The following is a 64,962-nucleotide window of genomic DNA, read 5'->3' as shown; positions in this document are numbered from 1 at the left end:
ATCAGAAAGAAACAGTCTGCAGGGAAGGAGTTGAGCACATTTTGCTGCAGTTTCACAGCCTCCCAATATTGCTTTTCACAGACAGCAGCGTCCAAGTGAAGATACCTGGGTACCAGGATGGCGCCTGATGTCTCCACCATCATGCCTGGGGATCCTTGGTTCTCGCCTGTTTTCACACACAACCTGTAAAATTCTATCCATGATATTTTATCTGCGCAATCGGAGCGAATTTCAGAAATCAAAAAGTTGTAATAAAAAAATATGACTTTCGAGCTGTCTGGTCCCCAAATGGCAACTAGACATTCCATTTTGGTGACTGTAGCCTTAAACCCTGGTTTAAGGAGCCATGTGTCTGAGTTTCTAACACTGATTCACAGGACCCTAAAGTTGAAGGAGGCCACATACAGCCCATTCCCCTGCTTGGGGCAGGAAATCCAGGCGAAGGGCACCCCATGAGAGCTTGGTCAAGCCGCTGCTGGAAGACTTCCACTGACATAACACGCAGAAAGTAGATATGGATTTCCTGGCAGATTTCTAGGCAGTTAGTGGTAGAACTAGGAAGCTACCATATTAATCTATCTATCTATCAGTGGCTTTTTACCTTCAAAAAAGCCTAATAATAATTTTATTATTTATACCCTGCCCATCTGACTGGGTTTCCCCAGCCACTCTAGGCAGTTTACAGCACATATGAAAACATAGTAAAGTGTCAAACATTAAAAACTTCCCGATACAGGGCTGCCTTTAGATGTCTTCTAAAAGCTGTGTAGTTCTTTATCTCCTTGACATCTGATGACATCTTGATACTACAACAAATGAAAAAACTAAAACCAGAATTTTTAAAAAAATACTGTATAATAAAAAATATCTAAAATGCTAATCCAATAACATAGTAATAAAGAGTATTCTGACCGCCCTTTACAAGTGCATTGTGCAACATTTCATTGATGCAATGATAGTGGATTTATACAGGCCACATCATTCCACTGTTGGCTGCAAGGGCACACTTTGAGCTATAGTGCAACAAGGGGCTCATCCACACTGCCTCTCGTCCTGCTGCTTTCATCCTGGGGGAAAGTGCTCTTTAGCGCTCAATCAGAGCAAACAGCAATTTGAGTTTGCTCTGGTTTAGCACTGAAGAGCAGGTTTCCCCTAAGGAGTGGGGCAAGGGGAAAACCACTCAGACCTATGACTAGAAAGGGTGGGTCAAGCATGAAACAGCTTGGACTTGTGCTTTCTAGTCACGGACAGAGCGGAGCCCCAGAACAGGACAATGGACCCCCTACCCTCTGGTACATTTGCAGTACGAAAAGTTACAGAATTTCAGCAGGAAGTTATGGGACATTCCCCGATTGGAAAGCTGCTCTGCAGCTTTGGTGGGTGCAAATTGTCCTGAAAGTGGAATCGCGGGTAACTTCCATCGTGAGCGCAAACGATCACTAATGCACAGTAAAAAGGAGAGCCCCGCCCCCAAAGTTCAACCAAAATCTCCTTTCTAACTTCAGCCCATTTTAAATCTAGTCCTGCTGCACCCTGGGGATGAAGTCTTTGCCTTCTTTTTATATGGAAGCCTTTTAGGTCTTTGAAGAACGTCAGGCCATCATTTCTCCAGGCTAAAACAGCCCCATAGCAGGTGTCTGCCCATCTCATTCTTGTTCTCCCTCTGTGCAGCTGCTCTGACACCTCGAGGTGCATCTTCAAACTGCTCGAAAAGTGCTTTCATGATCACTTGCAAGCCTTTGTTGTTGCTGCTGCTGTTGCCACCTGCTCTCGCTTCCTTTGTACTGCATTTATTCAGCACCATTAATTGGTGCACAACTCACAATAACATAAGCAGCAAAGGCTGGGTCCCTGCCCTGAGCTGCTTCCAATCCATAGGAGCTGACTCCTAGGGCTTGAGGTCCTTTTCCCCTCCCCATAAGTTGATGAGCGTTGCCACTAAAACGGTGTCTGTGAACTGCATCATGCGATCAATTATGTAGTGTGCAGCTTACCTCCCCCCCATATTTTATTCAATTTGGCACCCCGTTCCAATATTATTATTTTTTGTAATAAATTTTTATTAGTTTTCAATTACAGTCCAATAATAGCCTCATTATAACAATACCACTTTATAATACAATTATTAATACCAATCATTCAATTAGCAAATTATATAATTTAGTTAGAGTGAGGGCCCCCACATTCTAGATTTGATGGTTTTCTTTATTTCTGCGTTCCAAAATCTTATTAGATTTCATTACATTCCGGTCATAATAATAATCCCTTATTCAACCACTGCAATATTAATAACTTCTATTCATGTCGACACATTAAATGATTTATAAAACTTCAAGTGAGGAACTCAGACTATATCCTTGTTCTTCTTGTGGGTGGCAATTATATTGTCCTTGGTATTTCTTCCTGTCCTTGCAAGATGTTACGTTTTTCTTTCCCCTGATTGTTGCTGCTATCTGTTGTGCCTTGGCCGGAGCTGATACCCCATGGGCAATTTTAGATTGGCTGATATCACAATCTAAAATTCATTGATGGGGAGAGAACCAAAGGAGGGAAGGATGGGGGAGGCAAAAGGTTACAAGGGATGAAAGTGCGTGTCCATTTTGGTGAAAATGTGGAACGTTCATCCCAATCTGTTTGCAGGGAGGTGATATGGCGTGCGACCTGTTTCCTGAGTATTCGTTCAGATTTTTGGGGAGTTTAGATGACGTTTCATCAAGCAAGGGTTAATGCATTTTCTCTGCAAAAATTTGGATTTCTGTGGCGTGGGGATGGACAGTGTGTTGGTTGTGCAAGAGCTCCAAATCAACTTGTGCAACCTGAATTTGGCGGTATACGATTGAACGCCACCTGGAAGCAGCACCCTTGGTGAGTGCAGTGCCCAAGTAGCTTGGAATGAGAAGCCACAACTGCACCACCGTCTTAATAACGGTTCAGTGTCCCAGTCTTGTGCATGTCTAATCAGAAGTTAGTCTTTGGTCAGAGAACTGCAACTTGATAGGGATTCAGTTTGCACAGAGAATCTTTGGAAGCCGTGCCAGCTAAGCTGATTGCAAACCAATGTGGCCTGTGGGGTTAGAGTGTGTCTGAATAGGATTTGGAAGACCCAGGTTCAAATTAACCTGTCTCTTTCATCCTCACCTATGGTTGTTGCAAGGATAAGAGGCAGATAAGTTAGCCAGTACGCTGGCCTGATGTCTTTGGAGACGAGGGTGGGATATAGTGCTTGGGATTAACTAGTTTGGCCTAACGAAGCTTGCTGAATTATTTTTTTTAAATCTCTGAAATACACCTGAAAGTTCCCACAATTGCCAGGTGAACTAAATTAAGTTCTTCTTTTTGCAGTAGAACTTGGGACAATTTCTAGTTCAAGTTCATTCTCTTATTGTGTTTTTTCATGTTTTAGTCTCTTGTAAGCCTTTAAGCTGAAAGGGCATAACTGTTGGCAATAAATAAATAAATAAAATAAGTGAATCGATTCACATTTCCGCTACACGGGCGTTTCCTTAGTCTTCAGTCCTTTTTACACTTTAGCTCAGCAACTTGTAGCATTATGAATGCCAGGGAGAACATTGCCGAGGATGATTGGGACGAACTTGAATTGAACTGTAAACCTGAAATGGTCCGTTTTCTAAAGGGACAAACGTGAACTGGAATTTGTTCCTTGTCTCATGGTCTATGTTCCCATCTGCCCTAGACAACATGGGCAAAGATCAAGGAAGCTGGAAGCCCAACAGCATCGGGAGAGCCACAGGTTCCTTATCTCTGGTTTAAAGAATTGGTTGGTGGTTTGTGGTTGCTCTTGAGAGGAGCCAGAGTTGCTCCTTTCAGAAATGTGACTTACCTGGACTTACACAGCCACCTAGTGGAATCTTGGAAGAACGTGGGGTCGGTTGCTCAGGCAGGGAACCCTTTAGAAATGTCTTGCAAATTCCCCATACACTCTTTTCGTGGGTTTGCAAAATTTAAATTGGGTGGGGGGCGGAAGGGGGTCGGGGCAGGATAAATGGGAAACCTTGTTAGTCCCTGGATATTTTTGGCTTTTTAAAGGTGGATGTTCACATCCTCTGCCTGACCTAGGCCCCATCTACACTATACATTTAAGGATGAATCATGGTGTCCCCCCCCAAAAAAAAACCCAGCCAGGACTTTCCCCTCAGAGAATCCTGGGAGTTGCAGTTTGTCAAGGGAGCTGCCATATGAGGCCCCCTATTCCCCTCACAAAGCTATAATTCCCTGAGTGGTTTAACAACCAATCCATCTTCACAGGGAACTCTGGGAATTGTAGCTCTGTGAGGGGAGTCTCCTACCAACTCTCGGCATCTTCAAGAAACTACAGTTCCCAAGGTTCTTTGGCAGAAGCCATGACTGTTTCAAGTAGTATCGTACAGCTTTAAATCTATGATGCAGATGAAGTCCTAGGTATGTAGAAAATCGCCTGATACCAAGCCCTGCACTTGCCTTTCCTAACCTGGTGCTCCTCAGATGTTGTTGGTCTACATCTCCCATCATTCTTGACAGTTGCTGATTGGGGCTGATAGGCCTTGTAGTCCAAAGCGCCCGGTGGGCATCTGGTTGGAGAAGCCTGGTCCACGCCAACTGCCAGCAGCTCTCCTGGATTTGAGTCGGGACTGCTCCTGCCAACCTAGCAGTTCGAAAGCACGTCAAAGTGCAATTAGATAAATAGGTACCGCTCTGGTGGGAAGGTAAATGGTGTTTCCGTGCGCTGCTCTGGTTCGCCAGAAGCGGCTTAGTCCTGCTGGCCACATGACCCGGAAGCTGTACGCCGGCTCCCTCAGCCAATAAAGCGAGATGAGCGCTGCAACCCCAGAGTCGACCACGACTGGACCTAATAGTCAGGGGTCCCTTTACCTTTACCTTACCTGGAGATACCAGGAATTGAACCCAATACCTTCTGCCTGCAAAGCAGGTGCTCTAACCAATGAACTCTGACCCGTCTAACCTCTTTGGAGGAAGTCTGGAGGAAAACCTCAAATCTGCCGCTGCTTTTGCTTCAAGCTGTGCTGCTTTTTCTGGGTTGGTGACCTCGGCGGAGGTGCTTTTGAGCCCAGAGGCATGGCTGTTTGTGTGTGGCATTTGGTGGGGCAAGAGAACAAGTGGCGATTGTCCAAAGCAGCGCATCGGAGCTGTGGGCCCAGCTTCTTTCAGCCGCTGGCGTATTGTTCTCTGTTGTCTACCCTCCGCTTGCAAAGAGAGAGAGAGAGAGAGAGAGAGAGAGAGAGAGAGAGAGAGAGAGAGAAAGCTGCCTGGATTGCTTTTCTGCGGTTGTTGCAAATGAGGCCCGTTTCCCCTTTTAAATCCTTCCCTTCCTGGCTCGTCCGTTAAACAGTTGCTCGTGATAACCTGCTCTGTCAGCAGTGCGCCGAGCCAATGCTCTTGAGGCTTTGGTGTGCACCAGCGCCCTACCAGGCGCTCAGACAAAAGGCCACTTTATCCATCAGCCCACCCCTGACAGAGCAGCCACCTGTTTCGAGTCGGCCGCAGAACGCTCTCGCTTGTTCAGACCCGGCCAGGCCACATGGACTGGGGTGTCCTTGCTTTTTAATGCCTCAGGGAGCAGAGCCCCTGCCAAATGGCGCTGGGATCAGCCGTTTTAGTTGTTATTTATTTCAAAAACAGGTACAGTGGTACCTCAGGTTACGTACGCTTCAGGTTACAGACTCCACTAACCCAGAAATAGTGCTTCAGTTTAAGAACTTTGCTTCAGGATGAGAACAGAAATCGTGCTTCAGCGGCGCGGCAGCAGCAGGAGGCACCATTAGTTAAAGTGGTGCTTCAGGTTAAGAACAGTTTCAGGTTAAGAACGGACCTCCGGAACGAATTAAGTACTTAACCCGAGGTACCACTGTATGCTGCTTAATTGCCACCTCTGCCTCTAAGTGGTGCTCGAAAAACTGAACAAACACAGTGAAGAGAAAATCTGTTTTAAAATGAGCAGCAAAAGTATTGCTCTGAATATCAGTTACTGGGAATTCAAAACTGGGAGAGCATGTTGGCCCTCAGGGCCTGTGTAGTGGGGCTCCCAATGGGCAGCTGGCAGGCCACTGTAAGAATGGGATGATGGACCCCCTTCCACAAACATCTAAAAGGGGTATAATGTGTTAATCAGGCAAAGGCCTGGTGCCTAATGGTGTATATTATTATTATTATTATTATTGTTGTTGTTGTTGTTGTTGTTGTTGTTGTTGTTGTTGTTGGCCTTTGGTCTGATCCAGCAGCCAGGCCCTTCATGGGACATTGCTGCTCCTTTTCCTCACTCTATGCCTGGGGAGGGGGTCAGATGAATAGGAAGTGTCTCCTGCCTGGTCACGCCAGCCCTTCCTGAAGGCATTCTGGGAAGGAGAGGGAGATGACCTTGACGGGCCCAAGGCAGCAAGAAATGCTTCCAATCCCAAACAACATAGGTTTCAGATTTGGCCCTTATGAGGTGAGCAAAGAGAGCTCTTAGTTCAGGGATGAGGAACCACAGGCCTAGAGAATGGATGTGGCCCTCCAAGCCTCCCTATGTGGTCCTCGGGACTCTCCCCCGGCCATGCTCCTCACCAGCCGTGTTTTTGCTTGGCCTGAATGTAGTCTGATAATGCTTCCTGGAGGGAGGATAGAGAGGTGTTGAGTGTAGAATATGTAGGGGGGAACCTTCAGCCCTACAGAAACTGCTAGACTACAACTCCCATCATCCTTGGCCATTGGCCATTCTTGCGATGGCTGATGGGAATAGTAGCTCAGCAATACCTGGAGGGCCAAAGATTCCCAACACCTGGTGTAGAAACTAGCCTGCTGCACAAAGGTAAAATGTGTGCTCATTGCTCTGCCCACTTTTGCTTCTGGCCCCACCCACCACGGAAATAGGGATCTCAGAAGGGAATGTGGTCCTCTGGGTGAATAGGATTCCCCATCAGGGATTGAACCTGGGACCTTCTGCATGCAAAGCAGATGCTCTACCCTTGAGATGTAGTCCATCCTTCTATGGTTGGGCTTAAATTACAACTGGACGATTGTTAAAACAGAATTCTTAACTTAATTTCAATCACTCTTTTCTTCTTCCTTAGCAGAACTGCAGACAGATTCTGGTTATGAAGGAAGGAATTTATCCAGCCTGAGGTGGCTCTGGGGTTTCCCTCTTGTATTGACTTCTTGAAGTTCTGTTGGAATCTCCCGCGACTCGGCCTCTGCATTGGCGAACTTCTCAGGTGCACGGCTGCCGGGGAATCCTTCATAAGGTCACGTCCTGCCAGCAGAATCAACTTACCTCTAGGTAATTTGTTAGTGGCTCATGTCCAACTGAAAGCCGATCCCATTGTGGCTGATAACCTCCTGTCTTGCAAGGACTCTCCACCTTTTAACCAGCCTGGTTTTGACTTGATGATGATTGTTTTGAATCTGAAGCGCCAGCACTGAACGGCCCTTCTTCTTCCCCCCTCCTCTCCTTTACAGCAGTCGACAAAGATGTCCACCACCAAAGTGCCCATCTACCTGAAAAGAGGAAGCAGGAGGGGCAAGAAGGAGAAACTGCGAGACATCCTCTCTTCAGACATGATCAGCCCACCGCTAGGGGACTTCCGGCACACGATTCATATCGGCAGCGGTGGGGAGAACGACATGTTTGGTGACATCTCATTTCTCCAAGGGAAGTTCCACCTCCTGCCCAGGACAGAGGGCAACGTGAGTCCAGGTGGCACCAGCCAGTACATGGTGCCCTTCGAGTTCTCGAGGACCGCTACCATCTCGGGTTACGATCCGCCGCCTTCGGACATCCCCTCCCCTCTCCTCAAAAACGCCATCTCCCTGCCGGTCATCGGTGGCTTGCAGGCACTGACCCTGCCTTCTGCTCAAGCCCCGCCCAAACCGCCGCGCCTGCACCTCGACGACAAAGCCCAAGCCGCTCCCCAGACGAATGACCTTGCGCTGAGTCCTCCCTGCGCTGTGTCTGCTAGGACTTCGGAACCCCTTGGCACCGCCAACGGCAAGTGCCCGGCCTCTGTGAATGGGTTCTCAGGGGAAGAAAACAAAGACAAGGCTTTCATGTCCCACGCGGGCTCCCTGCTCTCCCTTCACGTGGACTTGGGACCGTCAATTTTGGACGACGTCCTGCAGGTGATGGAGAAGCACCAGACGGCAGATGTGGGTGCTCCGTTGCAGGATTCCGGCAGACAGGAAATCCTGACGTAATGAGAAAGGCGGCCGGCGGAGGGGGACCTGTGACTTTGAAAGCGCAGCCTTTTTGTACATAAGAGAGTGTTTTGCTGTTAAATTGGGTGACTGGCGGTGCGTGTGCAGGCATAGATGTGCGCGCACACACCTGTGTGAGATCCTTTGGTGCAGCTTCACTAGTAATATAATTCCTCCCAGCTTTCAAAGAGCATCTTGCAGAATGCAGGCTTTCCTCCTTATAATGCAGCACTCCGTTTCGACAAAAGCTGAGATGGGCCTGTCTTGGGTGCTCTTGGCAGGTTCTACACACAAAAACACACCCTGCTACTGAAACTTGTATTGGAAGCAAAGCAATAAATTAATAAGCATCTGTTAAGTTACCCTCGTGAACAAATGTTATGGGTGTGGATTCTGAAATGCTGATGGTTAATTGATGGGTTGGAGAAGAAAACCTCAACAGCGAAGAGGTGTGTGTTGTTGTACATTCTTTGTAGCGGGAGTGGCGGGGACGATGTTGCGCTGCTCATTGATGGGAAGGGCGGCATGGCACTCTGAGCAGTCGTCACAGATTGTCCCGTGCTGGAGGGAGGAGGAAGCTGTGTTTCGAGCGTTGGAATGTAAACAGGAGTCAGGATATCTCATTTAAGTTCTTAAGCTGGTAATATGGCCATGTTAATGAATAGTTAAGGGAGGCATTCCTGTGCTGGAATTTCATGGGAAAAGATTCTGAGTCATACAGGTTGGCTGTGGCTGGTGCAGTTTAGGGAGCTGCCTTATAACACATCACACTATTTATCTAGATCAGGATCACCTGCTTTGATGGATGGCAGGGTCCTAAGCAGAGAAGGTGCCTTTCCCATCACTTGCTACCTGATCCTTTTAACTAGAAACGCCAAGATCTGAACCTTAGTCCATAGTTCATACTATTTCCATTTCCCCTGTGTGTGTTTCTCCTTCTCTGATGGAAGGAAGATGGGATGTTAAATTGGTTTATTTACCGGCCAACACTCCTCAGTGGTGACCTAGCAGCCAATAGCATAGAGAGGACTGTGGTTTAGCTGTGGAGCACCTGTTTTGCATGCAGAAGTCCCAGGTTCAACACCTGGCATCTCCAGGTAGGCATGGGAAGGACCTCTGCTTGAAACTGCCGGGAGCCACTGCCCATCAGTGAGCTAGTTAAACCCATGTTTTGATTCAGGACAAGACAGCTCCCTGTGTCCCTATTGGAATCCACTCTTTATTCAGAACCATGAGGACTGGAATCTTACTTTCCTTTTAGCGGAAGGGCTGCAGGTCAGTGGCAGAGCACATGCAAGCAAAAGATCCTTGGTTCAATCAATCCCTGGCATCTCCAGGTAGGACAGGAGAGAGACCATCGCCTGAAGTTTGAGAAAGTTACTGCTTGTCAGTGTGGATAATAGTGAGTGAGATGGACCAATGGTATAAGGCAGCTTCCTGGATTCCTGTTACAGTATTTGGTTATATTGTTCAGAAGAGAGGGTTGCCTCGTGGCTGTGGCTCTCCTCTTTTGGCCCTTCCTGTGCTTGGTTTTTCCTGCACCATCCTGGCCGCTTCTGTAGTTGGCTGTCCAGCAAAGCAGACAAAGCCCCATTTCAGCATCTTCAGGGGAAGAATAAATAGAGGCTTGTTAAACTAACAAACCGTGGCCTGGCATTGTCCCCAGGCAACTGGCTGTTTGGCAGCCGTTTCTCATCCGGCCCATCTGTCGCTGCAAAGGCCGCTTCGCAAGGGGACCCCGCCAGGATGCTAGGATGCTGTCAGTCCCACGGCACATGACAAAAGGTGACACTCGAATAGGGGCAGGCTTCGCCAAGAAAGCCATTTTCAGCGTCCCTAGTGACTTTTGGGCAGAGACTGTTGCTGCAGCTTCTTTGGAGCATCTTTGGCCTTAAGGCAAGTTTAAAAATCTCTCCTTGATAGCATGGCTTCCTTGAGGACTGACTCCTCGCCAGATGCGTACTGGGTTTGTTTCAAGAATTGGATACTCCAATCTGGTGTTTCACTGTGGGTTCTCCAGAATTCACTAGAAAGCTGTGTTGTATTTAAACAAATTCAAAAGGAGCCCTGAATTCAAATATTGTGAATATTTATTTTTATGTCCCCCCAAGCTATTTATGATACAGCACCAGCAACTTATATCAGGGAGGGGTGGGGAGCCTTGGGCCCAGGGGCCAAATGTGGCCCTCAAGAGTTCTCTGTCTCGCCCTCAGGGCCTTCCCAGGACTGGTGCTGCTTCGCACATTTCCTCTGTTTTTGCTTGGCTGAAGTGTGTCTTCGAACACTTGATGATGCTTCCTGCTTGCCTAACCAGAGAACGTGGTGTAGAAACTGCAAAGGTAACGTTTCAATTAGTTGCTCTGGCCACTTTTGCTTCTGGCCCTGTGCACCTCGAGCATATGGCCCTTGGAAGGCTGCCCAGAAGGGAATGTGGCCCTCAGGCTGAAATAAGGTTCCCCATCTGTGCTGTGTATGAACTGTTAAAAAGAAGGAAGCAGATGGATGTTGGTGGTGGTGCTGGGGAGACAAACAGCATGAAAGGAGGAGGGAATCCTAGAACTGTAGAGCTGGAAGGGACCACAAGGGTCATCCAGACCAACCCCTTGCAATGCAGGAATCTTTCACCCAATGTGGAGCTTGAACCCATTACCCTGATTTTACCCATGACAACTGAGCTATCCACAGGGGAGAGGCAAGGCTGATGGGTAAAGCTAATACGTACATGTGTGCTTAGTGGCTGCTTTCCAATGAATATTGGAGGATTCGGGACAGACAAAAGATGGTACTTCTTTATGCAGTGCATAGTTAAACTATGGAACTCACTCCCACAGGAGACAGTGATGGTGACCATTGTGAGTAACGTGGGAGGACTGGACCAATTCATGATGAGATCTAGCTACAATGGCTGTGTTCCGCCTCCACTGTTAGAGGCAGTGTACTTCTGAATATCTAGTTGTCAGAAATTGGGCAAAAGATTCTTGCATAGCAGGGGGTTGGACTAGATGACCTCTGTGGTCCCTTCCAACTCTACAATTCTACGATTCTATGAATCACAGGTCGGGGGAGTGCTACTGCACTCGGGTCCTGCTTGACAGCTTCCCACCAGTATCTGGCTGGCCACTGTGAGAGCAGGATGCTGGACTACATGGGCCTTTGGCCCGATCCAAAAGGCTGTTCTTATGCTTTAGGATGTGCTATGGGAGATCCAGGTTGGTTTGTTTTTTTGAGTTTTACAGTGCAAGGGAGAAACCCTTTGGAAGCACAATTCTGGGGTTTGGGGAACTTCAATTTCCCATTGCAAATGGCTCTCTTGAAGTAGCTCTTTGCAGCTTTAATGAAAAAGCATAGGTATCCATATGTGGAAGAAAATCGCCACAGGGATGAGAGTTAACGCCTCCTCTGCCAGCACTGCAGTCCTGATCAGATTTGGGCTCCCCTGCAACTGATATTAAACTTATTTTAAAATAGCACGAAAGCCCATTGTGGATTATTTGACTCTCTCTCTCTCTCTCTCTCTCTCTCTCTCTCTCTCTCTCTCTCTCTGTGTGTGTGTGTGTGTGTGTGTTGAGGGGGTGGAGTTCACAGAAAAATTGGGTTTTGAAGAAGTGAAGCAATGTGTCTGCCTTGGTGGTGATGGAAACACTGCAAACATGGCTTGTTTGCCAAATATAACCCAAGTGTAGTGTTTTGTTTTCTACCCTGAAAGCAGAACGTTCTCTAACTGGGGGAGACTGGAGACAGAAGCTCTTTGCAGCTTTGATTCTATTCATTATATCCCCCCCCCCATCTCTCCAGCTCCCAGAGTGAAGCCCCCACCTTTTCTCTTTTTCTTTTTGCAAAATTACTGCCTCTCACGCTTTCCGATTCCCTTTTTGCAAGCTTTTTGTTTGTCCCCCCCCCCAAACGGCCTGCAAGCCGATTGTTCGCGAGAACAAATGGGAGGTAAATTTCTGGAACCAGCAAGACTGCCTTGTGTGCAAAAGCCAGCCTGTTACAACCAGGCAGCATCTGTTGCTCTCTCCCTCTCCCTTTCCGTAACCCTTCTATGGTCTCTGTGGCCATGGAGATGGCAAAGCAGTCATGACGGACCAGTGCCTTCGTTGCCATGGGTTTCCCCCTCACGAAAGTCAAGCGCACAAATGGATTTGAACCCGAGGTGAACCCCGGACCTTCCATTCTCCTCGCCTCCTCCAGTTTCTCAGTATAGTCTCTGAATGCAGTAAATTGAGGGTTTTTGCAGTAGCGTGAGAGTGGGTACAGACAGGGGACTCTTTAACACTGATGATGAAGGAACATGGCAGAGAAATTTGATTCATTTTGCTTTCAATGGTCGATCTACCTAACTTGGTCAGAAATGAAGCCATCCGTCAAAATTTGCACAGTTCTGAATTTTGCAGTGCAATTCTCCAGCCCCAGTAACGTGTGCACAAATGCATATCCTAAAGTGTGTACATAAATGCATATCTCAGTGAAAGCGACATAATAATGTATTGTGCGTGGGGAAAATTGCTTTGCAAAAATGTGTTTATTGCTCAAAATTGCAAACAAAAATTCATGTAAGCAGAAATTTGCGCAACAGTGCTGATGAAATTTCATGAGGACTTGGGGGGGGATCACAAATGGATGTGGAGAACTAAAGTTAAGGTTGGAAAAATGAGAAACAAAGAGAAACAGAAATTGATAGGTTTGCCCATCCCTAATGGTGAATGAAGTTTCTTGAAAGGCCCCTTTTGTCTCTAATATCCTGGAGAGCAACTAGGGCAGCCAAACACTGGATTGCAATGGACCAATTGTTCAACCTAGTCTAAAACAATAGCGAGTGTTCATCTTCTCCCACTTTCCTAGTAGATCAGTGGATCACTGTGGCAGAACACCTTCCTTGCATTCAGAAGGCCCCAACTTCAATCCCAGGAATAAGACCACTAGAAAAGCCCAGCTGTTCCAAGCCAATAGTCCATGTGGTCCAGCATCTTGCTCTCACAGCTGTCAGCCAGATGCTTGTTAAGCATCCTGAGTTAAGCAAGAATCAGGTGGTGGGGAAGACACATCTCTGCCTAAGGGCCACTGCCAGTCAGAGAAGGCAGTACAGTAGGTGGGAGTGTGGTCCTCCAGATATCTCTATCCAGACCACAGGACTATCCAAGCCACACACCCCTCACAAGCTCTGCTCTGTGATTTAACCTGCCTGGGATAGAAACGTAGAGTTGGAAGGGACCCTGAGGATCTTCTAAGTCCAACCCCCTGCAATGCAGGAATATGCAGCTATCCCATACGGGGATCAAACCTAGAACCCTGGTGTTAACAGCACCACACTCTAACCAACTGAGCTATCCAGGCTGACATGTCCTTGAAGTGAGCTGATATCTCTTGCTTGCCTGCATGGGTTGGGGGTGGGGCATGTCAGGCCACACCCACCACTGGTACGTGAGCTGAAAAACATCTCCCCACCTCACACAATGCAGGGCTAGGTGGACAAATCATTTGCCCTAATCTAAGACAGAGGCAAATGGGAGTGGAGCAACAAATGTATATTTTACCTTTCGTATGGTAGGTTAGCTTTTACATTCCCCTCGCTATCTTCCATACATACAGACAGGGTGCCAACTTGAAAAAAATATTGGGTGGCAGGTAAGCCCCGCCCCACACAATCGATCACTTGATGTGGTCACACACACGATTTGAATGGCAATGCCCATTAATTTTGCACCCCCGGCCCCCTGAAATACTTTACTTTGGGGGTGCAAAGGGACCTCACCCCCCTAGGACTTTTCTCCTATGCATACAGGCAAGCCTGGGGGACCACATCCAGCTCCCAAGCCTGGGGTTCCCCACCCTTGCTCTTCAACACTGCGCCCAAGGGTGCCCCAGAGTTCTTTGCAATATGCAAAGTGTTTCCCTCCCCAGACACATATATATGTGTACAGTGGTACCTCGGGTTAAGTACTTAATTCGTTCCAGAGGTCCGTACTTAACCTGCAACAGTTCTTAACCTGAAGCACCACTTTAGCTAATGGTGCCTCCTGCTGTTGCCGCGCCGCCGGAGCACGATTTCTGTTCTCATCCTGAAGCAAAGTTCTTAACCTGAAGCACTATTTCTGGGTTAGCGGAGTCTGTAACCTGAAGCGTATGTAACCCGAGGTACCACTGTATATGGTCCCATCCGGGAAAGGGAAAGTGCTTGTCGAAAGGGTTCTGCTCCAAGATGGAAAGACTTGAGTTGAAGCCATGCTCCTGAGTCTTTCAGTACTAGAAGAATCTTCTTTGGAAGAAGTCCAGTTTGCAAGTGACTCTTCTTTCCCTTGCATCTTCTCACCCTCTTCCTTCCTCTTTCCCCACTGTCCAGGGGCAGGAGTGACTCATTGGCAGAGTTGTGGACCAGGCCCTTGTCCCGGGTTCAGATGTTCTCCCAGCAGCTTGCTAGGGTTTCCTTTGTTTGGTTCTGATTCCTTGGCAACCCTGTGGCCCTGTCTCAGAGCCCCTCCCTTCCGGCCCTTACTCCTCCCTCTCTTTCAGCATTTCCTTGCAAAATCAGCAGTGCCTGCCTGTGGCGTCCTTAAACTTTCTCAAAATGCAAAAGCACGATTTCCAAGCCTCCAAGCTGTTGCGAAAGAAGGAACTGTGTCCATACACACACAGTGGGGGTGGTGGCGAGAGACATTGCTTCATGGGGTGGAGCAAGGGTCAGCAGCAACGGGTGAGTTGTGGGGGACGACAGAAAGTTGGAAGGGAGGTCATCCAGTCCAGGGCCATGGAAACTTTTACAGCCCATGGGGTTGGAACAACTAATACGTTTTCTCCTGGGTCAGAATAGGTAGCAATCAGGGATGATGGGAGTTGGAGTCTGACCACATCTGGAGGGACAGAAATCAGGTTCCCCATTCCTATTCTAGGCAAGAATCCTTAAATGTCACTCCTTTTCCTTAAGACCCTAATGCTAAAATCCTAAAACTTCAGATTAAGCTGTGAGACCTGTCAAGCCTCTCTTGGGATCACTTGGGGGCGATGTGACTTTATCCAGTAAGCTCCAGAGCAGCATTCGCTAGCCTGGCTCCCTCCTGATGTTGTTGGACTACAACTCCCATCAGCTGGGGTCTAGTCCCTTTTGAATCTTCTCCTTCGCATTTTGGCCCGCTAAAGTTTTGCAAGAATTATTGCTGGAAAGGGGCGGTTACAAGGAGAGTTCCACAGCCGAGATGTCCCAGCTGCATCTGTTTCATCACTGGCAACTTCCTTCGTTTCTTCGCTCATCTCTAGATGTTTGTTTTTCTACAGCTTGATCCCAGATGTGTCTGCTCAAGACGAAAGTGCCAGACCACTGTGCCTATTAAGACCTTTTACTTGCTGGCAACTGGGCTCATGTGCATTAATTGAAAATGCATATTGGAAGCATATGGGGGAAGTTTTCTTTTTCAGTCTTGAGGGCTGCATTTCTTTCCGGGCAACTTCCTGGCAGCCACATGCTGGCAAAAGAGGGCAGAGCAATGAATGTTAACGTCCACCTTTGTGCAGTAGGCTAGTTACTACACCCACACACCCCTCTCTGTCCTCTATCCAGTCAAGCAAGAAGCATTATCAGAGTGCAATGGCTCATTCCAGCCATAAAAAAAACAATAAATAAGGGTGTTGGGCAGGGCCCAACTCTGGGGAGAGTTTTGAGAACCAGATATAGAGACCAGGACGGTCACATTTGGCCCCCAGGCCTGAGGTTCCCCAGCCATATAGATAAATTAATAGTAGATCTGGCAGCAATGGTTGGTCCTAATAGCTGAATGGAACCTCCAGTTCAGAACCAGTCTACCTCCAAATTTGAACTGGAGACAAGGGACTGGGACTAGATGAAGCTTTCCTAGCAGGGTTCTTATTTGCAGTGACAACGGCTTGATTATGTCTAAAGGAAGTTTATAAGAAAAACAAATAATGTCAGAGGAGGGGGGGAAATGTTGATTTCTCATTCTTTTCCTATGAAATATGCCAAGAAAGTGTCTAGATGCAGCTGGCCAGCAGAAAGCCCATGGCACGAAATATATCCCTACTGGAGGAATCCACTCGTACCAAAAGAATGTTGTTTTTACCCAACAGACATTTCTCAGGAAACATTAAGTGCTAGATTATGCACTTTGTTTCCTTTCTGAGTGCTTAGGCCTTTCCTTTAGTTAGCAGATAAACAATATTATTTATTAATTTATTATTATTATTAGTTGCTTGTTACATTAAAGGAATTGTATCCTTTTGAAATTAAGGGGCATGACTAACTGAAATCCCTTGATTGCCGTGGATCTACTCCAAGTATGACTAACATTGAATACAACCCAAGATCTCTCAGAGACTTGCAACATATTTAACAGCAGAAGTATACGTAAAAATGCATCATAATAAAATCACATTTACACAAAAACACATGCCGTTCATAAAAACTGCAACCCCCAATAACAGCAGCAAAAAGCGTCTGTTTTCATCCCAGTCATTCCAAAGCCTGGGAAAAGGGTAAGCATTCCAAAATATCAAGACAATTTACAGCTATCTAAAATACATTCATTAAAATCAATGCAGTAAAACGGGGGTAGCCAACATGGTGCTCCCAAATATTGATGGACAACAGCTCCCACCATCCCTGACCACCATCCATGGTTGCTGGGGTTGCTGGGAGGTGTAGTCCAAAAATATATGGAGGGCACCATGTTGGCTATCCCTGAAGTAAAATAATAATGCAACTAAACATGCAACAGTAGGTACTAATGGGCCTCAAAGGCCTTCATGACTAAAAAAGTTTTCAGCAAGTAGAGGAAACACATCACCATTGGCACTTGCCTGTTTTCAGTGAGGTGATTCCATACCATGGGTGCCATCACAAAAAAGACCCTTCCCTCTAGTTTCTGCAAAGAAGGCTTCTGCAAGCTGTGGTAGGATTGCCTCACGTATTGCAGTGTTGCAGGCACATTCAAAGTTCCTAGTTTCCTCTAAAAAATATGGGAACCATTGTTTCCCCCTCATAGAACCACACATCCCAGTCCCTTAGCAGCTTCAAGTTCCCTGGATCCTTTGTAATAAGCCCTGTATTGTGTGGAACAGAACTTGAGCTTCATCCAACCCATTTTTTTTGCTGTTTTGTTATGTGTTTATGATGTTGTAGGGGACTGTTTTGCAGACTGAAATATTATTAATAAATACCTTATTAATAAAGGAATCCTGGTCAACATGTCTCTCTCTCTCGTTTAAAATATTATTAACAAGCGTTAACGCATCAACACATAATTTTAACAAATTGACCCTTACGCCAAGGTGGGGTTTATTGTTTTTGTTTGCTGCTATGTTATGTATTTATGAGTTTATATATTTTAAATTTATCACTCTGTATTCCTCTGATGAAAGGCAGTAAAGAAATTTGATAAATACGATATGAACAAAACATTAAATGTAATTGTACAGATTAATATCTGGCCCAAGACAGCTACTATCTTGCATTTTAGTTGAATTATTTATTTTCGTTCCCTTGTCAACCAACATGGTTTTCCCGCCAAATCTTTCCAGATTCACGCATGCGTCCTCGACTGCTGACTCTTTGACCGCGAAATTTATTTCCCCTATGAGGGAGGATTTTCCCGTTGCGCCTGCGCAATATAGATAAATAGTCACCGTTGGTGGCGTCACTAGCAAGTCTTTCTTGTCCTCTCTACGCGTGCGCCTTCATGATATTTGACAGCAGGGCCGGCGGGAAGAGCGTGGGAGGATTCAGGTTTTTTTTAAATTACGCATGCGCGAAAGATGGTGGCAGCGGGGCGCATGCGCCATGCCGTGGAACTGAGTGAGATGCTTATGGAAGTCGCCCTGGTGAGCTCGAACGGCCGGTGGTGCATGCGCACTTAAGTACTCCGCGGCCCCAGGCGGCAGAGGGGAAGATGGCGGCGGTGGTACAGAATGTGGTGAAGCTGTGAGTGCAACTCTCGTTCTCCCCCCCCCTTCCCCTCCCCTGTTTGGTTCTAATGGTACAGCCCGAATCTCCGAGAAATGCTCGCAGGAGGGTCGTAGGAGAGACCATTCTGTTATCGGGGTGGACTTGGGGGCGGAATAGGAGGCGAGGGGGAAGCTGTTGGCTCTTTTTATTGTTCAGGACTGAAGTTTTTATAAATAAAAAATTAAACTCCCTTTCTGTGGGTGGAGGCTGGATGAGGAGAGGGGAGAGTGCCTTCATCTCAGAGTTTTAAAAGTGGATGGAAAAGAGGACACCTCGCCTTGAAATATCCCAAATTTTGGGTGGGGGATTGGAATGAGAAAAATAAAAGGCTGCTCAAAAAATAAAAAAACAGAGGAAGGCGAAGTAGAGCCCCCACGGGGGAGGAGAAAAGAGCAGGACGACCCCCCCCCACTTTCCATAAAGTCCCAAAAGAAAATGGGGAATGATGAGGAAAATGGTCCTTCTACCTCATGCCCCCCCCCCGGTGGAGCTCTGAAAGAGGCCGGGAGAAAGACAGCCTCCTTCCCTTGAAACAGTACTGTAATTGTGAAAGATAAACGGGGTGTGGGGAAAAGGGGGAAATACCCATTCAGGAAAACAGATACAATTTGTGTCTTCAGAGGGGGGAATACACCAGGTGGTCCCTCAAAAAAGTGTATGTAGGGTGGAGGTGGAGTGGATTTTTAAGAGGAGTGTGTGTCAAGAGGGACTATCTCATACCCTTAAAAAAAGTCTTTTAAATGGAGTGGGGGGGTGGGAAAGCAGGAAAAAATCACTCTTGAAAAGTAGGATTCCAGTCATAGGGGTAAGAATGAGTTTCCCCCCACTTTCTATCAGAACCCAGAAGAAAATTGAGGCGGGGGAGTGAAATGGATTTAAGACGAGAACATAATATACCACCCACTCAATTCAGATCTCCAGAAATAAAATGTGATGGGGGCACAATTAAAACACAACACAGCCACCTTCTCTTCCTCTTCTTTATATGGGAGATGAAGGGCGGCAAGAGATTCTGGCTAGAGAAGCTAGGGCAGGGATGGGCAACCTGTGACCCTGCTGGACTACGACTCCCATCATCCCTGAGCATGCTTGGCTGGGGCTGATGTGTCCGATAACATCTGGAGGGCAAAAGGTACCTCGTCCTTGTGCTACAGAAAAACAGATTCCCCCCCTCGCAATGTCAGGGGCAAGTTCCAGGGGGTGGAATAACAAGTGAAGAGATGAAAGTTGCATGCCCAGTAGGAGGAGAGGCTGGAGTGAAGAGCACAAAGACCCACCTTCTTGCAGGAGTTTAAAAGAAGTTTTCAGGTAGGGGAGAGAAGGATTTGAATTCCTGCCCCAAAGAGGCAGGATGGAAAGAGGAACCATGACCCATAATGGTCAGGACTCCTAATGGGAGGTGGGCAGAAGTGCAAATCGATGGATCATTGCTTCATTGCTCTCGAATGGAGAAAAAGTGAAGGGCCTGCTTTCCACATAAGAAAAGCTAAGCTTCTGAGCTGGTGTAGAATTTTAAGATGGCAACTTTGGCTATACAGTACGTGGCTGGTATTGGATATCAAGAAGTAATGGATGTAGGGTGGACCCAGGTTCCAGGTGTGGTGCCTTCTGGTTGTTGCTCTGGACTCCAGCTCTCATCAGCCCCAGCCAGCATAGCCAATGGTCAGGGATGGTAGGAATTGTCCCCAGAGGGGCACCATGTTGGCAACCCCGGGCATATGGAATGTTGGTACCTCTATGATACATTCTTGCAATTATGTTGTTGTTGGCATCCATCTATCTTGAGAGACAAAGGAGTGCGCCTCTGAGAGTAAAGTCAGACTGCTGCATTGGCAGCACCAAAGTTACCTCTCTCGGCGCTAGCCTGGGCAGTGTGTATGGAGCTCCTGGGCTGCCCAGATGACAATCCTCCCCCCTCCTTGGCCTCACTGATGTGGTCCAAAGGAAAGCAGAGCAATTTTTTTGGCTCTAGCTTGGCTGCAGGAGCTGCTGGAAGGAGGCATAGAAAGTGCCCTCCAACAGTCCTAGGGACTCCACTGTGGATTTGTGTAGGGTTTACTCCTTAGCTCTTTTCTTCTGAAGATATCCCGCAAGGCAGTGGAGGTTTTGGATCAGAGTTTTCCTTCTCCTAGGTGGGCTACCTTTCCAGGTTGATGAGCCACAACTGCTCCTCACTTACCACTACAGCTCCTGCAGAAACCACCTTCTTGACCATTGGGCCCACTATTGGTCTAGTTGACTCAATCTGCCAGAGCCTGTCTTCGCATGCAGGGGATGTTCCCATTGGCTACCCTCACATAGTTCAGTTGGTCAGTCGAAGCTGTTTCCCGGGTTGTGGCAATTTTCTGTCCTGATTTGCATCCTCTGAATTTCACATAGCTGCTTCAACTGATGATAGAGCACCAAGAGGATTATAAAACATTGTAAACAAGGTGGACTTGCAATTTAATTACCTAATTTTCTCTTTCATCCCTCCACTCCCCCCAACAAGCTTTTTTTCCTCTGGCAGCAAAGATATTAAATTCTTTCCCCCCAAAGCAAGCTGATGCCCACCAGTTTCTATTCCCTTCCCTCGGCTACTTTATGTGGCGAGATTGAAACACTAAAATTACTGTAATTATAGGCTGCTCAATTAAGGAAACTTCATTGCTGCCACACCACAGATTTTTAAAGAACAAGAATATAAATGCAAGCGATGTATTTTTTTCCTCCCTTTCCGCTTCGCTCTGAGAACTCTCCATCTGAGTCTTCACTAATGGGATTATTGAATAGAATTGGGCATTTTCCTTCTTCTGTGATTGTAATAGATTGAAAATGAGATGTGGTAATATAAAAAGCTAGCTCTACAGATGCCTCTCTTTTTTGTTCCAGGAAGGGAAGCTTAAAACCAGCTTTGTAATCAGAATTTTGATCCTGACACCTTAAAATTAAAGTACAGTGGTACCTCGGGTTACATACGCTTCAGGTTACAGACTCTGCTAACCCAGAAATAGTACCTTGGGTTAATAACTTTGCTTCAGGATGAGAACAGAAATCGCATGGCGGTGGCGGGAGGCCTCATTAGCTAAAGTGGTGCTTTAAGAACAGTTTCAGGGTAAGAACAGACCTCCGGAACGAATTAAGTTCTTAACCCGAGGTACCACTATACATTCTGCACCCCAGTTCAACATTGTTGCAATTATTAGCTGTGGGAAGGTCTAGCTTCCTGGATTTCTCTTTGTGTGATGTAGTCAATCAGTTGGTAGAGCATGAGACTCTTAATCTCAGGGTTGTGGGTCCGAGCCCCACCTTGGGTGAAAGATTCCTGCATTGCAAGGGGCTGGGCTAGATGACCCCTGGGGTCACTTCCAATTCTACAATTCTATAGTTCTGTGAACCTAGACTCTTGGTGAAGTATCTAGTTGGGAAAGACTTCCTCTAATACAGGAGTAGGCAGAAGGTATAGTTGGGTGCACTGGTAGATTTTGAGGTGATCTGCACTGGAAATCTTGAGGCAAGTGTTTCTGACGCCCAATGATTTAGCAATAGTGACGCAAAAAAAGTTCCCCCACAATTAGATTGAGGACATGAAGAAAGCTTGAGTGAAAACCATAACAACATAAAAATAGCTTGGATGCTGGATCACACTAAAGGCCCATCTAGTCCAGCATCGTGTTCTCACAGCGGCAAACCAGATGCATATGGGAAGCCTGCAAGCTGAGTATTCAGAGGTAGAACGCCTCTGACAGTGGAAGAAGAACATAGCCAACATGGTTAGTTACTGCTGATGGCCTTATATTCCATAAATTGGTCTAATTTTGTAAAGTCATCCATATTAGTGGCAGCAAATTCCATAGGTTAGCTAAGTGCTGTGCAAAGAAGTACTGTCTTGCATCTGTCTTGAGTCTTCCCACATTCAGCTTCAATGGAAAAGAGTGTTTTTACTTATGTTCCTCCCATCCTCTTTTAAATTCGCCCAGGAGTGGATCAGTTCTGGTCCCCTAAGCAAATTTATGGGCTGAGCATATGTTCAAGAGGCACCTTGCTCCTTAGTTGCAAATGGCTGGTTTGTGCATCCTGAGGTCCTTTAAGAACAAAGTGGATCTATCAAGCCTGAAGTTGGCACACCCATGTTCTAACGCATTCTTGCTTTTGTCTCCCACCAGCCTTGGCGAACAATATTATAAGGACGCGATGGAGCAGTGCCACAACTACAATGCCCGACTGTGTGCTGAGAGAAGTGTCCGATTGCCATTTCTGGACTCGCAGACTGGAGTGGCGCAGAGTAACTGCTACATCTGGATGGAGAAGCGGCACAGGGGGCCAGGTTGGATACACATAGGATGTTGAGAAAACTTGAAGCTTAGGGGCACCGAGTTTTTCTTATTTGGGCTGCAGTTTGTAACACTTTGGGGTCCGGCAGCAGATTTGCTTGTTTTTGATAAGGCACTGCACCTGTTCTTTGACAGCTCACCTGAGAAGTGGGTGGGTGGGGAGAGGTAGGTCTCTTCTTTTTCCTTCATGGAAATATCTTTACTCATTTCAGGGAGCCTATCTGCATACACTGCATTTATTGTCCTTTATTTATTGGTCCATATCAACTGTGCGGATTAGTGGCAAACTAGGATGGACGTGGGTGACGCTGTGGTCTAAACCACAGAGCCTAGGACTTGTCGATCAGAAGGTCAGCGGTTTGAATCCCCGCAACGGGGTGAGCTCCTGTTGCTCGGTCCCTGCTCCTGCCAACCTAGCAGTTCGAAAGCACATCAAAGTACAAGTAGATAAATAGGTACTGCTCCGGCGGGAAGGTAAAGGGTGTTTCCGTGTGCTGCTCTGGTTCACCAGAAGCGGCTTCGTCATGCTGGCCACATGACCTGGAAGCTGTACACCGGCTCCCTCGACCAATAAAGCGAGATGAGCACCACAACCCCAGAGTCGTCCACGACTGGACCTAATGGTCAGGGGTCCCTTTACCTTTACCTAGGATGGATTGTAAGGAGTAGATGTGTTAATTCCTGAAGTGAGGGTTGTTGGGGAAGTGCTCAAGGCTAGAGCTTTGAAAAGTCTGCATTGAACTGATAATCTTACTCTTTTTCTTCCTTTTCTGTCCTGGTTTGCTTTTTTTATCGGAAGGTTTGGCATCTGGCCAGCTCTATTCCTATCCGGCTCGGCGCTGGCGGAAAAAACGTCGCGCTCACCCTCCTGAGGATCCAAGGCTTTCCTTCCCTTCCATTAAACCAGGTACATATTTTCCTTTCTCTCTGAGCTGCTGCTGGGACTTCACTTGGGATCAAATTAGTTTTTCCTAGGGATTGGGGATGGGTTTGTACATCATAGCAAGTTGATTAGAGAGAACCTCTTCTGCCAGGGTGAGTTGCATCACCGACACAACTGTGCTTTCAAGAGCATCATTATCAGCATCTCTAACATTCCAGGTAAATTCCTGTTTTGATTTTAGTAACCCTTGGAAGTCTTTGAGCCCTATATTATTCAAAGGCTACCCCTTTCCCCATTTATCCCATCACATCTCTAATGCAGGGGTGGCTAACGAGTGGCCCACCAGAGCTTGTGGAACTAAACCTTTCATCAGCCCCAGTCAGCATGGCCAATGGCCACAGATGATGGAAGCTGTAGTTCAGTGACATCTGGAGGACCACAGGGTACCCACTGCTGTTCTATTACCACATAAGAACTTATTAAAGTCTTGATATACTGTCTTGATGAGCTGTTTTGGCTTGCATTCTGTTGTTGGACTCCAACATTTCTCAGCTCCATTCAGCATAGCCAATGGTCAGGGGTGATGGGAATTATAGTTCGGGAACACCTGAAGGGCCACAAGTTCCACATCCCAAATCAAGGCAAACCTTGAAGTTCTTTTAATGGGTCAGGAATAAGAATTGCAATTACACTCCTGACATGCTGACTTTTCACGAGATTCACACTTGGTAGCACATTTACATTGGATTTTAGATTTCTCCAGGAATGCTCACATTTTGGCAAAACACAGGGGAAGAGGAAATTTGTCCTAAGCTGGTAGGCAGAGCAATGGAGCCCCTCCAGCTTGGGAATTTCTTCCCTTCCCTTTCTTTTGCTGTGGCTGGTTCCAAGATTCCACAGCTGGAGGGCCACCGGTGATAACAGTTGCTTGTATTGGCTGTTAAGGTTTCTGCTTGGGCCAAGTATCTTGTAGCCAGGGACAGATGAAATAGGAGGGCCTTTACATGCATGAATCAAGGTGTTTGTCTGGCCTTGCTGGCCGAGCCAGAAATTGTAGTTGCTGCTACCCCTGCCCACCCCACCAAAAGCTGGCCTGAGATTGTTGGGGATGGGATGAGAGCATTTGGCGGCCACTTTCCAAAAGTGCACAGACTGCCTTTGAGCAGCAGAGCCCAATACTCCACACTCTGCCCCATCCTTTCCAATGCATATGTGCACAGTTCTGACTAGTCGGACCAATGGGATCACTTGGTAACAACCTTAATACTATACCCTTTGATCTTCATGAAAAAGACACACCAATCACATAGCCTGATTCTATGTGAGCCATCCACATAGTGAGTTGTGTCCTCTCATTTGCCTAAGGGGTGGTGGTAGCAATGGCATGTGACTATATTGTTCGCTATAGCATCCTCCCGTTTGATTTCTCTTTCAGTTTCAGGCCCTGCCTTCACCCAAATGTGTTCTTTCATCTCTCTGCCTTTTGCTTGTTATTCTTTCTCTTAGTTGCCTTAAAAAAACCCTCTGTATCCACTTTCTCCCTGCCATGCATAATTTTATATTTTTCTACCATGTTGCCTTTTATTCACCTTATTGGTCAACTAAAGAGCCCGAAATGTTGCAACCTTTCCTCACAGGGGAGGTGTTTAAAAGGCTTTGTTCCACAATGGGCTCTGCTTCCTTAACTGAGGTTCACAATCCCTCCTCCAGTGCGTTCTTTCCTTCCACCATGTATTGGAGCCTCCAGTCCTTCTCCTTTGGTGACGTGGGTGGCAGTTTTAGCAACGACCAGCAGAGGCCCTTGGTTGGCTCCTGGTTTGGAGAGTTCCCTACCTGGTGAGATCGAGAGTGTCTTGCTCCTTACTGACTTCCCGGAGAAATTTAAAGTCGTTCCTGTTTACCCAAGCATTTGATGGCTGACAGATACTGACCATGGCAACCTTGAAATTAGGGACTGTGAGCATATGTGATTGCATTAAAATGTCTTTAAAATTGTTTTAAACGTGTTCTTTTATTTTAAATAGTATAGTTTAAACATTTGGTGTTTATCACCCTGGGCTTCTCTGGGAGGAGGGGCAGGATAGAAATTTAAGTACATAACCAAAAAATTACATAGCCAACCCTCTGGATGTTACTTCTGTAGACACTGAGCAGACCCTAAAGAAAGAGGGTTTGATCTCTCAGGATGGCAGCAGCCTGGAGGCCCTTTTGAGGACGGACTCTCTTGAGAAGCGCAGTCTGCCCGATCCCCGTACTGACGAAGACAGCCTCGGCGAGTTTCCTGTTGCCAATAGTCGCGCGCGGAAGGTAACGGCAGGCAGAGGGTAGCATTGACTCTGTTTCGAAAGGGGGCTCCATGGTAACATATGAATGGCTCCTCGCATCTTCTTCCTACCTCTCCTCTGCTGTCCTTGCCTTTAACTACAGAAGGGATAGAAATCTTGCACCATGGAGACCTAGTTTTTGTACCCACAAAACAGAAGTTTGCTACATGAATAAATTGTTCAGATTTTTAACAAGTGCACAAACGGTTGCTGAGGTTTGAGCACTTAAATCCAGTTTACACCAGAACAAGGAGCTGTGTGGAGCTTTAGGCTCCTAGCCCATGACTTCTGGAAGTACTACTGATCCCACCACCCCTTGCTGTTTCACCAGCTTCTCCCCTCAGACATAAGGGCTCAAAACCTTCTTCAAATGCAGAAGAGGGAGAGAGCTGAGAGCCTCTTTTTTGCGTCTGTGTAGTAGCTGAGGAGTGCACAGCCGTACCCCTGCTGGTAGTGTCCTTTCAGCTTGTCAGACTGCTTCTGTCTCAAAGATCCTCATTGCCAGAAAAATCATTTTATGGACCAGTGTTTTGTTCCACTGCGGTGCTAGGCATGCTTCTCTCAGCCCAGCCCAAGGTCTCTTCTGTTGTTCCCCTGCTCCAGTTTCTTCAGCTTTATTTGTTCCCAATTCCACCCTTTTACTACAAACTATTGGTTTGGATTGCAAGAGCTTCCTTTAAAAAATTTTTAAAAATAAAAATGAACCAGAGTGGAATTTAGTGTGAAATGAAAGCCAGTCTATTTTGCAAAAACCATGCTGGGATGGGGGTGGGGGTGAAGCGAACAGGGAGGAGGTGGTGGTGCAATGACACTTTCTGGTTTTCATCAAGTTTTTTTGGCTTGGTGAGATACTGAATGTCATAATACACACTGGCTGCTTCCCAGGATCAACTCTAATAGCCTAGTAAGGCAGCCGAAGACGGAATGCTGTAGCTTGTCTTCCAGCATCCAGGAAGACAGGATGTGTGTGTGAGAGAGCAATAGAGAAAAGAGAGAAAGAGCACTTACTGATTTTGAAATGTGGGCATGAAATGCACTTTTTTGAGCCCATGCGTTTTCATAGAATCAAAGAACTGTAGAATTGGAAGGGACCCCCAAGGATCATCTAGTCCAACCCCATGCAATGCAGGAATCACTGCTAAAGAATCCCTGACAGGGAGGTAGAATATAAATGTAGTGGCAAATAAAATTATATATGACGTGAAGAAAGCAGATATAGAAGACTTTCTCTTGTTAACACCATGACCCAGGGTCATCTGATCAAGCTGAAAGGTACAATTGCAGAATTGTAGAGTTGGAAGGGACCCTGATGGATCATCTAGTCCAGCCCCCTGCAGTGCAGGAGTATACAGCAGCTGCATACGGGGATCGAACCTACAACCTTGGTGTTATCAGCTCCATGCTCTAACCACCTGGAAGATTCAGGACAGAGAGCAGGAAGTATTTATTTACAGAAAGCCTATGAAATCTGCCTCTGCAAGATGAGTAGGTGGCCCTAAATGGATAGTTAGGCGATTCAACAAATTACTAAAAGATGAGGCTGTCAGTAACTACTTGTCATGATGGCTGTATGTCTAGATGATGAAGGGAAGCCCTACAGCTGTTGTTGGACTACAGCTCCCATAATCTTTCTTGTTCGAGGCTCATCTTGAGTTGTAGTCCAGTGACATTTGAAGGACCACAGGTTTTCAGTCACTGGTTAGGCTCAGAGGTACCATGCCTCTTGGGTATCGTGTGCTGGGGAACAACAGTAAGAGTCCATGCCCAGCTTCTCAGTTCCCCATAGGTATCTGGTTGAAACAATGTGCTGGACTACATAGGGCACAGGTGAACCTTTGGCCCTCCAGATGTTGCTGAAATATAACTCGTGGGGATGATGAGAGTTGTAGTTCAGCAACATCTGGAGGGCCAGAGGTTCCCCACATCTGGGAATAGGCTTTTGCTCTGATCCAACAGGGCTTCTCTTATGTCTTTAAGACAGTTTTTAATGTTACCTGAAAGCTCTGCAGTGAAAATGAAACTATTAGGTGGTCATTGCCATTGGTCTAACTAGAATGCATTTGAGGGGATGCTTCTTAGCCAGACTTCCAAGTCTTCTGTCCGCCCCCTTGTCTTTTTGAATCTCTTTGTTTTCTCTTCAGTAGTCTTGCTTCTCTGTTCTAGCGGATCCTGGAACCTGACGATTTCTTGGATGATCTAGATGATGAGGACTATGAAGAAGACACGCCAAAACGCCGAGGCAAAGGCAAGGCGAAGGTACAGCTCACATACTGGGGCTCAGTAATGCTTGCTCAGTCTTGAGTCAGCATGCGCTTGGAGTCTGCATGGAGTGGAAAGGAGCACTGGGGCTCTATGGCAGTGGCAGGCAAGGAAATTCTATGGATGTCCCAAAATAGGTTGGGTGCTGGAAAGGAATGAACACTCTATGGTTGTAGAGACTAGTGAGAATGGGATGGGGGAAACATGTGGTCTTCCAGATGTCTTTGTACTACGGTATCCATCATCCCATCCTTTATGTGGCTGATGGGAACTGAAGTCCAGCAACACCTGGGAGGCCACAGCTTCTCCATCCCTGTCCAAGTATTTCTCAGTCTGCCTTTCTGTAGTTTTAAAAACCTTGTTGTCCCTGGGAAAAACATGCATGGACACTCTCTCCTGCCCCCATGCCCCAAGGCTAAAAGGTTGAAATTGATATAACACCATAAACAGAAGGTAATTGTATCCTTGCGGGTGAAGGGGGGATTCTGGGGCTATTATTGCTTGGCACAGTATTGGTTGTCATATGAATAATAATGAAATGGAAGAAGAAATTTGAAAAAAATCATTCAAAGCATGTGCCACTGTGGGGCAGTAGTGGATTGTCTTTTAAAATATTGCCAGCTGAGCTCATCGACTCTGCAGCACTTCATTAGTATGACTCCCTTTGCTTGGCTTTTTGATTTACTGAACTAACTGTCCTACCCTATTCTAGTGGTGAAAACATACTGAAAGACAAACAAAACAGTTTTAAAAGTTAAGACTTCAGCCCTGAAAATGTCAATTGCAACTGTTCCCTTAAAGCATCTTGGTGATGGCTGTGTTACTTGAGAAAGAGAATATGTGTGATTTTTTCCTCTTCTGAAGGTCATTGTATGTAAATAATGGAGCATCACATAAATGCATGGTGCACACCATGGCTGCAGTCTAGACTAGAGAAAACATTTAGCTGTTGTGGTGGGAAAGACATAAGTTTTTCTTCATGACGGATCTAAAGTTGAGCTGTTGGGGGTGGGGAAAGAGTTCAGTGTGGCACCTGTGATTATCTCCTGTCTCATAGATCTAAATAATGGTGGGGTCACTGCCTTCAGATCATACTATAATACTGTTCTTAGCCATGGATAAATCAGTTAATTTAATAGTCTCATAAAGGGCTTGAAAGTGTTTTTGAATTCCCTGGACCCACAAGAACTGTCCAGCAGGAGTACTAGTAGTTGTTATTATTCCTTGCTAGATTATATGTTCATTGGTCTTCCCGCAGCGTGGTGCCCTCCAAATATTCTGGACTATATTTTCTATCACACCCGGCATTCCCCCAATGTACACTCTCTAGATGTTGTAGACTACAACTCCCAACACTCATTGGGAGTTTCAGTCCAGGATATGTGGTCTGAAGGGTGCTAGGTTGAGGAAGGCTGGCATACACCATCTAGCCTGTATCATGTCTCCCAGTGTGGCCAGGCATCATATCTCTCTCTCTCTCTCTCTCTCTCTCTCTCTCTCTCTCTCTCTCTCTCTCTCTCTCTCTCTCTCTCTCTCTCTCTCTCTCTCCCTCCCTCTCTCTCCTCCAACCCCCAGCAACTGGCATTACTCAGATCCTTTTATGAATAACAGCTCATTTGCCATGAATTTGTTTATTCCCCTTGCTTCACCCTGTGGCACTGAATCTGCTTAACTTTCCTGCAGGCCTCCTTAACAGCTACTTGATTTGTTTCAGCTCCACTTTATGTCACCTCAAGGTTTTTTCGGTGAGGGGTTGTTGGGTGAGGCATTTTTTCCCTTGCTCATGACATCCTCCTCTCTGGCTTCCTAGGGCAAAGGAGTTGGGAGCGCCCGGAAAAAGCTGGATGCAGCCATTTTGGAAGACCGAGACAAACCGTATGCCTGTGACAGTGAGTAAGAAGGCGAGCCGTGCTGTGGGACACAGCTGTCGTGAGCAGAACACCTTTGCTTTTCCTAGATAGGAGGAGGGTGGGGGAATGGAGGATGGAGAGGTCAAAGCTTCTTTGAAAGAGGGGCTGCGTGAGCTACATGTCCTTGGTCCCTTGCTTTTTAATTGAGCTTCTTGGAGGCTATAACATTGCTTCGATGAGATCTTAGGCTGATAAAATGATGCCTTATATTTGCCTGGTGTGCAAATTTTCCTGTTTCACAGAGCGCTTTATTCTGGCTGATGAAGAGTTCTGTGAAAGTGCACAAAATTACATACTTCTGCACCAGCTCAAGTCGGTCCAATAGGAGCCAATGTTCTCATCTCCTTTGGGACAGACTTGGCAGACTAACCCAGTCTTGTCCATGCAGGGTCTTAGCCCTGCCACCATTGGTCCTCTAAAATGGAGACATTGGGGATTGAGCCAGGGCTTCATGGATACAAAGCAGGTGCTCAGCCACGGTGCTCCAGCCCTGCCTTCCTCTGGCATATCCCAAGACGTGTATAGACCTTGGTATCGCTTTACCAGTCCATTGGGGGCTGTGTTTGTGTGCAGACACCCAAGCTATGTGACCAGCCCTGCTGCGTGTGGCTGCCTTTGCCAGTTCCATATTGCATGATTTTTCTGTTCTTTAGAGCTGCTCCCTGTGTGCCAATCTGGAAATGAACGCCCGTGCAAACCTGGTTATTAACGTAAAAGGTGGGGGGCAATTGGCCAGAATTTTCAAAATTGCAAACAATGAGTTTTTGAAATTACTTTTCTTTCTCTTCTCCTTTTACTGTCCTGTAAGAATTTTATACTCCCCCTTTTTACTTTAAAATAACACCAGTAAGCATTTTTCTTTTCTCCCTTTTAATCGTTGTATATAGCTTTACTGTGTGCATGTTATGTGTGTGACCTATAGAGTGTTTTCACCTTTTCTCTCATTATTCTCTTTCTGTATTTCAGATAGTTACAAACAAAAGCATACCTCGAAACCTCCTGACCGAGGTAGTCCATTCTCTCTGTCTTGCTATTTATTTCCTCCTGACTTTGTTCTTCTGAAATGTTAGTTTTAAAAACTCTTCTTTTTTAAAAAAGCAGGTCTTTTGATGCAGGGCACAAAAAAACCCTTCCCTCATATGATAATGCAGTTCAGGTTTTTATTTAGTGTGTGTGACCTAATAGGGTTAGCACCCAGCTTTTTGGCCCGATTCTCTCCAAGTTGCTGTGGGAAAGGTGATAAATTTTTGTCCGGAAATTTGGATAAATACATATCTCCCTCAGTGGCTCATAGCAATTAAAATTCAATAAGCATTGTTACTGTAAGGTGCTGTTCATTGAGTTGGGAAGAAAGTACATAAGGATGTTTTGCAGTAGATTGGCAAGGGATTCTGACTCCCTATTGTCTAGCAGTAACAAATGAAAAAGCTTTCCCCTCCCTTCCAGCCCCAAATTAGGTTGCTGAAAAAGAAATGGGGAGCAGATTTTTATATCAATGGACTTGTGAGCTTCACTGTGCTACTAACCACACATTCCTGGACTCATCATGTGCTCATAAGCGGCACCCTGTTCTTTAAATCTTGAGAGTGTGTCTGCCCAGCTACTGTGCAGGTGCTCTGCTTGGTGGACCTAGTAAAACCACCACCACCATCACCAAGCCTGACTCCTCACCCCTGGCATACATGAAGAAAAATAAATCTGTCTTTGCACTCAGGCTTATTTAATAGCACAATCCTGTCTATGTCCACTTAGAAGCAAGACCAGTTGAATTCATTATGACTTCCTCTTAGAGAAGTAGGGTTAGGATTGTGCCTGAAAGGAGAAGAGACACAAGGGGAAATGGGTAGAAGGGAGATGGATTTGCCTGACCTAGAATTAAGTGGTGAGTTGCTACCAGGCATTTAAATTCTTGTGGGACTGGGATGATGTTCCCTGCCTGGTATTTTTACTGAAAAGGAAGTGATGCAGTTATCTAGTAGCCCTTAGGCTGGTGATGGGCCAGGATGTCCTTCGTCTTTGCCCTTGTAGTCATTTCAGATGTTTGGAGGTGGGAAGCAAGTGTCTTGAAACTGTTTCTTCTCTGGTGGATCTTCTCTTTGTCTGATCGCCTTCTTGGAAAAGTGGGGGGAGACTTCCACATGGTCTTGATCTCTGGCTAGTGACAGAGGCTAGAGTGGCCTTCTCTTCACTCCTGCAGTTGCAGAAATTTGTCCTTTGGTTCTGACCCAGAGGTCGGAAAGAGAGGTGGTTTTTTTTTGTTTTTTTACTCTCAGTATGTGACTTTGAGTTCTTGCTTCCTGTTGCTCCCAGGGCAACAGGATCTGCCACACCAGGAGTATAGCCTTAAAGGCCACAAAAATTAGTAGCTCACAAATACTCACACATGCCCATGGTTCTTATTTCTGGCCTGAAAGGGTAGGTGGGTAGAAATACGTAAGAGCCTTTTTTGTAAACTTGGCACGTTCTGATTTGCCCTGGGTGATCAGGCTATTTACAACTTGGCACTGCAGGAGGTTGAGTGCTGCAGAGTTGTGTCTAATATCTAGTTTCCTTGAGAAGATGCTGGATTTTGCTTGGGGGAATGGATGTTGGCTAGTGAAACTGTTGTGTATTTCTGCTTTCTCCTGTGACTTCTAGTTTGACTTGCTTGCATGAGTCACTTGGCAGTTTTGGAACTGCAGACCACCTTTTTGTGGTCTTTGCTTGCAGCACTCTGTCGTTGATCTGCAAGGGCTTTGGTGTATAGCAGGGATGAGGAACCTCTGGTCCTCAATATGGGCTGGGCTCTAACTCCCATCCATCCCAGCCAGCATGGTCAGTGGTGATGGGAGTTGGAGTCCAGCAACATCTGGAGGTCCCCTATCCCTGGCACATAGGCTGAGTTCTTCCTATCCTGGATAGCTGTTGAATATTATCCTCCACCCTACCTAGCTAGGTGTGCTAGGCAGCCAAGTTATTCCTTCCAGAGCTAGATAATGTATTAACACGGTCCCAGGGTCCAAAAGGCCTTGGAATTTTATAAGCTCTGTTAATGATAGGCTAAGCCCTGAGTCTTCAGTTTTCTCTGCCCTTTGAACTCTTGCTCCTTCTTATAGCCACTTGAACCAAGGGCCAATGCCACCTTTGGCCACAACCTCAACCAGTTATGTTTCAGTTTAATGTTTCATTCTTTTAAAAGCATTTAAGCATCATGGGAAAAGGTACCTCAAGTATTATTGCAGGCTTCTGAGAAAGAATTTATATTTATATTTTGCCTTGATTTATTGTTTTTTTTTAAAAAAAACTCCCAAAATAAATCTAGAGTAATTTTTGTGGTATTAAAGAAGCCTGTACCCAATAATGAGCTTTATACCATCATTTTTCCTCTAGTTGTATTTTGACACAGTGCACATACACAAAAACTTGAATGATCTACTATGTCATTCTTCTTCAGCTTTGGGTCTCTAGGTGTTGTTCGACTATTACTCCTTCCATCCCTGTGATCCTTAGATTAAGGGCAGTATAAAAACAACAACAACAACAACAACAACAACAATACTGGGACCTGTGACTGTTCTCATAGAATTGTAGAGTGGGAAGGGACCCCAAGGGGTTTTTACCACCTTCCAAGGGAGTCTGTTCCCCTCTCAAACACCTCTTACTGCCAGAACATTCTTCCTAATGTTTAGTCACAATCTCCTTGTAATTTAAATCCATTGGTTTGATGTTCCTGAACTAAGCTCCCCCCACATCATCCATGGTCATTGGTCATCCTTGCTGGGGCTGATGGGAAGGCTCTTACATTTGCTTGCCTTTGATTTGTCAAGCAGTGCAGCCTGATTTTACCCCTCCCTCCCCTTGGAATTAGCCAACCAGAGGAGGAAAGGGCGCTGGGCAAAGGCAGGGTGGCAACTCAAACTGCTAACCTCAGGCACAGCCCTCATGTGGCAGAGCCCTCCGAGCTTGCTGAAGAAGTTGTGGAATGGCAGGATTGTGCTATTCTGGGAATGTTTGCTCACAACTCTGAGCAGAAAAGAAACCCACAAGGGTAACCCCTGTCCCCTGGCAATCCTGCCCAGCCCTTCATTTGAAGCCTATAGAGAGACATTTCTTTTTCTTAAAGCACTGAAACTCAGGAGCATCCAATGAAGCCGAATATTTGAAGTTTAAGGCCAGACAAAGGAAGTCCTTCACACACATAGTTGAACTACAGAATTTGCTCCCACCAGAGGCAGCGATGGCCACCAACTTAGGTGACTTTATAAGAGGATTAGAGAAATTCATGGAAGGTCAGACTACTAGTGGCTATTAGCCACAATGAATTGTCAGCATCCTTCGGGGGTCTGGATGCAAGCTGGCTAGCCCCTAGCTGGATCATGCCCTTCCAGCCGTGACGATCCCCCGATCTCTGGTGCGACGTAAATCAGCGACTCAGACTTCAAAAGCCTGAGCACGCTATATTAGCAGAGCATACTGCGCAAACAGAACAGGTGTGAGGCTTATGGAAACATACTAACAGCTAAAGATTTATTAAGCATAAATCAGGACAAAGAAAACATGTCGTCTCCCTTTCTTCTCCTCAGAGAGACAGTGAAAAGCAAAAGCTATACACAAACGAAAGTTCCCAGCATACTGTGCTGGGATTTAAACAGACATGTGACACGTAAGAATCCCGTGTCTCCTCCTTAAGGTGGAATGGAAATTCTCAACATGAATATGTTATCCCTCCTCTGTTGGAGGCAGTGTATGCCTTTAAATCCCATTTGCTGGGAATCATAAAGGAGAACACGGGTGCAGTCAGGCCCTGCTTAAAGGCTTCCCATAGGGATCTGGCTGGTCCCTGTTGGCCTGAATGGGCTTTTGGCCTGTTGCCAGGTTCTTACCTTCTTACATCTATGCAAGTCTGAAAAACTGATTTATTTTAATTTTATTGTTTTTATTAACGAAAACCGAGAGTCGGTTCTGCAAAGGAAAACATCGGAATGAAGCAAATTTGCAGAGTATATTCAGCCTTGCCTCCATTTTCTGGTGCCATGAGCAAGTGGGCTACAGGAATGAACATAGGACTTATTTATTTTTAACTGAGAATTGTTGGCTATCTCAAGTATCCCGACCCTTAATCCCAGATACGTGGGTCTGGACTGTTGGTGAGAGAAAAGCACTCTTCTGCCCAGAAGCACGCAATGGATTATATTCATCTAAGTTCTCCTTGGAGTAGACACAATTGGAAATTAATGGCTCAGCTACTGTTGAGCATGACTGATACTGGATACAACTCACTATTTCATGAACAAGGTCCCATTGCAGTGTGTGTGTGTGTGTGTGTGTGAGAGAGAGAGAGAGAGAGTGTGTGTGTGTGTGTGTGTGTGTGAGAGAGAGAGAGAGAGAGAGAGAGAGAGAGAGAGAGAGAGAGAGAGAGAAGAGCTACTTTGGAACCACAAAAGAGGACGGAGGTTGTTTTTTTCTCCTGCCGCTGCTCCAAAGTGAGCTTTTTTTTGGTAAGCTATGTTGAGCCTCCTTGGAAGCAGCATGTAGCAACCACTGCCAGCATAGGCTCCCTACTTAATCAGCTGTGTTTACACAGCCCTTAAGAGAGCCATTACTTTTCCCCTGCAAATTGGCTTTCCAGTCGCTGTGCAAAAGACTTGCTGGACTTAATGTGCTTTAGAAAACATTTGTCTCCCTCCCCGAAATCAGAACTTGATTAGACCTGGAGTGTTTATGGGAGATTGTGTGTTTGTGTATGTTCCCCAGCCCCAGTGGGGTTTTTTCCAAGCAGTGCTCCTTGCTAGATATGGCTCACTTCCTTGTTTCTGTGTCTTAGCTACTTCTAAATCTGGAGCATGCTGTTTTGGTGGTTCAGGCTAGGCTGTTGAGCTGCGGGTATTAATCCCTGCTCTCCTTTAGATATCCATAATGCAATTCTGAATCAGAGCCAGATCTTCAAACAAATTGCTCTTTTCTTTTTGCCAAGGACTTGAGGGTGGAAGGTGGAGGAATGGTGGGGTGGCAATTGGGGAAGAGTGGACTTGCAGCAAGGCTGAAGAGCTGTGTAGGGCAACTAAAAGCTGGCCACTAGAAATCTGCTCTTAGCTTTTCCCTTTCTGAAACCAGACAAACAGGGTTTCAGGTCGTTCTTTCATGAGGGCCAGAAACATGTGCTGTGCGTGTTAAGAGTCTTTGATTACTTGGAGTGCCAGACATACACAATTGTGTACTATCCCCTTTGTTCATTGCTGTTTGGTTGGGGGGGTGTGGAGATGCTTTGAGAGCATTCTGAGTGCAGGTCGCAAAGGGTGTTACGACATGAACTTACCACTGTGTTCAGAAATCTGGTTCAGGTGCTGAGCAAAAGCAAATATTTCCCCCACCCTTGTTTTGAGATTTGTGCAGTTTCTTTTTCTGTGACAGATTGACACAGTGGCACATTGAGGGGATGGGCAGTGTGTGCTTTTTTGGGGGGGGGGGAGAAGGGGATAATGATAGGCTGAGAATGGGATAATTTCATTGCGAAGGGAAGTGGGAGGAAAGCAGCTCCTCTGGGGATGGGAAGCTCAAACCTGTGTCTTGTCTGCCTTAAAATTTTCTTCCTGTTCAGTCTGTGGGAAGCGTTACAAGAACCGTCCTGGGCTGAGTTACCATTATGCGCACTCCCACCTGGCTGAGGAAGAGGGGGAAGACAAGGAAGACTCGCAGCCCCCCACGCCTGTATCACAGAGATCTGAGGAGCAGAAATGTAAGTGTCTTCTTCTTCTTTCTGGGGCTTTTCTAAACTTTAAGATCTCTTTATGTAACAGTTCTCCTCTACCCTAGCTTAAATTGGATCTCAAGATTTGCCCTGGAAAAAGGGATAGACCAAGTGCAAGTCCCACATTTAACTGTTGTGTTGTGATGTCGGGATTTATATGAGCCAATTGAAAGACTAAGGGAGCCAATTTCAGCCAGAATGGTGGCACGTGCTAGCAAGTGACCAAGCTTGTCGTGCCTTGAGCAGCTGCATGTGGAACCATCACAACCAGGACTGAAGGGCTGGACCAGGGGTCAGCAATCTTTTTCAGCCGTGGGCCGGTCCACCATCCCTCAGGGCATGTGGTGGGCCGGACTATATTTTGAAGAAAAAAATGAACAAATTCCTATGCCCCGCAAATAACCCAGAGATGCATTTTAAATAAAAGGACACATTCTACTCATGTAAAAACATGCTGATTCCTGGACCATCCGTGGGCTGGATTGAGAAGGCGATCCTTAGGTTGCCTACCCCTGGGCTGGACCTACGTATGTCCGAGCCATAGGTAAGAGCCAGCTGTTCTCTTTAAGCAGGCTGTGAATACAGGGTGAGCATAAAATGATCAGGATGAGATGCTGTAGCCTGTATCCTGTAGTGGCAATGGGACAGTGCTACTTAGAATGTACACAAGAAGCTTTTCTCTTGTGGTCACCCCTTCCCTTTCCTTTGAAAGAAGCTGGGCTGCAGTTTAAAAATAATAAACTCCCCCTAGGTCTGGGTGGAGTGGTGGGGGTGGGGCTCTGTTTTGACTCTGTCTTGTCATTGATTAAAACACCTTTTCCCAATAGCCAAGAAAGGTCCGGATGGCTTGGCCTTGCCCAACAATTACTGCGACTTCTGCCTTGGAGACTCCAAGATCAATAAGAAAACAGGGCAACCTGAAGAGCTGGTTTCATGTTCTGACTGTGGACGATCAGGTATATGAACTGTGGGGAGCGGTAGGGCCAGATCCTGCCAAGAGCTTGGGTGTCCTGCTTACGTTTTATGGGTTTGCTTGGCATTCCACTCCTGATCCTTCCCACCTGCACCTTCCCATGCTTGTTGGTTTTGGTCCCAAGAACAACCTTTTCAAAAAGAATCTAAACAAGAGAAATGAAGTAGGCTCAGGAGGCATGTTCTTACAGCTGCCTCCTGAAGCCGCAATATTTTTTTTTAAAAAAACAAAACAGTTCTGTTGGTTTTTGTTTTTGTTTATAATAATTTTTTTTTACTGATTTTCCACATTTTTAACATCTTTACAGTAATCATTTTTCATCTCTTATTTATCAGATTCTTTTGACCTCTTGGACTTCCCTTTGTGGGTTCTCTCCTTGTCCCATAATTAATTGCATCTTTTATGTTTTCCAAATAATTATATAAATCACAAGTAAAATGCAGTAAAATTTCACAGTAAAGTATCTTCACATTCCTGTCAGTGACTTTAAAAATTTACAGTGATCTTTTAAATAAAGTAAGAATTTATTCCAGTCCTTTTTGAATACTTGATCTTCCTGGTTTCGGATCTTTCCTGTCCATTTTGCCGCCTCCGCATAGTCCATCAGTTTCGCCTGCCATTCCTCTTTCAATGGCACTTCTTTTTGCTTCCATTTCTGGGCTAGTAGTACTCTCGCTGCTGTTGTTGCATACAGAAATAATCACTTATCTTCTCTCATAATACCCATAATTACCCATAATACCTAATAAAAAGGTTTCTGGTTTTTTTAAAAAAAATTCCTTAAACGTTTTCTTTAACTCATTGTAAATTATTCCAGAAGTCTTTATCACATAACCACCACATATGGTAAAAGGTACCCTCTATCCCCTTACATTTCCAGCATAAATTTGAGCTCGTTTTACACATTTTTGCAATTTTACTCTGCGTCAAATACCAGCGATACATCATTTTCATAATATTTTCTTTCAACAAGTAGCATGCAGTAAATTTAATTTCTTCCTCCCATAGTTTTTCCCAATATGACATTTGAATATTATATCCAAAGTCTCTAGCCCGGTGTATTATAATAACTGCCTTAACCTCTTCATCCTTTGTATGCCATTCCAAAAGTAATTAACAATATTCTGTTTGGTCTTATGTGAACATTGTGAGAATAAAATTCAGTAGCGCTTTCCCTCTTCCTGTCAAAACGCTTGCCAACCTGGTTTTCCTTGGAGAAAAGATGAGCAGCAAATGTGATGAAGAGGTGCAACGTCTTTGTTTGTTTATCCGCTTGCTGAGGTGCCCACACAACCTTCCTGTCTTAATGCCTGTCCCACTGTCTCTCCCCACCAGGGCACCCTTCATGCCTGCAGTTCACACCAGTTATGATGGCGGCGGTGAAGACCTACCGCTGGCAGTGTATTGAGTGCAAGTGCTGTAACATCTGTGGCACCTCTGAGAACGATGTGAGTACCCCTTCTCTCTCCTGCCCCTGCCCTTTGCATGACTGAATCCCTTCTCCCTGTGTCCTTTCATCCTGAATGTCCCTCTTTATATTATATGCCTAAAAGGTCTCAACAATTTGCATCTGGAAATTTAAATGCATTACACCAATTCATGCAAAACTGTAACATTCTCATAGACACCCCCCACCCCCAGTTACAGCCTCAGGAAGCACACTTCCAGTAGAACAAAATCCACTCATTAAAAGCCTGGTGGCAGGCGGGGTCATAGGCCAAAGTGGTTGGAGCAAACAATGTAAATTTTAACCTTTTAAAAATTTTTTTTACAGTAGACCACTTTTACACGCACCCCTCGTTCCATCCTCTTTCTAGGCAAGTGACAAGTGTTTATCAGAGGTCAAGGCTACCTCCCAGCCAGGAAAAAGATTGCAAGGATAGTGCAAAGCAAAGTCAATTAGGGGCTTGGCCTGGGGGAGAGCTCTGAGGGCCAGATAGTACGATCTGGAGGGCCACATCCATTCCCCAGGCCTTTAGTTCCCCATGGTTGTCTTGAGTGCTGAAGTGTGGCAGTGGCGTGCATTCCTCTCTAAGCTCCTTGAAGCAAAGGTGGGATATAAATTGGATAGATTAAACTGCAACACCTTGATTTTTTTTTATATATAAATTTTTATTAGGGTTTTTCAATACAAATGCATATTTAATAAAACAACATTGGTTATTTAACATCTTTTCATTGCTACTTTGGACTCCCTCACGTCTCCCGCTCCCACTTACATCGTTGTGAAATTGTTTCCAAGCAAATTATCATTTTGTTCGCAGTCTTGGGTTCAATCATTAAAATACAGTCTCTTCCTTTCTCTTAAAAAATAAATAAATATGTACCTTCCTTATTTCCCTTATATTTAAACTCAAATGCAACACCTTGATTTTTAGGGGTGCAGAGGACAGATTTTCTCCCTTTCTGAAAAGAAGTGGAATAATTTGCATTCTCCTTTGTTCTGGCTTTTCTTCCCTCCCCATCCTGCTTAGGACCAGCTGCTCTTCTGTGACGATTGTGACCGTGGCTATCATATGTACTGCCTCACTCCACCCATGTCAGAACCACCGGAAGGTGAGTACTTCTCTGCTTCCCCGTTTGCATCTTCCCACCTTTGTGTGATTTCGAGTTTCTCTTGGTTTTTGCATAGGGAATCCTGGAGGCCATAGTTCAATGATAAAGAGTGACTGCTTTGTAGATAAAAAGCCCTGGTTCAATTTCTGGTGTCTCCAGGTAGGACTGGGAGAAAGACACCCCTGCCTGAAACCCTGGAAAGCTGCTGCCGATCAGTGTGGACATTGCTGAGCTCGGTGGATCAAGGTTCTGACTCTGTATAAGGCAGCATCCTATTTGGGGGCATAGAATAAAAGGCTGCTCTGCACAGCTTGCTCACCTGTTTTGTAATTAACTGGCCTGCAATTTAAATAGAGTAAAAGAAGAAGAAGAAAAGTTCCTTCTGGGCCTCATTCTGCTTAACAGATCAAATAGGATTTTTCTTTCTTTTTTTTAATGCTTTGGGATTTTAAACCTGCCTTAGCATGCCAATTATATAAAAGAAGAAAGTTTGCATGTAGCATGACATGGCAAAATGCTGGTGACTTGTAGCAGGCAGTTTGCCGACTCATTTCCTGAGCAGGCGCTGACTTGGGGTTTTGAAAAGACGCTTCCAGCAACAGGCCCACAGCCAAAGGTAGCCTGTGTTAATCTTAAATCACCTGTTTAATCTTTACACCACTTCTTTTGAGTCGCAGGTCACAGCTCAGGCTTTTTCGAGGCCTAGTTGGAAAGGGCTTCCAGTCAAGGCCCACAGACTGCCTGTCTACTGTAAGACCAGTAGAAGGGGCTGTAGGTTTGGGGCAGAGCACACATTTCACACATGGAAGATTCTGGTTCTCATCCCTGACACCCCTGCTGTGGCGTCAAGTTCTGCTTGTTTACAGTGTGTGTCTAGTGTAACTATAATGCACCCCACACACTCCAGAGAGGACAAGTCACATACCTGTAAACAAGGAGGTGAACAAAATGACACTCTGTGCACTGCTGTCTGCTGTGCTTGAGTTGAGTTTGCTTATAAGTCGCTTTTCCACTGTGACCTTGGTGGCTCACAATAAACATTTACTTATTATTAGCACATACAACATTTGAAACAACTTTGTGTTTCAAAACATACATTAAATTCAAAAAGGGCAAAATCAGCAATTCAAAAAGCATGGAATAAATTTGATATTACGCTAAAATAACCAAGTACTTAATGGAGACCCTTTCTCAGTATGTCCCGTAGTTTACGATCAGGGAGTATCTTCTCAGAGTATCACTGAGTGAACTTTTGAAGAAAGGGTATCACTTTTGGAGTGAACAAGACTTGCTTGTGCAGCATCCCTCACCCAAATTTAACAGCAGCTCAAAGATGGGTAACCTGGCACCTCCCAGATGTTGCTGGGCTACAACTGCAGTTCATCATAATTATTGGCCATGCTGGTTGGGGTTGTTGGGAGTTCATGTCCAACATCCTCCAGAGAGCCACTGGTTCTCCCACTGCTGCAATAGGTGTCTTATCCCTCCCCCTGCCCTCTTTTCTGTTGCAGGAAGCTGGAGCTGTCACCTGTGTCTGGATTTGCTGAAGGAGAAAGCCTCCATCTATCAGAACCAGAACTCCTCCTGATGGGCGCTGGGGCAGCAGAGAAGAAAGGGAGCTTGAAAGAGGAACCGCCAGTTGTCCACTACCTTGCAGGGCTCTTTTTTCCCCTTTCTTGGTTTAGTCTTTTTCCTATGCTGCCTCCCACTCTTGGTCAGTGTCTCCTTCACCAGTCGGATCCAGCCCCTGCCAGCTCTCTCCATTGTCCTCTGCGCAGCGGTTTTTGGGTTTAGAACTTCTCCTTCTTTCTCTCTCTCTCCCTGCTCTCCTGGGAGGGAGGATTCTCCATGCCCTTTCCTCACTTGCCTCCAGGCTGGCTGAGAAGCACCAAACAGATCATCATATCTACGGCCTTAATACTCAAGGACAAATATATATATATATATGGAAATATATTCCGACCGAACTGGGCTTGCTGGGAGGAGGTGACTCCTTCTCATCTCACTAACATTGTGCTATTGAATCAACAGCTGATCTGCAGGCTTCTATGTCTCCGAAAGCAGAGCCAGCAATTTTAAAAACTTTTTTTTTTAAACACAAAACCACCACGAGCACTCTTGATACTACCCACAGGGCTTATAGGCTCCCTTCCAGCCCTTGACCACCTGTTCCTCCCTCTCCATAAGAAAGTGGTTATATAATTACAAATGGATCCGGTTCTGGTCTGGAGCAGCCTCCTAGACCTGAGAGAACTCTGGGAAGGCATTGTCCAATGGAAAACCTACCTTTGGCCTTCAACAGTGTGGACCAGGACTTGGCTCAGGCAGGTGTGAAAACAAAGTGACTTCGTTTACCTCAGTCAGGGAAGATCTTTTGAGGCTTCCCCTTGTCCTGATGGAGGCTGGATCCTGACCCAAAGAACCCTCCTGTTGTTAACACAAAGCACCATTGCCTCCTTCCTTGTTTTCACACACACAAGGCTATATATATATATATTTAACCAGGGGTTGTGTTGGGGTGGGGGAATTGGGGTTGGGGGAGCAGAGAGAGGGTTCCAGCACTTTCCCCCACCTCTCTTTAGCAAGCCCTTAACCCATGGGGTGTTGACTACAGCCCCTCCCCAAACAGCATTTGTGTCCCATGGTGGGTTTTAGTGTGTTTTTAATTCTCGGGGGAATGTTTCCAGTCCTGGCACCATTTTACATTTCCCCTTGTATCTTCCTCCCACCATGTGGGCCTCTACAGAATATGCGAGTTGCTCGGAGGTGGATGAATGGAGGGCCGGCAGCTCTTTCTTCCGTGGAGCAGGGCTTCTTGGCAGGAGTTGACCCTGGTCTCCCCCCTGTGCTGCGTGCCTCTCTGGGGACATTGGCCACAGATCTCTGGGGTTGCCTGTGCAGGCCACTTCTTTTTTTCTTTCCCTAGCCTCACTTGATGCCTATTTGCTGAGTCCTGGTTTCCCACATTCTCTGGGTGCCCCTTTGCAGGTGGAAGGCAAGCCCTTATACCTTTGTGCTGCTCTCCAAGGAGAAGTCAACAAGCTGGCATGCGGAAGTCTCCTCTCTTTCCAAGAACAGAAGCTCTCTTCTGCACCCACCCTGCCTCCCCCCTTGGTTGCCTTCTTCACCTCCCCACCCCCACTCTCTGGAGGAACCGGTCCTTAATAAGAAGTGACATTTTGAAAACCTTCCTTGGAAATTTCCACCTGTCTTCCCCCTAACCCCCTTTGTATGGCACCCCATTTGGGGAGGAGAGGTGTTTTTCTCTGGAATAGGGTTCTGTGTAATATATTAATGATGTGCCTGTTTTTTCTAAAAATTGACTTCATACCTACCTCCAAAGCCCCTTGCCCCAGTCATACATCCTCTTGCACTCCCCCCAAATGCATCCAGCCCTTCTCTGCCTGCAGCTTTGCAGAGGCAATACATGAAGACTCAGGGGGACTGGCAAAGCAGAGGGGGCTGCTTCTTTTAGAATAGCTTGCCTCACCGAGTTAACATCCATCCTGTGACTGGGCACTGCAGCCTCTTGCCTCACCTTTCCCTAAGGCAGGGGTGGGGAACTGATCCCCCCCAACATATATTGTTGGGCTATGGCACCCATCATCATCTCTTGACCCACTGGCCTTGCCGGCTGCCGGAGCTGCTGGGAATCGGACTCCACACTCCCAGCCAAACCGCAGGAAGGGTGCCATCCTTGCTTTTGTTCTCACTACCCCGCTAGCTAAGGTGGGTCTTAGTGGGGCTGTATTTGGAAGGGGAAAGAGGCACTTGGGGAACCAAAACGGAAGCTTTCACCCACCCACGCTTGCCCTCATTCGCTATGCCCTGTGGACTAGAGGCTTTCAGGATTAAAAAGGTCCACAGACTCCCCATTGAGTCTATAAGGGATGTCAAGAGAGGTGGAGTCATTGTGCACTTACAGCCCTGGATCCCCTTGGGGGCCGCAACCCCACACAGGGAAGCCATTTTGGTTTCTTTAACCTTGCACTTGATTTCTCTCCCATAGCTGGTTGGGATTGGGTAGGAGGGAACAGGTAGAGGTGGCCTGTTGATGAAGGGGGGTGGGGAGGGCAAACCTTGCATTGGGGGGAGTTGCTGTCCCAACCCCAGATGGGGGCATGTCCTCATTCAAAGCATCACACCCGTGTCTTAAAACTCACAACCCGAATAAACACCAAAATGGCTTGTTTGGACTAATTATTTTTATTGCAGTCTTTTGTCTGTGGGGGTGGGTTGAAAATAGCTTTTTTGCAGGGGATTTTTTTTTTTTAAGCAGTGTTGCATTATGGAGATTTTATGCTCAGGTTAGATCTGTTGGTTTGAGGGAAGGGGAATTGGGAAGGGTATATAAGAACATGGTCCATGTTCTTTTTTTAAAGTGGGCTTTGCTTCAGTGCTCTCTGCATCTTGGGGAGGGGTGGGCCTTGGGTTTTCAAACCCACATCCTTTCTATTCCTTGAGCACTCAGAAGCTGATCAGAATACCTCATCTCCCCCCCCCTTTTTTGCCACAAGTTGATTCTGCAGCTCCTTGCACCTGGATTCCCTCCTGCCCAGCCATTACCAGTTTTACAATGAATTGGTGGCTATGTTTCTCCCTCTCCCCAGGCAATTACTGTATTTTGTGCTCTATAAGACTCACTTTTTGCCTCCTAAAAAGCAAGGGGAAATGTGTGTGCGTCTTATGGAGCAAATGCAGGCTGTGCAGCTATCCCAGAAGCCAGAACAGCAAGAGGGATTATTGCTTTTGCTGCGCAGCGATCCCTCTTGTTGTTCTGGCTTCTGAGATTCAGAAATATATTTTTTCTTGTTTTCCTCCTCGAAAAACTAGGTGCGTCTTATGGTCTGGTGCATCTTATAGAGCGAAAAATACGGTAGTTATGCAGATAATTTTATTTTTTAGGTTTGGAATTGGTTATGGTATGCTGAGGCTCTTCACCGCCCCCCACATTTTTTTAAAAAAATGCAGCTGAATCTAAAGTGTGTTTTACCTTTTTTGTTTTATTTTAAGGTATTGTAATAAGTATTAGCGAATAAATCATTTTTACACAGAAAGCGCTCTCCGGTTTCTCTGTCCAACAATCATCTGGCGCTCTGGGATTTTTCTGGGTTTTGATGCGATTAGGGGAGTGGCAAAGTGTTAAGTTTCAGGAAGCAAAAGGGTAGGAACAAACGAGACGTTCTCTAAATGGAGAGAAGTATTGAATCGGAATTGTAGAGTTGAAAAGGACCAGAAAGTGGAGTCCCCCAAGGATTGGTATTGGGACCTGTCCTTTTTTTAACTTGTTCATAAACAATCTAAAGTTAGGAGTGAGCAGTGAGGTGGTCAACTTTGCTAATGACGCTAACTTGTTCAGAGTTGTTAAAGAGATTTCAGAGCTCCAAAAGGGCTTCCTCATATTGAGTGAATGAGCGGTAAAATGACAAATGCAGTTCAGTGTAAGCAAGGGTAAAGTGATTAATTTTGGGACCCCCCCCCCAAATTCACATATACTTCCTTGGGGTCTGAACTGGCAGTGACAGACCAGGAATGAGACCTAGGTGCTTAATAGCTCAATGAAGGTGTTGACCCAGTGTTCAGCAGCCATGAAAAAGTCAAATTCCATGCTAGGGATCCTTAGGAAAGGAATTGAAAATAAAATCATTGACATCATAATGCCATTATATGAATCGGTGCAGCCTCATTTGGAATGCTGTGCTCAGTTCTGGTTGCCTCACCAGTTGAGAAAGATTCAGAAAAGGGAAACCAAAATGATTGTGGGGATGGAGCAACTATATTTTGAAGATTGCAGTTACCACCATCCCTGACCACTGGTCCTGCTGGCTAGGGAAGATGGGAGTTGTAGTCCCAAAGCAGCTAGAGACCCAAGTTTGGGAAACACTGATCTAGAGGTTCCCACAAATGGAAACCATTTTCCCTGTGGGTGAAAATCTGTCCAGGAATTGAACCTGGGACATTTAGCTTGCAGGCAGCAACACTACAGCCCTTTCAATTTGTCATGGGTGCCTCTGCTCTTTCAGCTTTAAAAATAGAAACTTCAAGGGAAGGGGAACCTGTGTTGTGCCTTGCAGGGAAAATGAGCAGGACCTACAGCTTGGGGTTCCCCTCTGCAAAATCCTGTGTGTTTCCTAAATGTTGCAAGGTTTTCCTTCAGCCACCAAGGGGCAGTGTAAGCCTTTTCCCCACACTGTTGTCCAAATGCTGTCTCTCCTTAATCCAGGAGTAGCTAAACTGCCCTTCTCTAGCTTTGCCAGAGTTGGACCATCAACTAAAAAAGGCACCCTGGATTAATTTGGCAGGACCATCTTTAACAAAAAAATTGTTTTATTTTTAATATTAAAGGGGGTAAAGGGGACCCCTTACAATTAAGTCCACTCGCGAACGACTTGGGTTGCAGTGCTCATCTCGCTTTACAGGCCGAGGGAACTGGCGTTTGTCTGCTTCCGCAGACAGTTTTCCCAAGTCACGTGGCCAGCATGACTAAGCCACTTCTGGCGAAACTAGAGCAGTGCACGGAAACTCTGTTTACCTTCCTGCTGGAGCGGTATCTATCTACTTGCACTGCGTGCTTTTGAACTGCTAGGTTGGCAGGAGCTGGGACAGAGCAATGGGAGCTCACCCCGTCGTGGGGATTCGAACCGCCGACCTTTCAAATGGCAAGCCCAAGCGGCTCAGTGGTTTAACCCACAGCCTAAATACAGCGCAGAAGACAGACACCATAATAAAGCAGGCCTTCCCCATCATTGCTGGCACAGGAGGGAAGGCATTTTCTAGGACTGTGTGTTGCAAAATGTACATGCAAAAGCTCAAGACTTGCCAACACTTAGGCCCATGGGCACATTTGGATTTTCCAGGGAGTGCCATGAGTGCCACCTCCAATGGTCCATTCTCCCTGCTTCCTGGATCAGCCCGTTCCTAAGACATAGAAGGAAAGAGTGTGCCACACATACTCCTTATATTTCCCAGTCATCAGGGTGAAGGTTAGACACAATAGAATTAATCTGAGCCTTGAAAAGTACATAGAGCTGAAAGAGGAAGTGGGAACGAATGTCGCTTTTCCAACTTCCTCCTTCAGCTCTATATACTTTCCATGGGAGCTTCCCCACCTCTTGACTAAGGGGGTACTGGGAGGGGGAGAGGGCAGAGGCACCCCAAGCATCAGGGGAAGACCTCAAAGTTATCCTTGTGCACACGGGTGCGACGTTGGAAATCCCTGTGTTATCTGAAGCCCAAGAAGCTTGCGTTCCCTTCAAAATTGTACATTTATGCAGATTTAATGGATGCTCAGTGGATTAAGTAGCTCACACTTCTTTCATTGGGCCACGGCCTTATTTGTAATCATGGGCGACATTAAGATTGCATGCTTTTTTTTGGTTTTGTTTTGAAAAGGTGAAGCAAGTTCATAGAATCGTTAAAAGCTGGAAATGGCGTTAGACGTTTATCTAGCCCAACTACCTGCTCTGAGCAGGATCTATAACTTACTCATTTCATTACATTACATTTATACCCCACCTGTCCTTCACAGAGCTCAAGGCGGCATACACGATTTCCCTCCCCCATCCCATTTTAATCCTCACAACAACCCTGTGAGGTAGGTTAGGCTGAAAGTGATAACTCTCCAGGCTCTGCTCAGATGCCCTCAGCAAAGGAGAGAGCCTGCCATCTTCCTGGGCAGCCTGCTCTGTTCCACTGCTGCACACCTCTTTCCATTACAAAGTTTCTCCTAATCTTTAGTCCAAAACAGCTTCCCTGCAATTTCCACCCATTGCTCCCAGTTCTGCCTTCTGGAGAGGCAAACAACAGTAAGTCTGTTCCATCTTCTGTACAACACGGACTTGCTGAAGACTATTGTGTCTCCCCTTCTCTTTCCCACCCAACAACTTCCACCATTCTGCATAGGATTTGTAAAGCACTCGTTTTTATTGTCCTTCTAACAAGAGAAACAATGAGCAAGGCAAACAAAACTCATGTGCATAGGGTTTTAGCTAGTGTTAGTGTAGCTTAGATTTATCCATTCTAATGGGTCTGATCTGAGAACTTAGTTGGATACACCTATGGTTTTCTCTCTCTCTCTCATAAAGTCTCTGCCAATAAGCCTATAAATTCCAAAATCCGAATAACGAAGGGATACTGATTCAATCTGCACTTTCCCTACAACTTACTCTGCTTCCTTTATTCCTTTTGCAAAGAATTTGTGCTGGCCTAGAAGTTGACAGAGGAACACTTTATTTTCTGGAACAAATTTTTTCACAGACAGCCTACTTCTGAATACCAGATTCTGGGGGGTCTAGGTGGTTGAAGCCTTTATGTCCTGGTCTAGGATGGAGTGTCCCAGTGGTTCTTATGTTCTTAGGAGCAAAATGTCTTCTGAGCTTAAAAGTATATATATATTTAAGCATCCATTATGGGGGAGACCACCTCTGTGCCTCTGCAGTGCTGAATTCTGTAAACATACCCAGGCATATCATAGTTCCAAAATATAAATACCTAGCCCTAAAATTGGGAAGGATCTCTGTTCCATCCCCCTCTCTGTTTGCCCTTCCTTATCTTATGCACCACATCGGGGTCTTCGTGCCCCCTGCTCAATGGACCGGCGCCACCTAGGAGTTGCTCCCTTCTCCCTCTAGCGTCGCCGACCCCCACGACACTGCAGCAGCATCCGGAAGGTGGTCCGGAACGACTTATTGCAGAGGGCATAGCACATGGGGTTGATGGTGCTGTTGACATAGCAAAGCCAGTACCCCAGTTTCCAAAGGCCTTTGGGGATGCATCCCTGGCAGAAAGTCGACACCAGCACCATGATGTTGTAGGGAGTCCAGGTGATGATGAAGGCCAAAAGGATGGCGCTGAGCGTCCGGGCTGCTTTCTTCTCCTTCATCAGAGAGAGTGTTTTCCTTTTGGAGACACGATTCTTCCTCCTCTTCCTCCTGAAGGCTTGGCTCTTGGCCGCTGCTGGAGTCTTCTCCATCAGGGGTGGCATCGCTGCTTTCTTGAACTTGTTCTCCATGACCGGAGGTTGCCTTGGGATCCCGACGAGGACCTTTCCGCCCGCCCAGTTCCTACCGGACGCTGCCTTGGGATCTCGGCACTGACCTGGCTGCGGTGGCTGCAGGACGGTGCTGATCATGGGCAGGCGGATGACTGCTGAGCAGATGGTGTGGACTTCGAAGGGCTGTTCCTCGCCTTCGGATGACGTCAAGGAGTCGGCAGAGGCCTCCTCCACTTCCTCGTCCTCCGTGTTGTTCCAGCTGCCATTGCTGCTTTGGTCTACGAACAGGCCCTCGGCCCTCTGCCCAGCAGGAAAGCAGCATGTCTGCAGAGGAAGGACAACCACAGCAGAGGAAGCTGCGACAGAGTGGGATGGCTCCGAGCTGCTGCTGCTGCTGCCCCTGCTGCCACTGTTTGGGGGTATTCTGGAGGCAGCTTGGGGTTTGTTCCCAAACTCTGAGCCCTGTAGTCCAGACAGTTCTTTGGCTCTTTTCTGGATCTCCTGGAAGATCTTCCAGTAGAGAGCCACCATTATGATGACGGGGAGGTAGAAGGCCGCAATGGCCGTTCCGAAGGTGATGATTGGCACAGAGAAGAACTGGATGTAGCAGTCGTCCTCGGGGACTGTCCGCTTGCCGACAAAGTTCTGCCAGAACAAGATGGCGGGTGCCCACAGGATAATGGAGATCAGCCAAGCCAAGCCTATCATAACAGCGGCCCTCTTGGGTGTCCGCTTGGCTCTGTAGGTGAGCGGGCGGGTGATGGAGAAGTAGCGGTCGAAGCTGATGACCAACAGGTTCATGACAGACGCGTTGCTGGCAACGTAGTCCAGGGCCAGCCACAAATCGCAGGCCACACTGCCCATCGCCCACCGCCCCATGACAATGTAGGTGGTGTACAGGTTCATGGAGATGGCTCCAATGATGAGGTCGGCGCCAGCTAAGCTGAGCAAGAAGTAATTGTTGACGGTCTTCAGCTCCCGGTTGACCTTGAAAGAGATCATCACTAGAAGGTTCCCCACCACAGTGACAAAGGAGATGATCCCCGTCGTCAAAATGATCAAGACCACCTCCCAAAGAGAGTGCCCACCTTCTGACGAAGGCCTGGTGGGTTCCAGGGTGTTGTTTGGAGCTAGTGGGTTGCTTGAGATGTTCATGGTGTCACCGTGAAGTCTCTCCTGGTCACCATCTAGAAAAGGGTTCCAGGAAGACAGCCACATGGGTATGTGGAACAAGGTCCTTTTTTACTTCTGACGGCCACGTCAGATTAAAAGGAAGTGGCAGTTGCAGACTTTCCTTCAGCCCAAGGACTTCACCTGGAAGGAGAGGAATGGAGACAGAAGTCAGTAACATAGCCTGATGCCTGCAAAGCCTACATTGGTGGTCCCAGATAGATCCCCGCTCCAACTCTGAGCCTTAAAAAAAAAAAATCAAGTCTCTAGTCCTCTTAGAAAAACAGTTGTGAAGCAAAATGTGCAGGTATCCTCATAAGTGAAATCTGTGAAATGAGACAACCTGCCTGTTCCACTTGTCAGACATTTTAGCCAATGAGTGAAGTCAGAGCTATGCTTGATGCACTTCCTGTTTGGACACCAGGCAATATAAATCCCTGAACTCCTAAAGAGCTCCTGTTTCAACCTCCCCCTTCAATGCACTTTTCTGGCTTCTGGCTTCTTTTCTAAGTGGAAGCTCAACAGGTTAAGCCTTTTCTCATACAATTATGGGAAAAGCTTCACCGTGATAGCTCAATCAGTAGAGCATGAGGCTCTTGACCTGGGGGGAGGGAGCACATTTTTCAGGGGGAAATCACACTGTGAAATTGTGTGAGATCGCAGCATCCAAAATGGCCACTATTCTCTCGTGATTAAAAAAGGATGTCCCAGTTTTTCCGGGACACTTGTGGGGTATGCATTTGTCTCAATTTGCCTGCACGGTGCTTAAGTGGAGGTTAGACAATGCCCTGTCTTTACTGAACATTTGAAAGAACATAAGAAGAGCCTGGCTGCTGGATCAGGCCAAAGCCCCATCTTGTCCAGCATCCTGTTCTCAGTTTCCAACCAGATGACTCTGGGAAGCTCACAAGCAGGACCTGAGCATAACAGAGAAATCTCCACTTGTGATTATGAGCAACTGGCACACAGCCTCCAATAACAGAGGTAGTGTATAGCTATTGTGGCTAATAGCCATTCATTCTGTTTGGCTTGTGGGAAGATTTTATGACATGGATCATTCTTCTTGATTTGCTTGCAGGGCGTTTACACATCTTTCCGATCATTCTCTCATCCACCCATCCATCCATCCATCCATCCATCTCCCCATCACATTTCCAACTGCAAAAAGTCTGGTGTGTGTGTGTGTGTTTTAAGTAGGTTTGTTGCATCAAAGCACTTAAATGTACTTTAATTGTACAAACCTTAAATTCCTCCTGCAAAACATTTATTAATTTTTACTTTCATAACAGTAAAAAGGCAGCATTACAGTATCTAAGAATAAAACCAGCAAGAAGCATCCACTGTTAAATGCCGATGAGATACAGTAAAAAGGAGAAAATTCATTTTGCAAAGGAGGCCTGCGTTGAGAAGGGTGCTGTTTCAGACCCTCCAAGTGTCCCTATTTTCCAGGAACAGTCCTGGATTTACAGAAGCTGTCCTGGTTTCTGATTTGATCCTGGAATGTTCCACTTTTCCTTAGGGCATCCCTATTTTCATCAGGTAAAAGTTGGAGAGTATGGAGTTATTGGACCCCCGAACCCAGGAGATAAGTAACTATACAACCTTTAGAAGACATCTGAAGCAACCCAGTCAGATGGGTGGGGTATAAATAATAAAATTGTTGTTGTTGAATAGGATGTCCCTATTTTCATCAGAGAAATGTTGGAGGGTGTGCCATTCTCAGAAGGCATCTGAAGGAAGAAAGAGATGGTTTCTGCCAAATCGTCTACTGGCAGTGAGTTCCACAGGGCAAGGCTCACCACCCCAAGGCTCTGGACCCTTGCAAAGGTGAGCTGAACCTCAGGGGTATGGGGAAACCCCTAGAAATGCCCCAACTGAGGATCTCAAGGCTCGTGGTGGAGCATAAGGAATCAGGAAGGATTTTTAAGGTCTTTTGAGCCCCAGTTGTTTAGGCTTTGTGAATTAACCCAAGTACCTTGACCCATAGCAAATGGCGACCGTCTGCAGGTAATCTAAGAAAATAAATCTTGCATACCTGAAGGCCTGCCATGTGGGAGAAACAGCTGGTTTGGTCTACAGTGTCCTCAACTCAACCTTCTGTCCCTCCCTGGGCAGCTTGGAAGGTCTCCTTTGGTCTTTCTTCTCCTTCCTTTCTCCTTTCTCTTTCTCTCCCTCCTGCCCACCAAGGGGCAGCTCAGGGTGATGGCGGCAGTGGGGGGTTTCTCAAGCAGAAAGAGCCGGCCGTTGTTCCTTTCAAAACTGCTCCTTGTGTGGCTTCCCCCACTTCTTCTCTGTCTTCCCCTTGTGTCAATATTCCATAGTCACGAGTTCAAACAGAACCTCCTGGCACCACAGAGGCACCTTGGGAGAGAAGGAAGCTGAGGCCTGATTAAAATAGGGAGGCTTGTGGCTCAGGGGCAGGACCTGCTGGGTATGCAGGAGGTTCCAAGTTCAAGTTAAAAAAGAACTCGGGTAAGTGATAGAACAGGGGACGCGGGTGGCGCTGTGGGTTAAACCACAGAGCCTAGGACTTGCCGATCAGAAGGTCGGTGGTTCGAATCTCTGCGACGGGATGAGCTCCCGTTGCTCGATCCCTGCTCCTGCCAACCTAGCAGTTCAAAAGCATGTCAAAGTGCAAGTAGATAAATAGGTACCACTCCGGCGGGAAGGTAAACGGCGTTTCCGTGCGCTACTCTGGTTTGCCAGAAGCGGCTTAGTCATGCTGGCCACATGACCCGGAAGCTATACGCCGTCTCCCTCGGCCAGTAAAGCGAGATGAGTACCACAACCCCAGAGTTGGCCACGACTGGACCTAATGGTCAGGGGTCCCTTTACCTTTTTAAGTGATAGAACAGACTCTTCTGCCATTGAGATCTTGGTGGAACTGCTGCCATGCAATAGAACAGGAACAGGAAACCCTCAAGAATGGGGGGGGGGGCAGCCCTCCAACCCTCTCCATCTGGTCCTAAGGATTCTCCCCAGGCTGCAGTCTCACTGGTCTTGCTTTGAACCCCCAGTTTCTGTGCCTGGCTGGAATGTGCCCCTAAAGTCTGATAATGCTTCTTGCTAGCATGGATGGAAGATGGAGAGAGGGGTGCAAGTGTGTGGAAACTAGCACAGAGGTAAAATGCAGATGTACTGCTCCACCCAGTTTTGCTTTGACACCTCGCACCCACCCTGCTGTGGTCCTCATCTGGATTACCCCAAGCATGCAGTGGAAAGTGTTGTTGTTGTTACATTTTTATTCCATCTTTCCTCCAAGGAGCTCAAGGTGGTGTACATGTTATCCTTGTGAGGAAGGTTAGATGGAGAGAGAGGCAGTGACCGGCCCACAGTCACCCAGGCAGCAGGGTTACATGCCACTCCAATCTCCAAGCGGTGTGAAATCCCAGGGGCTCACTTGGGTTTGTCCCTTCCTCTCCAGGGTTTCCCCCATGCAATCTGAGACAGCGCCTGTGCGAAGCTAATTCCTCCTCTGCTCTCTTCATACCTTTCCTGGTTCTGGGAGACCAGGAGGGATGGGAGCCTGTCGTAGCAGGAAGGAGAGACACCCGTGACTTCCCCAGCCTGACTCATCCCTGCCTCTTGGCCTCTCTCCTTGCTCTCGCCTGCTTCAGTTTCTGCTTGTTTCTTCTTCAGCTTCAGGCTCCTCCCTCTTCTCCCTCTGACCTCCCCTTGCCGTCCCACCACCACTCCCCAAGCCCTGAGCCTTCTTCTCTTGGGCGTTGCCCAGCTGGTTCCCTTCCCACCATTCCTCTGCACCCAAGCAGTTCGTGAGACATCCACATTTTTGCCATTTCCCCCAGTATAACACACCGTTCTATGTTACCTTCACCAATGCATGCATTTCTTTGCCCATTGTTCTCCACTACAGTGGTACCTTGGGTTACATACGCTTCAGGTTACATACGCTTCAGGTTACAGACTCAGCTAACCCAGAAATAGTGCTTCAGGTTAAGAACTTTGCTTCAGGATGAGAACAGAAATCGTGCTCCGGCGGCACAGTGGCAGTGGGAGGCCCCATTAGCTAAAGTGGTGCTTCAGGTTAAGAACAGTTTCAGGTTAAGAGCGGACCTCTGGAACGACTTAAGTACTTAACCCGAGGTACCACTGTACATGCATTTTTGGTACACATTTTTTGCTTGCAGAACTGCACCACCAAATTTGAAGCAGTGCTGTCTTCGAAGGATTGCATTCCTTGTTTTGGGAAGGGCAAAGCAGGGAGGCTTCCTTTTCAACATGAACCAGACTGAAATCCACCCCCCCTTGCCCCCAATTCTCTAGACCCAGGTGCCAGGCTTACGGCACCAGCCTGCTCCATCCTCGTATTTTTGGGCCGTGATTTCTCTTGCTTGCTCCAAATGGTTTCTAAACCTCTACCAAGGCAGGGAGGAGAGGGGCTTGCCAAGTGAGGAGGCCAGGTGCGCGTGTCTTGCGGATCGGGCCAAGAGCGGAGCGTGGTCGAGAACGCTGCCTCTCTTAGGCATCCGTCCGTTGGTGGAAAATATTTACATTAGCTTTTGATGAATGGAGCTCTGGATGTCATCATGGAGGTGCTGATGGGGAAAGAGCTGCTCTTGCCACCCTCCTCCTCGGTCTGTACATCTTTGGGCGGCGAGGATCGAGAGCGCTAAGCCATCTGGAATATCCTGTGCCTATGTAGGTGCTCCAAGCCAGAGGAGGCCTGCCTTCTATTTGTCAACAAGAGGCAATCTCTCGGGTGCCAGAATTGGGAGACGGAGGAATTTGTCCCAGGGAGAGGGGGGTAAAACATCAGCGTGTTCTCCTGCCCAAACATTAGTTCTCTGGGACATTAGAAGGACAAAATTAACCCTGACAAATAGGATCGAAGCTCCAGGAAGTTTGGGAATTGTAGTACAACACAGGCAGCGGAAACCTGCCCTAAGCTGTGACTGCTGTTGCAACTGGGAAAAGGAAACAGAAGGGCTGGAGAAGGGAAGACAGAGTTGAAAGAAGAATCAGGGGGCCTTCCTGACTTGCCCAGCCAGGGGCATAGCGTGGGTTGCTGGTGCCCAGGGTGGGGCAAGTGTTGTGCCCTTGTGATGAATTGGGCAGCAGCTCGCCCCCTTTCTGGCCATTGTCTAATTAAGGGAGTGTCTCCTTGCAAACTGGCCCCAGCCTGGGAGTACAGTGGTACCTCGGGTTAAGTACTTAAGTTGTTCCGGAGGTCCGTTCTTAACCTGAAACTGTTCTTAACCTGAAGCACCACTTTAGCTAATGGGGCCTCCCACTGCTGCCTCGCTGCTGGAGCACGTTTTCTGTTCTCATCCTGAAGCAAAGTTCTTAACCTGAAGCACTATTTCTGGGTTAGCTGAGTCTGTGACGTGAAGCGTATGTAACCTGAAGCGTATGTAACCTGAGGTACCATTGTAGAGATAATGCAGAGAAACACAGAGCCAGGAACATTTTTGTCCCCATCTTCCTGAGTCTACATGATGGGCTCATCCACACTTGTCCCACAGTTTCTAGGCATGGGTACAAGACGTTTTTCTTTTGCCCCGTGGCTCTCCCTCTGGGGAAGCCACTGTTTTTGTTTGTTTGATTGTTTTCAATTTAGTTTTTATTAAAGACTTTTTTGTGATACAAAGCAAACAAGGAAAAGTACATGTAGCGTCTCCACTTTCAGTTCATAGAATCTTTTTTCACTGTTCATTTACATTCGGTGGGAGACACTGGACTCAGCTATACAGCTGCAAATAAAACGTTTTAAGTTTGTTGTAAAGTGCATTATACAAATGTGACACTAGATGGCGATGGTGAGCTATGGCAAATTCAATATATATTTCAAAACTTTTTTTAAAAAAGCATTTCCACAACGTTTTTTATATGTGTCTAGATTCTGCCACTATTGTCATAGACTTTTTGGGAGGGAAGGGGGGAGAGAGAGAGAGAAAGGGAGAGGGAGGGTGTTGTGGGGAGTGTTGATGACATTTTCATTCTGCATAGTGTTTGTGGCAGGGTTTTTGTGTCTACCACCCAGAGTGGCTGGGGAAACCCAGTCAGGTGGACAGGGTATAAATAATAAAGTTCTTCTCATCTTCTCAACCTGATTCAGTGGTAAACAATGGGCTTTCCTGGGGAAAGCAGTGTGACAAAAGGAAAAACCTTTCAGACCCATGCCTAGGAATCATGGAAGCATGGATGAGCCTTGGGACTAAAGAACCAGCGGCGTAGCTAGCCGCTCGGGTGCCCAGTGCGGTGCACGCATCCTGCAGCCAGGGGTGGGGTGTGCTGCATGGAGCCTCTCTGCCGCCCCCCCCCCTCAGCTGTAGGGCAGCTGAGAGAGAGGCGGTGGGCAAACACAAGCTCCATGCTGCCATTTCAGGCAGCACAGAGCCTGCGGGCGCCCAAGCCACCATGTCACTCCCAGGAGAGACGCGTGGCTCGGGCATGCTGCAGGCCCCGCGGTAAGTGCCAGCCCCCACGGTGTGGCGCCCAGTGCCAGCTGCGTTTTGTTGCGTTTCTTGGCTGAACTAAAAAGTTGCATGAGCCCAATTTTTAATTTTTATTATTTTGTTATTTTTAAAAACTCACATTTTTGTCATTTTGTCACACACCCCTCAGTGATAACACCTGGGCAGCCCGCACCCACCACACCCCCTTCCTCCGCCACTGTAGAGAACAAGAAGCTGAGAGGGAGTGCTATCCCTGGGATGGGTTGTAAGTTCAAAAGTGGGCAGGTAGGTAGCTGGGTGGGGGCTGGCTAAGGGTAGAGGGAGGTTTGTTGGGTAGCGAGCGCCCCTTTCGCCCTAATACAACAGCCTCAACTGGTGTGTGACTCACAATATCGGCGTGCATTTGTGGGAACGTTTCGCGTCTCACTTTTTTGAACCCTCTGGAATCTGCCAAAGCGTGTTCTTACTCACACTGTGTTTATGGAATAAAATCGCAGAGTGACACCTCCGCGCTGCCTGCCTTCCTCTCTTTCTCTGCCGCTGCTGTAAGTCAGCGTGCTGTTCTATTTTGGGGTTTGGTGCATGGAAAGGGCGGTGCGTTGCATGGATGTTCATGGGAGAGCGGGGAATGTGGCACCCGATTGGCTGCGGCCAGAGGTGGTGGCATTCCACAGCTCCACAGGCAGGGCGCTAATCATTACTTTCAGCGTCACAAAGGTTCATAATGTACATCGAAGCTGTGTGAAGTATTTCTCCAGTACAGTTCCAACAGTTGCTATTTTCAGGTGCAATTCAGTCACAAATTCCAGTTAGTGCAGGTTGCGCAATGATTCAAGTTGGTTTGGAGGTCTTGCGCAACAAACCAGCATGCCCTCCAACATTTCTCTGGTGAAAATCGGGATGTCCTAAGGAAAACATTCTGGAATCAAATCAGAAACCAGGATGGCTTCTGTAAATTCGGGACTTTTGCTGGAAAATAGGGAGGGTCTGAGCTACCTCCCATTGGACATTTTGTGATAAGGGGAATGTATACCCTCCAACGTTTCTCTGATGAAAATAGGGATGTCCTATTCAATGATGATGATGCTCCACACAGCCACTCTGGGTAGCTTCCAACGTATATAAAAACATAATAAAACAGTAAACTTTTTTTAAAAATTCCCTATATAGGACTACCCTCAGATCTCTTATATAGGTTTTATAGTTACTTATCTCCTTGGCTCAGGGGTTGCTTAACTCCATACCCTCCAACATTTAACTGATGAAAATAGGATTGCCCTAAGGAAAATGGGGACATTCCAGGATCAACTCAGAAACCGGGACACTTGGAGGGTCTGGAATGGCACTGTTTTCAACTTAGACCTCCTTTGCAATATGAATTTTCTTTTTTTAGCTCATTGGCATTTAACAATGCTTCTGTGGAGGCTTCTCACTGGTTTTATTCTTAGATATTGTAATGCTGCCTTGAAATTGAAATTAAATTGAAAGTAAAAATTAATAAATGTTTTTGTGGGAGGAATTTAAGGTTTCTACAATTAAAGTACACCAAAGCGTCTGGAATACACATGGGAAAGTGTGGGATAAACGATGGCTCGATGCAGCCTCACCTGACCTCTCTGCAAAAATGCTCAGTAAATAGCTGATGACGTCTAGCCACCCCACAGGCGTTGCCTGCAAACAAATTAGGAGGGACGCTCAATAAACAGGTCACCTGACGTGGCCTACGTCTGAGCACGAGCAGAGAGGCCTTGCCGCAAAAGAGGAGTGGATAAACTTTGTCTGTCTTTATTTTTGCAGGTGGATGACATAAATTGCTCCCTCCGGCACCAAGTAACAAAAACCTCCATGTTGAGAAACAGTGTGGTGTAGTGGTTAGAGGGTTGGACTATGAGCTGGGAGACTCAGATTCCAACACCTGCTCTGCCATGAAGCTCACTAGGTCAAGCACCTGTCTCTCAGCTTCACCTTAGTTGTAAGGATAAATGGGGAGTGGGGGGAAGAATAATCTCTGCCATATTGAGCTCCTTGGGGGAATGGTGGGATGCAAATAAACCCTTAAAAAGGTAAAGGTAAAGGACCCCTGACAGTTAAGTCCAGTCACAGACGACTCTGGGGATGCGGTGCTCATTTCGCTTTACAGGCCAAAGGAGCCGGCGTTTGTCCGCTCCGCAGACAGTTTTTCCAGGTCATGTGGCCAGCAGGACTAAGCCGCTTCTGGTGCAACGGAACACTGAAACCAGAGCAGCGCACGGACATGCTGTTCACCTTCTTGCCAGAGTAGTACCTATTTATCTACTTGCACTTTTTGGTGTGCTTCTGAACTGCTACGTTGGCAGGAGCTGGGACCGAGCAACAGGAGCTCACCCCGTTGTGGGGATTCAAACTACCAACCTTCTGATCGGCAAGCCCAAGAGGCTCAGTGGTTTAGACCACAGCGCCACCCGCATCCCTTAGCGTGACCTTAACTCCCGTTCTGTTCTTGCAGTGGATGAATGAACTTGAACGGTTTGTTTGCATTTTGTAATTTTGACTATAGTATTAATAAACATGATTTGTTTTGTGCACATTGATGTTCAAAGGTTGTTGCCGTCTCAGCCTAACCTACCTTGCAGGGTCGTTGTGAGGGTAGGATGTAAAGGGAGAGAACCATGTCTGCCACCTTGGAGGAAAGGGGGGCTTATCAAGTACAAATGTCCAGTTTCATAGCCAGCATCTGACTTTCCAAAAGCACCAGCCTGGCTGCAGTTAGAAACAAGTGGCGGTGCAGATAGACCTAGGATCTGATGCATTACATAATAGTGTATTTTATATCTGCAGACGCATCCATTCTCAATTGATGCCCAGAGTCGGGGACCGTCTGCCTGCTTACCCTTATTTAATTTCTCTCCTTCTAAAAGCCTTAATTTGAAACAGAAGGCAGTTGTTTACAACCTTGCCAGGGGTCCAGCAAGGCCCCTGAAGGGAATCTAACACAGGGACGTAAGGAGAGCCTGGCTGCCTCTGCTGGACCACACCAAAGGCCCGTCTAGTTCAGCATCCTTTCCTCACAGTGGCCAGGCAGACGCTCCAACGGGAAGCTGGGAAGCAAAGCCAGTGGTCAAGGGTAGGGTAGGAGCAATGACAAACCTAGAGAGCATCTTAAAAAGTAGAGACATCACCTTGCCAACAAAGGTCCGTATATTAAAAGCTATGGTTTTCCCAGTAGTGTATGGAAGTGAGAGCTGGACCATAAAGAAGGCTGATTGCTGAAGAATTGATGCTTTTGAATTATGGTGCTGGAGGAGACTCTTGAGAGTCCCATGGACTGCAAGAAGATCAAACCTCTCCATTCTGAAGGAAATCAGCCCTGAGTACTCACTGGAAGGACAGATCCTGAAACTGAGGCTCCAATACTTTGGCCACCTCATGAGTAGAGAAGACTCCCTGGGAAAGACCCTGATGTTGGGAAAGATGGAGGGCACAAGGAGAAGGGGACGACAGAGGACGAGATGGTTGGACAGTGTTCTCGAAGCTACCAGCATGAGTTTGACCAAACTGCAGGAGGCCGTGGAAGACAGGAGTGCCTGGCGTGCTCTGGTCCATGGGGTCACGAAGAGTCGGACACGACTAAACGACTAAACAACAACAACAAGGGTAGGAGTGCCATATTTCTAGAAGGAAAATTCAGGACACAAAAGTTGTTAAGCTTTTTTGGGGAGGGAATGAAAAATCGCACTAAAATGCTGATGGAATTTCACGAAGACTTAAAAACAAAAGAGCAGAAACTGATGTAAAAAAAGTGGAGAAGTGAAATTAAGGCTGGAAAATTGAGAACCAGGAAAATCAAAACGGACAGATTCACCTGTCCCTTGTGTGGGGTGGGGTGTCTTGACTTTTCCCACTTTTTTTGCTGTGGGAAAGAGAAACCAGATCTTCCAAAAGCTATGTGAAGAGAATAAAACGTAGCACATGTGCATTGCAAAGCTTGCAGGAAACTTTTGAGGCTGCCTTCGCTGGCAGGTGGTTAATGTTACTGCTGGGGGCGGGGGGCGGACTGGGGAAGTGAGCCCCCACTCAGCTCTCTCCAGAGAAGTGGAACATTTGTCTCATATCTTCCCCATATAAGCTCTCCCCGTCTGCTTAAGCCACGTGCTTGCAATTCCACAGAACTTGCGAGAGCTTCTAAACACTGAAGTGTTTGGAACTTTTCATTCGAGCGCGCAGGATTGAGCCCCTGAACCTCTTTCCAGTGCCATGGCTTGGCCCAGAAAGACATTTGATTTGACTGATTATCTGTACGCTGCTCCCCCAACAATGACAATCGACGCAGCTCCGGATAATTACAAAGCACTGAAAATTAGCAAGCAACATTTCTATCAGAGTAACTGTACTGAGCACAATAGCACAGAATTAAAGCGATGCAGTGGTCTAAACCACTGAGCCTCTTGGGCTTGCCAATCGGAAGGTCGGTGGTTCGAATCCCTGTGACGGGGTGAGCTCCTGTTGCTCGGTCTCTGCTCCTGCCAACCTAGCAGTTCGAAAACATGCCAGTGCAAGTAGATAAATAGGTACCGCTGCGGCGGGAAGGTAAACAGCGTTTTCCGTGTGCTGCTCTGGTTTGCTAGAAGCGGCTTTGTCATGCTGGCCATGTGACCTGGAAAAACTGTCTGCGGACAAATGTCGGCTCCCTCGGCCAGTAAAGCGAGATGAGCGCCGCAACCCGAGTCGTTTGAGACTGGACTTAACTGTCAGGGGTCCTTTACCTTTACCTTTTAAAGTGTTTCAGTTAACATGGAATGTTTCTTGGGGTGGTATATGGGGACAAATTGTTATATGCATTTTCAGAAAATGAAAACTCAACGCTCCCTCGCAAGCAGCAGCACATTACAGAAAGTAATGGTGACAGTGCCTCTGAGCATATAGTCACCTTGCTTTGGGGAGAGGGGGGAATCCCATGCTTCTGTGTTCTGAGAATCCTTTACATTATAATGACACTTTTCCTTCTTGGACCGCAAGGGGGCGTACATGGTTCTCTTCCCCTCTCCCAATTTTATCCTCACAACAGCCCTGAAAGGTAGGCTTGGGCTGAGAGATACTGGCGGGTCCAAGGTCCCCAGTGGTCTTCCATGTCTCAGGCCAGGGATGCTGAGTTGTGCCCAACATTGGAGGGGCCCATTGCGCATGCATGACGTCACACGTACGATGTCCCCCAACCCTTCTTGAGCAGGGGCAATGGGTCCCTTAATCTGGAAAAGGTGAGGTACACATAAAACAGTCTTCTTGGTACTAATTCTGGGTTCTCTGTTCAAATGAGAACAGCACTGCTTTCTCATTCCAAGCAAAACCAATTTGCTTGGAAGTACTGGTAAATCCTTCTGAAATGAATTGGAAATGCTTCTGAGTGAGCACGATTAACAAACAGGCCTTCTCTTTCCCGTGGTTCCTCATTGTAGCCCACAACTGTTTCTCTTCTGCCATCTGACCTACGCCTGCGATGCAAACCATCCCCTTCCAACCTCCAAGGGCACAGGATGGGCAGGAAGCATTTCTGTGTGTCTGTTGAGGAAATTCTTTCTGTTGTTAAACGGCAAGCAACATTCTTTCCCACAATTTTTCATTTGATGGGTGAATGTCTCAGTTTTGGTTTCCCTCCACATTTCCACGGCAGTTTGTGAATGCTGTTTTTAAAGGGCTTGTGAAAATTCAATTTAGGATGAATTTCTCCTGCTATGCACATTGTGGTTTTTTTTTTGGTATGCAATTTTGCCCATCATACACATTTTTCGCAAAGCAATTTCCTCTAATAGAGTGCAATTTTTCTGCATGCTAATTTTTGGCTTTACATGCATAGACACACATTTTACACCAGCGCTTCTATCTTGGCCCGAGAACTGCATTGCCATATTCTGAGAACTGTCAAGGTTTGCTGGGTTCAAATGAGGTAGGCTTGCCTTCAAATGTGAACAGAATCAAATTTGTCTTTCATTTCTAGGTGAAATGTGTTTATTTCTAATGAGCATCTAGTCTATATTAAATCTAACGCTACGTTCCAGAGAGGCAGCTGTGCTAGCCTATTCAGGCAAACAAACACAGAAATTGCCTTGTGGCACTATAAAACTAGACCCTTTCTTGCGGCTGAAAGCTTTATGCCACAGAATAACTGTGGATGTTTAGGTCTACAATCCACCGACCATCAGTGATTTGACACAGACAGATAATATCAAAAGAGCTCAGTGGGTAATGACAGTGGCGTAGTGTGGGGGGGTGCAGGGGGGGGCCGGCCGCACTGGGCGCAACATCTGGGGGTTAGGGTTAGGGGGCACAAATCGATGGGTTAGGGGGCGCAAATTACTTGCCTTGGCCCGGGTGCTGACAACCCACGCTACGCCACTGGGTAATGAGGCTGGTTTTTAGGCCTGAGAGTCACTGTCCTGGGTCAATTCGCCAGGATTTGTCCCCTTACATTGAACAAAAGCATTTTCCAGGCATTTGTAATTTCCCATTACATTGAACAAAAGCATTTTCCAGGCAGTCAACAGTTTTGGTAGGAATCAGCCACATGCTGGCAAATTCAGGTTGCGCAACTCAGGCTGATTTGGAGCATTTGCACAACAAACTCCCCCCCCGCAACTCCCCCCCCCGACTTCTTTTTATAAGGAAAACGATAGGCAATGCACAATAAATTGTGGGATAGCTGTTGCTTTGATGCTACGCCATCTAACATGCCCATAAACAAATCAGAACAAGTGCTAGATAAATTGCCACGGTTGTCTTAGCCTCCCCGCAAACTTTGTGCAAACAAGACAGGATGAATGCTCATGAAAACAGATTGTCTGGAAATGGCCTCAGCTGTGCCTTAGATCGTGTTGATCTCTAAAGGCTACAAGGCAGTTGACATGAATGCCTCACTTACCTTCCTGAGCCCTGACTCAGATTCTCGGATCATAGCCCATCCAGGTGAGATGCCTGCTGGCCTCTCTGGTTCCTTTGAGACTCACTGAAGACTTGCCTGGTCTCCAGCCGAGGGCTTTTGCTCTTTCTGGGATGTCTGGTAGTGGGAGCAAACAGCAGACTGGAAGAAGAAGGGAAAAAAACACCCACCCAGCACTCCAATAAACCATCCTCCTCTCCTTCGCTCCCTCTGCTGGATACGAGACCAAGAGTGAGACTCCTGGCTTTGTGGGAGGATTTTAGAAGGTTGTTATGGAATTGACAAATACGAAATGGATTAGTAGCATAGGAAGTTGCCTTCGGCTGAGTCAGACCATTGGCGCATCTAGCTCCATATTGTCTGCACTGACTGGCAGCAGATCTCGTCAGGGTTTCAGGCAGAGAATCCGATCCTAACCCTATCAGGAGATGCTGGGGTTGAACCTGGGGCATCAAGCATTAAAGCTCCATTGCTGGCCTATGGCACTTTCCAGCTTTTTTAAAAAAAATCCTTACTGTAAAAAAAAGAAAGCCACAAATATACCTCTGCTTTGGTAACTGGAAGCAGAAATGCTGATTTTTGTTTAGAAGGCTGGTTGTGAGAAGGGGTGTAGCCATGGGCTTAGTGTATTTTTATTTATTTACTTGATTTGGGGGGCAGCTGCCCCCCTGCCCCCATGGTTGCAGCTTTGCAGTTGAGCATCAGTCGGAACTGGGACGTGGGTGGCGCTGTGGGTTAAACCACTGAGCCTAGGACTTGCCGATCAGAAGGTCAGCGGTTCGAATCCCCGCGATGGGTGAGCTCCCGTTGCTCAGTCCCTGCTCCTGCCCACCTAGCAGTTCGAAAGCACGTCAAACTACAAGTAGATAAATAGGTACTGCTCCAGCGGGAAGGTAAACGGTGTTTCTGTGCGCTGCTCTGGTTCGCCAGAAGCGGCTTAGTCATGCTGACCGCATGACCCAGAAGCTGTACGCTGGCTCCCTCAGCCAACGAAGCAAGATGAGCGCCACAACCCCAGAGTCGGCCACGACTGGACCTAATGGTACTGTTTTAGGAAGTGCAACTAACATGGGCCGAAAATTCCACTGACACAACTGTTAAAGACCAGACCTTCTGATCGGCAAGTCCTGGGCTCTGTGGTTTAACTCAACAGTACCCAACCCAACAGCGCCAACGATACACAAACCAAAACTTGGACTTCTGCAGGTTTCATGATGCAGTTCTCCATCCAAAGACTGTGTACAAAAATATTTAGTTTTGTTTTTAAAGAAATGCTTTTAAAGAAACAAACACAGGTAAGGCTGGAACAGTGGGAAACTGAGAGAAACCAAAATCGGCAGACTTATCAGTAATGTGCCAAACTGAACTAAAAACTGGGAAAATAAGAAAC

General features: G+C 46.7%; 3 protein-coding genes across 8 annotated transcripts in view; 2 read left to right on the top strand and 1 right to left on the bottom strand.

Moving 5' to 3' along the window:
• The window catches only part of CDC42EP2 (CDC42 effector protein 2), a 15,715-nt gene extending 4,061 nt beyond the window's left edge, over positions 1–11,654 (top strand). Inside the window, exons 2-3 of one of the 4 annotated variants that reach the window (XM_081893124.1) lie at positions 7,071–7,273; positions 7,453–11,654. In XM_081893124.1, coding sequence (XP_081749250.1) covers positions 7,465–8,187 — 723 coding nt within the window. In that variant the 5' untranslated portion in view covers positions 7,071–7,273; positions 7,453–7,464 and the 3' untranslated portion in view covers positions 8,188–11,654. Of the gene's footprint in view, positions 1–7,067 lie in introns of all 4 variants that reach the window. The other 3 variants (XM_081893123.1, XM_081893126.1, XM_081893125.1) reach the window with 3 other exon arrangements.
• A 6,292-nt stretch (positions 11,655–17,946) lies between these two features.
• Positions 17,947–44,355, top strand: DPF2 (double PHD fingers 2). 3 transcript variants are annotated; one of them, XM_081893066.1, is made up of 13 exons: positions 18,042–18,115; positions 20,272–20,448; positions 22,285–22,445; positions 23,252–23,359; positions 25,479–25,642; positions 27,823–27,915; positions 29,729–29,807; positions 30,795–30,836; positions 36,406–36,543; positions 37,383–37,511; positions 38,864–38,976; positions 40,003–40,084; positions 41,596–44,355. In XM_081893066.1, exons 3-13 carry the CDS (start codon positions 22,313–22,315, stop codon positions 41,670–41,672), a joined length of 1,158 nt encoding a protein of 385 aa, XP_081749192.1. In that variant the 5' UTR covers positions 18,042–18,115; positions 20,272–20,448; positions 22,285–22,312; the 3' UTR covers positions 41,673–44,355. The 3 variants fall into 3 exon arrangements, with proteins under 3 accessions (XP_081749190.1, XP_081749191.1, XP_081749192.1); XM_081893064.1 differs by lacking the exon at positions 20,272–20,448 and having other exon boundaries at positions 17,947–18,115; XM_081893065.1 differs by lacking the exons at positions 20,272–20,448; positions 30,795–30,836 and having other exon boundaries at positions 17,947–18,115.
• Positions 44,356–47,782: 3,427 nt separating this feature from the next.
• On the bottom strand, positions 47,783–63,651 carry CHRM1 (cholinergic receptor muscarinic 1). Its single transcript, XM_081893042.1, has 2 exons — positions 63,555–63,651; positions 47,783–50,390 (listed from the first exon to the last, which is right to left on the bottom strand). Exon 2 carries the CDS (start codon positions 50,292–50,294, stop codon positions 48,711–48,713), a length of 1,584 nt encoding a protein of 527 aa, XP_081749168.1. The 5' UTR covers positions 50,295–50,390; positions 63,555–63,651; the 3' UTR covers positions 47,783–48,710.
• Positions 63,652–64,962: the final 1,311 nt, after the last annotated feature.

This window comes from Podarcis melisellensis, assembly GCF_964234715.1.
Source record: "Podarcis melisellensis genome assembly, chromosome: 16".
Classification (NCBI taxonomy): Eukaryota; Metazoa; Chordata; class Lepidosauria; order Squamata; family Lacertidae; genus Podarcis; species Podarcis melisellensis.
This window is presented reverse-complemented; position numbering and strand designations above follow the sequence as displayed.

Excerpts from the sequence above, each read along its gene's own strand:
- DPF2 (XM_081893064.1), top strand. The coding sequence starts at position 18,084 with ATGGCGGCGGTGGTACAGAATGTGGTGAAGCT. Across the intron at positions 29,808-30,794 it reads CAAACCGTATGCCTGTGACA|ATAGTTACAAACAAAAGCAT; the intron begins GTGAGTAAGAAG and ends TCTGTATTTCAG. Across the intron at positions 30,837-36,405 it reads CTCGAAACCTCCTGACCGAG|TCTGTGGGAAGCGTTACAAG; the intron begins GTAGTCCATTCT and ends CTTCCTGTTCAG.
- CHRM1 (XM_081893042.1), bottom strand. The coding sequence starts at position 50,294 with ATGTGGCTGTCTTCCTGGAACCCTTTTCTAGATGGTGACCAGGAGAGA.